Source organism: Akebia trifoliata, chromosome 3 (genome assembly GCF_017979445.1).
Source record: "Akebia trifoliata isolate Shusen 1 chromosome 3, ASM1797944v1, whole genome shotgun sequence".
Taxonomy (NCBI): Eukaryota; Viridiplantae; Streptophyta; class Magnoliopsida; order Ranunculales; family Lardizabalaceae; genus Akebia; species Akebia trifoliata.
The window spans coordinates 6,038,420-6,110,508 of NC_141377.1; the positions used below are offsets into that span (position 1 = coordinate 6,038,420).

The window sequence follows — 72,089 nt, forward strand, 5'->3', positions numbered from 1 at the left end:
TGGGTTGATTACCCAATGTATCCAAAACCGATTAGTTGATTTTGGGTATACTATTGTGAATCCGATTATTGTTTTGGTTGTTTTACTTGCAATTTATTTATAAGGTCATTAAGTTGTCTAGTTAAATATTAATCTACGAGGGTATTTAGAGCTAAATGTACTTAAGCTAAAACTAGAATCTTAAGAGAATTTGGAGTCTTTATTTGGCATTTTCTCTTTACAGAAAGTTTATGTATTTTATTTCTTCTCAATTTCAATTACAATTTGAAGACTCTATGTCCTAATTTTCTATACTTTTTTATTTTTATTTTCAAAAGTTCGATTTGCTTGAAGAAATTGTTGTTGGTATCTACTATCAAGGGAGGAATTACTTGTTGGTTTTTTTTTAATTAAAAAATAATTGTATATTATTGGATCCATGCATGCCCCATGGGATAAAGGTTGGTCAGGTGATCTAAGAGGCTTGGATACCCAAGGCATCACTAATAATAATAATAATTTTAATGATGCACTTAGATTGGCTGGTGCCCATTAAAATTATATAGAAGAACGTATAAATAATTACACAATATTGCTTTAGAAATTAAGGGTTGTTTCAATGAGATTTGTTGTGTGTTAGACCGTACCATGCAGAACGTTGAAGTTATGCAAATGCAACATGCAAGAAGCAGGTAGGCCTGTGGGCACCTGTCCTAAGAATTCCTGTTCTAAGAGAAAGACAAAAAGCCTTACGGTGTAAGATAATTCACAAAAAGATGAAACAGAAGCAACGACTTCGGTATAGGTATCAGCGGATGTGATGCGGGAGCCAACGTGACACCTGGTATACAATTGGCATGAAGCTTCAGCATTTTGTTAACTGAAGTCACGTTAACCTTGATCTGGGCACCCCTTTGGAAATGAAAGGCAAACCCTACCTTCAGAAGTTCATGATCTAACTTATAACCAAGTGCATGGAAGAAACGAAACACATTCTTGCTTACTTTGCTTTCCACCATGCTCCAAACAGCAACTGTAAGTTGCTCAGCACCAGCACCTCTCATGGCACCCCCAACATGTCGAACATTCCAGATATCCAAATTTTCCAAGATAATTTCTTTGATGAGAACTAATGCAAATACAGTAGAAAGTCGAGGAATTACCAAGTAGTGTGGGCTGTTCGAGATCGCACAAGAGTCTAACCTCTGAGGATACTTACCCTGGAATTAGAAAAGCTTCTCGTTAACTATGCTATTTAATGATACAGAATCGGTATATAGAACAATGCACAATAAATCAAGTGAAAAAGACAAATTAAAAATTAATCATAAAAACCTATGTTCAACCCCGCTGGATGGTCCATCATACAACACACTGATGCATAGTACACTGTATATAGAGGTATGCATGCATGCATGCATAATTGGAAATAGATAAAGAGATAAATGAACCTAAACCTCAATAATGGCCAGGTACAGATCTTCCCTCAGCCATCTCTATAACAATGAAGTGGCACAAACATAGGTCCATCTTCCCATCGTGTCACATCTAATAGAGAATCACATTGACTGATGTGTGACCACTCTGATGGATCTATCAATGCAATCTAGGGACATGTGAACCAGGTGGGGCCATAGATTGGATGGTCAAGATGTAGCAACATGTATCACAATTCATTATGAGGGTATCATAAGGAAGTCCTATGCAGGGGGAAAAAAAAGCATGAGATAATCCTTACCAAGGTTCGTATACTTTTTAGGCATAACTCATGGATCCTAAGACGCTGTTTGGGAACACCAGAAAGGCCCTTGAAGGCCTCAACATGCTGCAAGACAGCCCTCATAAGTTAAACCCAGAAATAATTTAGAAGTACCTCATCCACCCAGAACAGAAGCATAATAAATTATTCAGAAAAAATCTGCTCACACGAGCAATGAAATGACTTCACCCACAATGTCTGGCTACTAGTTTTACATAATTCATGTGATCAAATCACTACCTACTACAATATCCCTGGTTGGATAAGTTTAAAATTTTGCTAAAGCGGAGATAAAGGTTGCATGAAACATTGAAAATAATAAATAAATAAAACTATTATACATCTTTTTCTTTAAAAAAATTAAAAATTAAAAATTTTCAAAGGAAATTTTTTCTAAGCTTCCATACAAGGCCTTAGATCAGGTTGGATGGATTAAAAGCGAAGACCAGAGAGTCTTCTGAGAAACAAAAAGAATACAGAAAAGGCTGCACTTCCAAGCATTAGGAAAAAAGAGTAGTTCTGATTTCATCCCTACTAGGTAGTTACCCGTTACCCTTTGATGCTGACAAGCTTTCTGCATCTACCTCAGGATTCAAATGTCCTAGATCTCTGTAGCACTTCCAAGCCATGGGCTTATTCAAACTCAATAATGATGGAACCCTCAATGGAAACTCACCAAAAAAAAAAAAAAGTGTACCAATAGTCTTTGGCCACTCTTTGAAATCGATTTTAATCAGTTGAGTGAGATTCTTCCTCACTAGTATTGGTCCACTCATTTTGTATTGAGGGGGCTTCATCTTCTTGTTTCATCTTTTTTTTCTCCGATAAAAAATGAACTGAGAGAGAATTGTTATATCTCCTATAAGCAAAAGGAGATTATGTCTCCTTTTCATAGACATAGCAACAGGCCTTGATGGTCAAAAAATAGCTAATAGAGTAAATATAGAATGAAAAGAAATCAAAGAATAAATCAAATAAAATAGTTAAAATCCACTCTAACCTTAAAGCCAAACAAAGACAGAAGTGAGGGTAAACACACAAAAAAAGTTGTCCAAAAATATATAAATGCATAACACCTCCTAATAAACTCAAAGAGGTTTTGTTTCCCATACATGAGAGAAAATAAAATTTGCAAGAAAGCAAGAAAAGCCAATATGTAGTTTCCCTACATGGTTTGTACTTGTTAATAGATTTTCTAAAAAGATAATAAACCACAGCTTGCCATCTGTATAAATTCAAGGAGGTTTTGATTTTCATAAATGTGGGACTAAAAATTTCAAAAGAAAAACCTATGGAAAGTTTTTCTAAACAACAATAGATAGTTGGATAAATGTGCACCTAAATTTTATCAATCAACACTTATAGTCACATATAATGATTCTACGTCAATTAAACAGGTCTGACACTACCTTCCATTGACTACGTCAATTAAACATGTCTGACACTACCTTCCATTGACTACTTCATAAAACGCATGTTTCAGTTTTTATGTCTCCAGGTCCTTCTTGAATACCACCTGTTAAATCATTCTCTAATATTTTCTCTTATCCAAATTTCTAATACACATAAGCATGTATCAATATTACAAAAGCTCTCTGAGTGACTCACTTGGTAAGATAATATATGTTAGATCATGCCCAAAATAAATAAGCAAACAAGAGAGATAGAAAGGAGGGGGAGGAGAAAAGCTTACCTATGTTTCTATAATTCCTTCAACAACGCACTCCATGTAGATTACAGTTCGTCACAACTCCTCCACACCTACCTACCAACCTAGATCAATTTATTATTCTTTTTTAAGTACAAACACTAATAATCAGGGAAATGTATTTTCCAGATGTATCCAATTTTTTCTAGGTTGAACAAGTAGAGACTTTCTTAGGTGTTTCTGAAAATTAATTTGATTCTCTACAGTACAGTACAGATAAAGGCTCATCTAATATATATATATATACTTGGGTTTACCTACGGCAATTGCAATCCTGTACTTCGACAAATTTTTATCGTAAATGACGAATGGAAATGACATACTTCTAATTTTGAACATTTAGATGTATTTTTTATTTTGATGATTTATATTAAAATGTGAGATGAGGTTGAGGGACCATTAAGAAAAGAAAAGTTTCCTAAATGGACTATCAAGCTACTGCCCATAACTTAGGACTATTTAGAATGGCCCTTAAGTAATTTTCCCTAAAAATATTCATGGTTTCTACCACCAAATAGATTTACATTTTTTAAACTTTAGGAATATGAGAAAGAGTCGTGATAAACTGACACAAAAAAAGATATGACATGTGCACGGAGCCATAGATTTTGTTCCATGGGATGCACAAGGTAAAATATCTATGGTTCTGTGCAGTTGAGAGAATTTCGAGTGACCTTTTTCGAGTCAGTTTATCACGAATTTATTAGAAAACTTTTGATCTCAAACCAATGATTGATCCATATTCAAGAGCTGTCATGTATGCATGGAGATATTTACTTTCAAAACCATGGCCAACGTATTATATGCCACGCTCTTTTCCATTTTCTTGGGTCTGAATTCCAAAGCCAACCATGGGCTTAAGCAGTCGCTTCCTAAATTATGTCCTCAAATGAACTGCTAAATAATAGTGTACCCAAATTGAACTTTCCACAACTTGAAACTTTGGGACCAAACCAACCCCTAGACAGCCTGTATCTCTCTTCCCTACATGTCCATCAGTCCATCCCATTTGACACCATCCCTTAGGCTATAAAACATGGATCATCTGATCAGATCACATTTTGGACTAGCAATCTCGAAATGTTTTCACACTAACATGCAAAGTATCCCTAGAGCCATTTACAGACTAAGTTTACTATCACAGGTAAGGTAGATACAATATCAATAAAATAAAAGATTCCCTCAAACCATCTAAATAAATTAGTTCCCATGAGTATGACATGGGCAATCCTAGCTTATGAAGAAGCCATCTTTCATTGACTGCAAAATGCATATAGTAAATGAATCAAAGCCATAGAGATAAGGTGTGTAGTGAAGAAGATAAGATACTATATGAATAAAGAAAAGACAGAGTATGGCAAGTTGGTTAACATTTAATGGCCTCAATAGCGGCTTACTATTTATATCACTGAATTCCCTTTCGCTTTCTTCACCAATTCCATTGGCTTCCACCTACAGAAATCTCTTCCTGAAAGCATGCACTTCAGAAGTAGGCAGTCCAAATCCTGACTTCCCCTTCATTGTTTCTCCTTTTTTTAAACCCCATTTCAGATAGTTGTAGCTATAACTGTCCAGCTGCAGAAAATTGAAGTTAGTTGTCACAATTTACGTCATTGAAGTCTGATTTCTGCATACCAACTTTTGTTTGGGTGATCATGGAACAAGCAGACAATTGACAATTCTCATTGCCCATGCCTGTTCTTTCAAGATTGGATTGCCTGGACCATCTGGTAACACATCTTTGGTTGATGATGATAGCCTATTCAAGGATTAAATTATTTGAAGCTCCCAAGTTGTATCACACAAGAATGTAGGACAGTTACAAAACAAAATTTCCAAAAGGCAATAAAAAAGCATAAGTACAAGTTTCTTTTGGAATGCAAATGGTGATTAATAACATAACACTAATCGAATTTATTTGGGAAGGCAAATAGTTATTAATGAAATAACATTAATCAATTTTTATTTGGGTAGGATGCTTTAAATATGGTTTTATTGTTCATTTGGTAAGTGAAAAATTCTACCGATGCAGTTGCACTATCTGGAAGAGAAGCAGAGTTCATCCACAAGGCATTCCTTCAGTCTTGTTCCAACAGAAGGGGAACCAGATAAGCAATGCAAACCCCTATCCTCTATGCTGGAGGAAGTTCATTTCAAAGGCACACTCATGGAATGATTAATGTTGCTCAAGAATAGGGTACTGCAGGTAAAAGCCAAAACAAATAAAAACCAACTCACTTAGTTCCTTACCAGCAAAAAAAAAAAAAAAAAAGGTCGATCCAGAACCCTTGAATCCTGTCTCTCATCTTTCTGAGAATATCCATAGATGATCAAAGGGGAAGTCGATTCATCTACACCGTACTTCAAAAACCACATGCATATAAAGAGCAACCATCCCTAGAGACCTAGACACTAACTAGTGCGGTTATCAATTTTGTAAAAGTAGTCAACTAGTTTGCAAAGAACAAGAACTTGGAGAACCAACACACAGCAACACCAGTGATAAGCACGTCTTTGAGATTTTTGCCAGCTTCACAGGATTTTTCCTGTATTTGACCTTTCAGTTAAGCATTGAGCTGGAGGAAGAAAGCATGTCAGGGTCAAGTTCTTCCACAATACCAGTGCCTCAAAATATTAGGCATGATTTGCCTGCAAAGCAAGATGGTAAAATCCTTAGAAGTCCTGAGAAACAAGGCCAGGTCATGATCCAAGTAAGTTACAGCTTCAGAGGGAATGAATACATGTCAAACTTATTTTGCTAACCTCAAATTGACCTTAAAAAAATCCATATGATCCTGCAGGAGGAAGCCTATCAAGAAGCATGGAAAAGTCCGACCCAAACCGATAAGATCAGAAGACAAAAGGGAACTCTCTCGATCATACGTTACAAGAAATGGCTGGGGTGGTTTCAAATGGAATGCTGATATTGATGCAATAGCCCTTTTCATTTTTTTTCTTCCTGAATCTATGTAACAGAGCTCAAAAAGTTTTCACGTTTGGGTTCATAAATGGAATCTGAGAGAAACTTAATGTTGTAACATCATGAACAAATCGGAACAAATGGCACAAACTTTGCCTTCCCCATGTATCAAATTTGTTCTATAAAGTCATTCTTGGTTCCGTAGAGTACCCTAAGGATTAAAGTCAGTACTGGAGCATAATAGCCCAAACCTTATGGCTGGATCATATGCCAAGACCTTCTCTTGGTTGGTCCTTTTTATATAATGAAACTCTAATTTGAAAATTTTAAGTGAATAGAAAAATAAATTTCTATCACATAGTTGCATAAGAAAAATAAATTTCTTTGCAAATGAAAAAAAGCTTTCAGCATAAATATGATGTTACTTCTCTTATTTATCGCAAGCAGATGAAGTTACAATGCCCCTTAAATCTAGAAACCAAGGTGTCAAAAATGATAAAGCTTACCTTCAATAGCTCTGCATTTTGTTCAATTAGCAGTACATGAGTGTTTCAACTCAACAACCCCAACATCTTGGATCCTCATAATCAGCAACCTCAGCAATGAGCTTCATAGTTGTGTATCAATCGCATAAAGGCTCCTTGATTAGAAGCTTCATCTTCTCAACAAGAAATCCAAGTACATCTTCTCTCTTTTCTTTTATAAGCAACTGTCGCAACCTCCCAAATGTCGAACCTGGTGGCCGGATCCCCTTCTCTATCATTTCTTCCAAGAAGACACAAGCCTTGGTAACTTCGCCCTTCTCACACAATCCATTGATAAGAACAGAAAAAGTGTGCATGCTCGGAACAAACTTCTTTAAGTTCATATACTTCCATACTTTCAGAGCCATCTCCAAGTTATCAATTTCACAGAACATTTTTACCATCATTGTATACGTGTCTGCATCAGGGTCACAAACCTTGATCATCCGACGGAAGACCTTAAAAGCCTCATCAGTCTCACCAAGGCTTATCAAGCTGTTTAAAATGATATTGCAGGTTCTTGAATTTGGTGGGATCCCTTTACGATCCATCTCATCCAAAACCCGAAAAACATTCTTGAACTTGTTTCCTTTACAAAAAGCACCGATCAGAGCATTATACACCACAACATCGGCCTCAATTCCATTCCTCTCCATCTCTAAAAAAGTCTCGACGGCATCTCCTATTCGGTTCTGTATTCCGTAAGTATGAACCAATACACTATAAATGAAAGAAGTCGGCCTACAACCACCAGAATCCATATCCCCAACAACCTCAACAGCTTCCTCGACCCTCCCTGTCTTGCAAAGAACATCAACCATGATTCCATAAGTTACAATGTCAGGTTCACAACCCTTGTCAATCATCTCTCTGAAGATCTCCTTCGCCTTAGGTAGGTTTGGATCCTTACCCCACCCCTCCAACAATATACTATAAGTTTTCGAGTCTGGAACAAACCGATCCTTCATGCTATCAAAGATCTCCTGAGCCTTTCTCACATTCTTGGACTTGCAAAAAGCACTTAGCAGGCCATTGAATGCCGCCAAATTTGGGGGGACTCCATATTTATCCATGGTGTTGAAGGTGTAAATCGCCTCCTCCACCTTTTGTGCCCTTGCATACTTCCTCATAATTACGCAAAACGTCTCGACATTAAGAATCCCTTTACTACGCATGCTGTTAACAAGATCCCACATAATCTGATACTGCCTTATCTTAGCTAGAGATCCAATCATGGTATGGTAAGCTTTCACAGTGTGCAAGTAGTTCCGTTGCTTCCCTGCCCATTCAAAGAATCGATAAGCGTGCATACCAGCATTCTCAAACTTCTTGAGCACATCCTCTACTAAATCTGGTGAAACCCTAATCCCACTTTCACTCAGGGCAGCTTCAAGGCCTACTTTAGGATAAGACATCATAATTTTATTTATTCGGTTCGTTGGATTCGAAATCTCTCTAACTGTTTCATTAGAATACAATCTTACCAAAATCATCCATCTGAAAGAAAATCTACTACGATAAACACTAAACTTGGTCATAACGCCAAATCAAATAAGGGAATTTGAGTTTCCGAATGAAAGAAAGAACATGAAATTTCTCTGTATTCTGAAGAGATATTTCTAGTTCAAGGATGCACTGGTTGCTTTGGAGTACTAACAGCATGAAACCTAATCAATCACCCAAACATTTGTGTCAACTCTCAACTTAAAAAAAAAGGCCACTTTTAACAAAATCCACACAGATTTCTCCAATTGCAGGAAACAGTCTGATGGTTTTCAAGTTGTTCTAAGTTACAGTAGGATATTATATCATTAAAACAAGAAAATTAGACAGATTGCTTGAAGAGGTTTTTGCGTCTGATAAATTTTGGTAGGGTTTCGTCGTTTGATGCATTGAAGAAGAAGGAAAATTTGTTTGCTATCCTTTCCTGACTGCAAACGAAGGCTTTCAATTCTCAAAACCCTAAACCCTACATTTCTGTTTCAGAAAGAGAGGAAAGATGCGGTCGATCATGTCTTCTCTACTTCGCAGAACCCTTCGTTTCCCTGGCGTCTCTCCTCCTCTCGTATCTAGAAAGAACCAATCTCACTTCTACTCTTCTCTGGTTTCTTCTTCTACGAGAGGAACATTTTCTCAAAGCCCCTCAAAATCTTCTCTATTTCTTCCATTTCGCTTCTCCTCCTCTTATGCTGCAAAAAGGGTTGGAGCTGACGAAAACCTCAAACGAGTCCTCGAATCGGACTCTCCAAATGAAGTAAATCTACCCAAATGTTCAAAATCCGAACTCTCTTTCTGGATGGGTTAATTCTTCGTCTTCCGTGTTGACTCAGCATCAACAAAAGAGGTGAAAGAAGCAATTTGGCTTATAAATGTATTTAGGAATGACTCGGCAACTTGGCTTTTAAACCTGTTTTTTCCATCTCCTGTTCGACGAGTTAAATATTTTCTAAGCCGGTTTATATGGGTTGAATAATATATTTATCCTTTAATAGTAATAATTATTATTTTTCCTGTTATATTAATAGATGCTCGGCCACAATATCTCCATTTGTGTAGATTACAAACTTTTCTACCTTTTACATGGTAGAACGTGTTTTGGGTTTGTGTCTGTTTGTTTTAAAGAAATTCCAAGGAGAATTAGTTGAAACTCTTGCTATTACGGCAACTAAAATCGAGGATACTGGGATGATAACCACTTATAGGGTGATGAAATTTGGGGAAGACTACAAGGTTCGCATTGTGAGGTTACATGTTTTTATGATGAAAGCAAATTGTAGCTGCCCGAGTGTTTGAGTTTGGGCATTATATGTAGGCAAGTATTAGCAGTCTTACACTACAAATGTTCTTACACTACATTCTCGTTATGTTTTGAAACAGTGGACAAGAAATGCCAAGAGTGGAGTTGTGGTGGATGAACGAGCGCTTGAATTGCCCAAGTAATTCTCGAGAGTCTTTAGATGACCGTTTTAACAATCTACGCGAGAAAGCCATCAACTGTGTAGATGAAGGGGTAAAATCTGTACATTTTTATAATGTGGCAATGGATGCTCTAAAAGAGGCTGCGAAGAAAAAAGTCACAGTTGCAAAGAAGCAGGGTTCTGGAGTAGCACAGGTTGGAGCTCTGGCCAATGGAAACAATTAACAAGTGCATGTCAGTGAAAGAAATCAATGGGCCCACTTCAGTTTGGTTCTGCGGTTCGTTTCTCTTTTAACAAATTTACTTTGCATTTTCATAACAAGTACTTTGTTCAATTTTATTTACTGAATCAATATGGATGGCCACTATGCCACAAAATCTATTTTCTTCTCTTACTCAGATTTTCCAGATTTTGTTCTTCAGTTTTCTCTTCTTTTTTCTTCGATTTAATGTGAAGTTGGGTCTATTTCAATTTCAAAATATATGGGTAGATCTAAAGTCAAAATGTCCAAACCATGCATCTTTTTATCACTTGTGCAGTGCAAAGAGTACATTCTTTACCTGGATGGTGGTACTAAGAAGAATTGTGATGACAGACATGTTGATGCATAGGGTTTTTTGTGGGGTTAACGTTTAAGAGAGAGTCAGCAAACCATTTGTTGTTACATGGCAGAGTTGCATCTCAAATCTGGGGGCGTTTCTTTAGCCTGTTTGGTATGTTGAGGTGCTTCTCTAGTTCGGTTCATGAGTTATTCGAGGCATGGCTACTGTCTAGCTTATGTTTTCTCAGAGGCTCTTGTGGAGTTACACCGTTTGCGGTTTATTGGGGAATTTGGAAAGAAAGGAATAGGCAAGTTTTTTTAAGACAAATCCTTATGCATCCAAGCAACCATCATCTTTGTTTTACGTTTTGTTTTCTTCTGGTCAAAAGTGTTTATTGAGTTTAGAGGAGTTGTGTTTGATGATTGTGTAGCAAATTGGGAGAGGGTTTGTTGTTTACAGGATGGAGAGTTTCTGTGTATTTTGACTCACTTGGTTGGTAATCTCGCCCAACCTCTTTTCCAATTGATAAATAAGGAAAATTCATATACTGATATTGTTAGAATGTCATTCAATTCGGAGGTTAGTTCTCGAAAACAAAAGCAAAAGCCTAAGTGGTACAAAATAGACAATAAGCAATTTTATAAACCAAAGCCTATGAAATAAGATCTCACAAGGGAGCAACCAATACATAGGAGAAGAGTCGGCAAACACTGCAAGAGAATACTGGTTGCCTTACCTAAGATGGCATTTAGTTAGTACTCTTGGTTGTATGTGTTCAAGAATTTCGTAGAAGGCTGTAACAAAATCATTGTTCTATAACCGATGAACCATTTAAACCTTCAAAAGGCGATTCTACTGAGGAGGAACTATCACCTATCATAAGTTAGTCATGCTCTATTTATCATATTTGGCTATAAACAGTTTTATAATCCATGCCTCGATATATTGTGATGTTCTTCCAAAGAACATGATATCCATATCTCATCTAAATAGGTGTCTTAAAAGAGGAACAAACACAGCTACGTATATTGCGGCTGTTGCTGGAAATCAGGTGTTAAGAAACAGGGGCAATCAAACCAAGGAACGAATCGGAAAAACAAACGCAAATCACATAGAGAACGCAGAGTTTGCACGGTTCCCTCAAGATTGAGGTACGTCCACAGATCACATTGATTACATTAGGAAGAGAAAACTCGCAAATACAGATACACCCTTTTCACTAAAAAAAAGAGAATATATATACCATATGAAAACATAACTAGGGTTTTACATAATACCATGAAATTACGAAAATACCCATGGGAAAATTTCTTCTGAGTACTCTCCCCTCGAACCGCCACCTTCCGGGTAGGGGTGCCATTGGCCCCCCTTCAACCCCTAAGCTAGCTGACAGGTGGGATGCGTGGCTCAGTTAACAATACCTCCTTATTGACCAGTACCATCAGGCTCCACAAACCACAACACCAGGTTGTGATGAATTAGACATATGCCCAGATGTTAAAAGAAAGAATGCAGTGTTTGGTTAGAAGAAAAACTGAAACTGACCGAAACGTTGAATACTTCAGAGTCCATGTTTCATTCTGGCGTTGGTCAAAATCGGAATATTCCAAAATATAATGAAACTTTGAACCATCCTTGCATGGGATAGGTTACATAACATTTTAGCCAAGCATGCCCATATTAAATCTGAATTACAGTTTCTGTTTTTTCATGAAGAAAAAAAACCATGGTCTTGATTGCTAAACTTACCATTTCAGAAAGAAAATTCATATAACCAGGAATAAGATCAGCAATACATTGTCATGTGAAAAGGATGAACAAATACAGAACTGATACAATAAATGAAACTAATCTTATATATTCAAAAAGTAAGGATGATGCACATTTTTGTATAAATAAAGTTCTTGCAGATCAAGACTTTGGTAGTTGTCAAAACCAAGCCCACAAAACTTCATATTAAATACCAAAACCAAGGGCCAAGAAACCAATTTACAGGGAAACACTGGATAAGATATAATGCATTCTCATGCTTAGTGTACGTGTGGGGATTGCCGGCGGACCATTAAGGGGGACCCACCAGGTGTCCGATTAAGAGGTGAAGGATGACTTCTCATTGGTGATTTACGGACGGGATTGGTGAGTTTTTCTTGTTCTGAGTGTGAGCGTTTTGTCGAGTTCTTTAAGGTTTGAATCTGTTCTAGAGTTGCCAAGACCTCAGACATGCGTGGTCTGACTTTAGCTTCATTGTTGAGGCATTGTAGGGCAATGGTGGCAGCTGTGTAGGCTCCTTTCTGGGGGTACTGACCCTCCAATTTGGTGTCCATAATTCGGAATAACTTGCGCTTGTCACCCAAATATGGTTTGGCCCATTCCACGAGATTCTGCTCTGTGCCGACTTTTGTCTTGTCAACAGCACGACGACCAGATAACAGTTCCAGTAATACGACCCCAAAACTGTAAACATCACTCTTTGAAGATAGCCGACCTGTTCACCATTTTGAAGCATTAGTTTGAATGCCCTAATAACCATCAAATGGCGGGTAACAACCCCCATGCATGTATCGAGAGAAGGTTCTTATCTTGATTGAAAAATAATAGGGGGTTGTGTAATTTTCCGGGGGGCATGGAATTCACTTCAAAAAAAGTTCTACTCATGTTGCAAATATCAAAAGATTTCTCAAAATGATAAGCAAGTACATTTAGTTACAGAAACATAAATAGAAAAAATAAAGCGGATTAAATAATAAGAGTTGCTAATTATGGGGGCAATCAATGAACCTGTGTCAGCATATTCAGGGTGCACTTATTAAAGGCCTCTGATTCAATCTGGCAAGGAATGTTCATGAGACTTTGGTTTTGGGAGAGGCTTTAATGATTGGGAGATTCAGGAGGTTGTTGATCTAGTTAGATACATCACTTGGATCAACATCGATGTATAGATCAGGGATATACAGATTTGGGGATGTATAGTTGGGATAAGGTACTTTTGGTACGGTCATTCTATAAATCTATGGTGATAACATTCCATAATCACTCTTTTCAATGGTGCTATTTTGGGGCCAAGAGCAGAGGCGGAGCCAGGATTTTATCTACATGGGGGTAACTAAGAACTTACTAATAATATTAAATTTTATTTTATAAAATCTACAAAAATCAACTTCAACTATATGTATCTCCAATAATTTACATTGAACAAAAGTATTAACCCATAGCATTTATACAAAATGTTAACATTGTTTCCACCAAAAAAACCAATCACTAATTTATATGCATAAGTTTTCGCAATTGTTTCTGACTGGTTCTCATATTTCGATCACAAGTTTGTGGTAACCAAACCTTGGAGTGGGGATCCATGTTATAAAATTCAAAATGATGTGATTAGTTTATTACTTAACATACCATGGAGTGGATCCTAACCGCATTAATTTGTGGCATCCAAAAACATGATCTGATGCCACAGTTATAAAGGACAAAATTCTAATAACTTTGAAAAAAATGCTAACTTTCACCGTTGAATTTTAGTTTTAAATTTGGGAGTTCAGTTGTCATTTATTTTTAACACATTTGATTAAGCTCAAAAAAGATTTTTTTTTTTTTTTTTTTGAATCTGAGTTTCAATGATATCTAGAAGGCTGTGGTGTTGGATTGCAAATTTGATAATCCATATAGGTCCAACGACCCTTAGTAAGATTATAAATCTTACTAAATTAGTCATGCTAGCCTAATTCATAAAAAATGGTCTGTTCACTAACAAACTTGATAAAGGGAGTTTTTGTAATAAAATTGCAAAAGATAGGTCTGCCCAGTAAAGCTCTCTTCAATTTTATTTTTTTTAATTATTCAAAAGTCCTAAATTTTAGAAATTTTTGTGGGGGCAAACTCTTAAGAAATCAATTTTTCTTTTTAAATTACTAATTACTCCATAAGGTTTTAAAAGGCCTTGTGGGGTAACTGCCCCCACTGTAAATCCACCCCTAGCCAAGAGTAGCATCGAAGGTATCCTTCTTCATTAGGGTAGCTGGTCTTCAAAAAAATCCTCACTACGGATCACATAATAGCAAGGGTATAACATCTGTCAACTTTTGTTTCCTTTGTAAGGCCAACAGGGAGTTTGTTAATCATCTACTAATTCGTTGCGCTTTTACTAGAGAGGTACGGCTGCATTTCCTATCTCTATTCCATATCCCTTGGTGTTTTACTTCGTCATTTATAGCTTTGTTCCAAAGCTGGTTTATAAAGGCCTTCTTTCATAGGAAAAGAATTTTATGGTCCTTACCCCGTTTGCAGTATGTTAGGGAATATGGACGGAGAGAAACAATAGTCTTTGAAGGGAATGAGCATTCTCTCCACAAAGTCCTCATATCTATAGTGGGGGGGACTCCTCTTTTTTCGGAGCAAAACATTAAAGGAGTTCAAACGTGAGTTTTTTTTAAGGATTTTTTGTTTAATTGGGGATTTATTTGCCAAGCAACAAATGCTGTTGTTTTTTAGAATGCACTTGCCTCTTTTATCACCATTATTATTATTAGTATTTTTGTTTTTTCTTGTAGGCAGGCTGTATTGGCTTCCTTTCCTCAAATTTTTCATTAATACAATTTTATACCTATGAAAAGAAAAAACGTATTCAGGTGCTGCATAGCCATGAGTAACCATGACTTGAGTGGAAATCTGTTAGTTTACATGAACTAATGAAGTCCATTTCAAGAAAAGTTTACTCATTTTGAAAATATTAAAAGATTTCTCAAAATAGTAAGCAAGTAAATATAGTTGCAGAAACATAAATAGAGAAAATAAAGCCGTTAAAGTAATAAGATATTAAGTATGAGGAATCAATGAACCTGTGGCAACATATTCAGGGGCTGCATAGCCATGAGTACCCATGACTTGAGTGGAAACATGAGTCCTGTCACCAGTGGGGCCCGCTTTTGCTAACCCAAAATCCGAGAGCTTTGCATTGAAGTCCTGTGTGGGTAAACAGTGATAAATTCCGGGAAATATAAAAATAATAACTCATCTTAAATATCGAAGCTAGTAAGGCGTATGCTCTTCTCATTATAAGCCTACCACATCTAGAAGAATATTAGAAGCTTTAAAGTCTCTGTATATAATTTGTGATTCGGCATCGTGCAAGAACGTGAGCCCTCTAGCGGCACCGATGGCAACTTTAATCCTATTGCCCAAGAAAGTGGTTGTGCCCCTCCTTCAAAACAAAGCACCATTTTAAATAATATAGCTCTTCTATGGGGCCATAACCAGAAAGAGATCTCATGACCTTATATAGAAAATTCATTTAAGAGCTTTTAAAAAGTTTCGATATGCTTTAAAAGACTAGAAAATGGGTTATCTAGTGTACACATCTTATATAATGTCAAAATGGTCTGTCCACAGCATACCAAGTGCCATTTATGCAGGAAATGGAGCGTAAAGTTCTACATGTAGACGATAAAACAATAGAGCTGCTATTGGCACCCCAAATTTTACTTTTTTACATCCATTTTCTTTAATTATTTCACACCCTAATTAAAGATTAAAACACACCAATCAAACATTACAAAAGTTTGGTTCAAGTTATTATTTCAACATTACAAAGCATTATAACACATTAAAACAACTTCAATATTTGTTTACAATTAGAATTGGCCTATATATATATATATATATAGAGAGAGAGAGAGAGAGAGAGAGAGAGTTTCTATTGGCACCCCAACTTTTACTTATTCTCAACCACTGACTTATATATTTTTTATTTTAATTGGGTTGTAGTAAGTAAAAGTAGGAGTTCCAATAGCAGCTCTCTAAACAAACAATTGGTTGATTTTCTCTGACTTGGACCTTTTCTGGGTCATTTGCTCTTCTTTTTAACATCAATTGTGCACAACATATCACTTCCTGAATTGATTCCACATGTAACATTGTACTGTTAACAGATTGGATTTACAATGCTTAGGAAATATAGAGAGGTTATATCTTTTTGGACACAATACAAAGCATGCAATTTAGGTCTGACCAACTCTGCATGGCTTTAGAACATATGTATCTGCAAAATGAGCTTAGAGCAACTCCAACCGGTCTTCAAATCTTTATATTTAGAGATAGAGGTTTCCGAACCAAACACCATCCGGTCTTCAAAATGAAGATTTCATCTCTATATTTCACGTCTTCAAATATAGAGCGGAGAGAGAATTTTTTAGGCCAAATCCCTATCACTGTTTACCTTTTTTAAATACCTATTATATCCCCCTTTTTTTTCATAAATGCCAGTTTTGACCTTTTTCATGGAACATGTTTTAAATATCATTTTTGTCCCCTACCTATTATATTCCCCTTTTATTCTTGTGAGTGAGTGAATAGTGTTTTAGAGAACAAATGGTGATTTGAAGATGGGCCTGGTTGGAGTTCAAAGTGGTTTGGAGTCTTCAAATTTGAAGAAAAACTTTAAAGATTTGGGTTGGAGATGCTCTTGTAGGGAGTTTTAAGTAGGAATGACAAACAGAAAAGAAGGTCGAAAGAAAATAATGAGAAATATCAAAACACGAGGAATGCAAGAAATACATCCAAGTAATATAAACATATAAGATGTGGACTTGTAGAATATTTATGGTCACTGAAGAATTTACCAAACAGGTTTACTTACTTCTAAATAGATGATTCTCCAAGCTTCCTTTCGGCATTAACTCGTAGACCAAAAGCCGATTCTCACCATCCAAGCAGTACCCAATAAGTTTAACCAAATTTGGATGATGTAGTTGTCCAAGATAGTTAACTTCAGTCTGCAACCAATTCAATAACATTAAAGAGACACAACCAAGGACAATAAAAAGATAGATAGATACGGTAAGTTCATCAATAAAAATAAATCATTAAACCTACCAACCACTCCTTGTGGCCTTGGAAACCTTCGGGTTTAAGCTTCTTGACAGCGACAACCATTCCAGATCCAGGCTTAGTGGCAGAAAGGGTTTGCTCATCGAGCCATCCTTTGAAAACATAACCGAATCCTCCTTCTCCAAGAAGGCTGTCAGGACGGAAGTTTCGGGTAGCGTTCCTTAGATCACTAAAGGTGAAGGGCTTCAAATTTGGGGATGATAATATCTCACCCTCGGATCTTGGAGTAGGAAGACTTTCAGCACTCTTTGTACTGTAAGATGTAACTGTTAGACTTGAAGGAACTGAAGATAGGCCAGTTCTACTGGTAACTCTTGAGGCCCCTGAAGTTAAAACAGATAATCAAGGTTAGTCTTGCTATTTAACTAGCTATAATTAACAGTTTCTTAGAAAAACCAAATTAAATAAAGCTGACTAAAACTCGAACTTGAATCTTAACCGTTTCCTTTGTTCAAAAAAATATTTCATGTAATGGTTTGGGAGCAATAAATCTACCAGTGGTCAGCTAGCCTTGAGAGAATCCTAACTCTGGAAAATTTGATGAAGCGTGATTTTGTAACTCCGCATTTTTGTTTCCTTTGCAAGGTAAGTGGTGAATCAAGGAGCAATATTTTTATGCATTGCCCCTTCTCATTTTATATTTGGTCGTACTTTCTTTCCTTGTTTCAGTTGGATTGTGTATTCCCTAAGTAAAAGATTCTTACAGGCTATCCTTCCATTTGCGATGAGTTGGGAGGTTTGGAAAGAGAGGAACGGAAGGGTGTCCCAAGAAGAGGAAAAGACTCCTCAGGAGGTGACTATGGACATTTTGGACTGATTATTTATTTGAAGCAGACTGTGGAAAGACTTTGAGAGGGTGTTTCTTGAAGATTTTGTTTTCAACTCGTGCTTAATTTTGTTTCCCTTTTCTTCTTCTTTTTTTTTTTTTTTTTCTTTGTTGTTTTCTTGCTTTGCTTGTATAGGGGCCCTCTCGGCCTCTTGCCTTTTCCTCATTTTAAATAAAATATTACATTTATCAAATATATATATATATATATATATGGGAAATGTTCGGCAGCCTACTATTTACCCTACGCTTTGCCCAACGTGTTTTGTCCTACATGGTTTAAAAGTTTTGGAAGGGGCTGATTTTTGGAGAGGATGATCTCTACAGTTAGAAGATCATCCTCACCAAAAATCAGCCCATTCCGAATTTTCTAACCCCGTGTTTACAAGTTGAAAAATCGTGGACCGTCCATTTTTTGTAAACCATTTTTGATTGGGTTAGAAGTTTTGGAATGGGGTGATTTTTGGTGAGGATGATCTCCTCACCATAGAGATCATCCTCACCAAAAATCAGCCTATTCCAAAACTTCTAACCCATGTAGGACAAAACACGTTGGGCAAAGTGTAGGGTAAATAGTAGGGTGCCGAACGGGACCCTATTTATATATATATAGGGTCCCGTTCAGCAACAAACATTTTGACAAACATTTTGGCAAAACATTTTTCAAAACATGGGTTAGAGGTCTTGTAATGGGCTGATTTTTGGTGAGGATGATCTCTATGGTGAGGAGATCATCCTCACCAAAAATCTGCCCATTACAAAACTTGTAGCCCCAGTTTACAAGTTGAAAAATTGTGGACCGTCCATTTTTTGTAAACCATTTTCGATGGGGTTGGAAGCTTTGGAATGGGCTGATTTTTGGTGATGATGATCTCCTCACCGTAGAGATCATCATCACCAAAAATCAGTCCATTCCAAGACCTCTAACCCATGTTTTGAAAAATGTTTTGCCAAAATGTTTGTCAAAATGTTTGTTGCTGAACATTTCCCATATATATATACCAGTGTAGTGTTTCTTATTCACTACATTGCTGGTCCCAAGTCAGGGTTGTGACAGGTTGGCAGAGAGAGGTAGGAAAGGATGGGCTAGGGAATCATCTAGAAATGACACACCACAACACTTGTGGTAAAAAGTATGCAAGGGCTTCCACATCTGATCACACGAAGTGTGGGTAAAGATGCACATATTGGGTACGATATTTTTATCATTTCTAGTAATCAAGTATCAGCAATAAACATCTTATCTAGGGCTGCCGTCCACACAAAAATGCCACATTTGAGGGGTTTGAAGTAGTCCACATCAAGCTAGGTGGAAAGACTATCACGAAGAAGAAAACAAACCAACCTCTAACCCCCAAAGGAACATACCTTCTTATGCAAACAAATCCAGCTGAATATAATTTTTCTCTTACAAAGCAACATACATAAGCTCTAAATCTAAACTGATACCACACACACCGAAAACAAAAAACTAAAAATCATAAAATCGCATTAAGGATTATCATTTTTTATGCAAATAAATATATGAAGGGCGTTTGCCAATCATCAAAGCCTTACACCAAAAATTTAAAACACCTGAATGATCGAAACGTTTTTACGCAAAGTTCAGAGATCCTAATCCTTAAACCCTTAAACCATTATGCTACAAATTCAAAATTCTAATGTGAGATAGAGAAATTAAAAAAAAAAAAAAAAAAACAGAACAAAACAAAACAAAAAAACAGTTATTTACTATTAAAAAATCTAAACCTAAACCTTAAATTTCAATCAAATAATGTCTTAAAAAGGCCAGAATTCCATCAAAACCCTAGAAGATTTCACATTTCTAAAATGCTTAAAAAGAATTAAGAAATCCAATTACCAGTTATATGCTTCTCCACCTGAACCCCAAACTAAAATTCACCACTCAAACAGCTAGCAAAGAGTCCATACTAAGATGAGCAAAAATCATCTTAAACCCTAGACATTCAAACCCAGATAGGATCCAGAACAGAACCCAAAAAAAATCCCATAAACTCCAACAAAATCCCGTTTTTCTGAAGAAAATAACACCAATAAAATAAAAACTTTTTGACCATCTTTAAACATCTAGGGAACTGCTTGGATAGCCATTTTTGCAACAAGAATCTTATTTTTTTTAAAGCATTTTATGCCAAAAAAGGAAAAAACTTTTCAATTTATTTTCGCACAAATGGTGATCCAAACAGACCATAAATCTCAACCCCAAATCGAAGGCCAAAACAGAATCCTTGAAGAATAAATACTTTAAACTCGAATTAAGCTTAAAAAATCGATCTTTAACAAATTTCAAACATATAAATATCAAATTCCCAATATCCATACAGGACACAAACAAAAAAAAAAACCAAAACCCACGAAAAATTCTCACTTTTATAAACCAAATTAAAAAATAAATCTCCACTCTCTAACCAGATTCAAGAAATTATAAGAAGTAAATAATAGGCTAAGAAATTTTACCAGAAGTATTATGAGATGTCTGAGCGTGATCTACCCTCGAAGAAGAATCCAAGCAGTTTCCCATTGAAGCTCACAGAGAGATAGAATTCAACAAACCATAATCCAAATCCGAATCGAAGGAGATGAAGAACAAAGGAAGATAAATCAGAAAACGAAGAAAAAGAGGAGGAAACAGAGTCGAAACCACTTCGAAGGAAGAAATGCTTTCGCCTCCGTAGAAACGACAAGGTGTTTTCTCAAGACAGAAGAATCTTTCAAGGAATAGATTAAATTACCGAAATACCCCTTTAACTTAGTTGAGGAAAAACGGTAAAAACTGTGAAAATGGTGAGATTACAATAATAGCCTTAGGAATGTAATTAATACCTCAAGAATGTTCGCCCCGACAATGAAAGATGATTAATGGTGAACCAAAAGTTGCATTTCATTGACTCTTGAGGTGACGGATTTAAAATTGAATGAGATTAAATTCCTAAAATGCACTTATTTAATTTCAAAATAACAAAAATCTCAACCTAAAGTTATATATATATATATATGTAGTGAAGCGTTCGAAGGCCTTAAAGAGAGTTAAATATTGTACTAAATATTTTTAAAATAGGGGTTAGAAGTTTTAGAATTGACTGATTTTTTGTAAGAATGATCTCTATGATGAAAAGATCATCCTCACCAAAAATCAGATCATTTCGAAACTTGTAACCCTAATTTACAAGTTGAATAATCGTGAACCGTCTAATTTTTATAAATGACTTTTGATGAAGTTAGAAGTTTCAGAATGAGCTGATTTTTGGTGAGGGTGATCTCCTCATCATAGAGATCACCCTCACAAAATATCAGCCCAATCTAAAATCTCTAACTCATAAATTGAAAAATGATTGACATAAAGTTTGACTGTCTTTAGGGCCTCCGAATGCTACCCTATATATATCCTTTTCCAATTTGTCTTACATTCAATCTCCCTCTCTTTAGTGACTTCTCTATCTTTTTTGCAAACTTACGAATCCAAACGATTAATGAAAAAAATAAAAATAAAAAAGTTAATCATTTTTTTTATTTTCATAATTATTTTAAAATTTTATTTTCATTTTTTTTTATAGTGATAATTTAATATGAAGTTGAAATGTACGTAACATTGATAGCTTTATCTTGGTGAATTTGTTGTAGAAGGGGAACTTTTAAATTCTAATTTTACAAGTGAAGGGTGAATGATTTAAATTTTCTTATTTTTCTTTCAATAGACAGTATGCATACATAGATAGATAGAGAGAGAGAGAGAGGTCAATGACAATGATGATAGTCGGCATAATTGATGGTAAACGGTTGAAATTGATGGTGGTGGTGGAGAGGAAGAAGAGGATATTAATATTTATTTTGTTGGCGGCGAGTTTCATTTTCCATCTATTCCAATGAGAAAATGAAATATACACTTTGCTCAATTTTTTTAATTTTTCTTATAAAAAAACTAAATAAAACAATGAAAAATGAAAGTATAGTCTATTTTCATGAGTAATTAAACTCACCCTTCGGAGTTATTCTTATAAAGCAGCGAAAAATTCATTTTCAAGAAAATTTTAATTCCTTGTAAAAATGGTAATGGAACATGAATTACATCCTTTGATTGCATTTAGAAAAAATGTCAAAAAAAGATATTTGTTTGTTAGTTTTAGGGGTGGAGGTGATCATTAGAGAATAACATTAGAAGGTTTGAAAAATCATTTTCTCAGGGGTGAGGTGGTAAAATATTTTCCTCCCAAGGTGAAAATTTACATTGTGAGGGTAAATGAATTCTAGGGAAAGCATGGAAATCCTAAAACTTACAAAATGCATCTTTCGGGATAAATAAGTTTTTCAATGCACAATCACCAAGACCCTCAATGCCCTTCTAGATAACGTGCGCGTAACAATACACGAGTTGCAATTAAGTGTAAAGACTCTGAGTATTAACAAATCCAAGTTATTATTAATTAGTGTAGCATTGTTGTATTTTCATTTAGAGGAAAAGATTTTAGTGTGTAACTATGCAAATCATCTCTCAAAATTGTCTAAATTTATTGACCTACCATACCACCTTGCTACAACTAAATGCATGGTAATTAGTGAGTGATGTTGGAAATTAAGTCCAAGTCATGAAATCAAAACTTTAATAATTGAATAAGAATGTTTACTTTTTTTTAATATGTCATAATTTTCAATTGTAAATCATTTTTCCATAAATACTAGTAAGAACCAATCACGATCATTATAATAATATTCATTATTTAATATTTTACTTATATATAAAATTGAATAAATAATTTTAAAATTTATATAACACCAACCAACGTACATTGGGGACAGTGACTAATGCATCCCTCCAAAAAAGGAGAGATCGTGAGTTCAAATCCTGTTATTGGCCAGTCACAGAGATAAATCCTTGCTTACTTATTCTAAGAGGCCACTTACCTCGCCCCTACTAGTTGGGCCTAAGAGGTTGTAGAATCTCGTCATCAAAAAAATAACAAAAAATTGTCAATATATATATATTATTTTTAATATTTTTATTCAAATATTAATTATTAAATAAATAAATAATAAAGTGTGAACGAATAATTTTCGAATGGTAAATTTTATAGGTTGGAATATGGTAAGGGTATTATTGGTATTTAAGAAAGTAATTTCGTTAAGCTCTTTTCCATTATTATTAAATGGAGCACTAGGACCAGCACCACTTTCTATGCCCGATGAAGTGAATTTCCTCGCACGCGTTGACTCTTATTACAGACCCAAAAATTAGGGCAAATATTTAAAAAAGAGCAAATCTGTTGTGTTCATCACAAACATCCGCACCATGTATTCATCATGTTAGCTTTGTGAATCTTTTGGCCCACCAATTGGTGGACTTCAAACCTAGATCATCCTAACTAGAGATTTCTTAGCACTCTAAATGGATCGGGTTTGGATCGGATTATTTCTAAATATAAATCTGATAAGCAATTTATTAGACCCAACCTTATCGAATCTCCAGTCCGATATAGTATTTGTTGTTTTTGGATCGGTGCTAATTCAATCCGAGTCTTTGATGCATACATACATACATACAATATAAATATACATCATTTATATATTTTCAAACATAGTATCGGATTTGGACATGATTGATCCAAAACCGATCTGATAAGTTATCAAATCGAATCTTTATTAGAATTCAAATCCTTCATCCAAACTTGAAGTTATAGGATTGAAATAGAATCGAGGGTTTGATCTAATCTGATCCATCGATAATCCTAGGATTTCTAACCATTGATCTGAGTATTTTCTAATCTTAACTTGCATCATGAATAATATAAACATTAGACATTCAAATTCTAGATTAAAAATACTCAAACCCAATGATTAGAAGTTTCATGTTGATTTTTTATGCTCGATTTCCTTATATAGTGAGTCAAATATTCACAAATATATAGGTTTATGACTACGTTGAGTTCCTTCGCTCCCATCCCTTTTGGTTCGATAAAAAATTAGGAAGGTGTTCTGATCTGATACTAAATTTTTTACTTAAAAGAAGGGAAAAAAAAAACACAGACTTTTTATTTTTTATTTTTTATTATACAATGAACAATTTTTTAAGAGACCCATTCGACAGTCAATGTTCGGGAGCCATCGCTTTTGTCCTGTATGGGTTGAAAGTTTTGAAATGGGCTAATTTTTTGTGAGGCTCTATGGTTAAGAGATCACCCTCACAAAAAATCGGTTCAATCTAAAACTTCTAACCCCATTAAAAGTGATCTAGAGTTGTGGTCCGTCAAATTTTTACCATTAATTTGTAAACCACTTTTGATGGGGTTAGACGTTTCAGATTGGGCTGATTTTGTTTGATGATGATCTTCTCACCATAAAGATCATACTTACAAAAAAATCACCTAAATTCGAAACTTTTAACTTGTATAGGAAATTTTTTGACTCACAAATGTAGGTTGTTGATCGCTACCAATTTTTAAATCACGGGATGAATTTTTTTAATTTTTTTTTTTTTTTTATGTCTTGTTGATGAAAACTACCTATAAAAGTAATTAAATAGAAAAGTCTCCACCTTGTCAACTGATAATGAGAGAACGAAATCCAAATAAATGCCAATACTTAGTACATTTAGTAAGAGACAAAATTCAAAAAAGAACGATAACTTCTTATTCAAATAAGGAAATTTTGATTTTTATCAGTACTCTTTCATAAAATAAGAATTTGAAGTTATACAAATTTCGCTCGATTACGAAGACTTATAATATTTTCGCATAATGATATGTTGCAATGTGATGTAAGTTTATTGAATTAGTAAATTTCTTGTCCCTTTGTAAGACTTTCACACAAAAAATTAGTCTTCCAACTAATGAATTTAAGTAACACTAATAAAGGATTGGCATTCATTGACTCAAGGAAAATGACTTGTGGTGAAAAAAAAAAAGTGATAATAATCCAACAATTAAAAATTATCTTAGCGATACACCATACATCCTCGAGAAATGAATCGACACAACCATTGGATTTCATGTTTTAATAAAGATTTTCGTGTTTTTTTTTTTCATAAAGCATTTTTCATGAACCACCTGTACCCATTCATAAAACATTTGAATCCTAATGTTTTCCACCTTTCATGTTGAAAACGACTCGAATCCATTAATCAATAAGTCAATATTTTTAGGTCAAAGTCAAATAAGAAATGGACCAAATGTGCATCGAATGCATTAGTATAGGTCAACCAGATCTATTGACGGGTGAAAAAAAAATATTATCTTGACCGTTAAAACATGAAATCTAATGGTTGGGATATATAGTCAGAACAAGTACGAACAAGATTAAATCATCAAAGAAAAAATATCAATTGAAATATGTTTAAATCCTAACCATTGGATTTCATGTTTCAGTAACATGGATCATGTTTTTTTTCTGACACTCCTCCTCTGACATACGCCCCTAACATGGCATGTGCAATTGTGTATCCCAAGGAAAAAGATCTATGGTTCTAGCCCATGCCACATCAGGGGAGCAAATGGGGGCGTCAGAAAATCACGATTCTTTTTTTTGTTTTACAAGTCATTTTTTCACGAGTCATCCAATACTGAAATCGATACCATATGGGGGGGATATGTATAACGTATTTATGATCAACACCTTGGATTTCCTCTCTTATAAATTTTTTATATTAATCTCCTTAGTAGGAATAAATTGAAAGAGCCTATCATCTTTTTTTATTGGTACAATGTTCGACAAGCCAATATAATTATTTGAATTATTTAATCATCAACATTCATACGTTATCTTAGATATAGAATATTTGAATACTTTATTCTCTATTTAACTTAAGTTGGGATTAGATTTTCTTTCAAAACGTGTCCTTATATCTTTACCTAGTCATATTGTTTTTTTATTATTTTACAATAATCATTCGGGCGGCCAACTTTATTTTATACAAAAAGTATAAGAAAACTCGGAATTTATTGCATTTTAAGGATCCATAAAGTCTTTTGATACACCAAACACGCAAATTGAAGCTTATTTTTGCCTAAATGTATTTTTTATATTTTAAATCCTTGGATTTTGGTGAATATTAATTTGAGACCCCCAACATTTTCAAACTGATGACAGACCCTCATTGACTGTGGTCTTTGTTAATAGATTAATGTAAAATGATCTAAATGCTCTCATCTTTAACCTCTAACTTAAGCCTTGATTTAGAGTGTAGAATATGGAGTATTGTAATAAGGTGTATTATACTACATCAAAACATATTTTTGGATTAGATGAAATAATTTTAGATTAAGATTAGATTTAACTATATTCATTTAGATATGATTGTGATTATCTGATTAGTTAGGATTTCTTCTATTTTTTATATAAATCTTCGTAGGATTTCTGATCATAAAAAATAAATCAAATATCTAATATTTCACATGATATCATATCTAAATGAATCTAATCAGACATAATCCTAATCCATAATTATTTCATTTAATCCTAAAACATAATTATTTATAGCAAGTTACACCGTATTACAATGCTCCATATCTAATACTTTAAGATATCTGACTGCCTTGAGTAGATTGTCAAGTTTTCAACTTAACTCGACTCTATGGAGATTTGAATCGAGACAAGTTTTCAAGTTTTAAAACTATGGATTATAGTAGACTTGTAAAAAGGGAATAATCCTTTTAAATTGAGATTCTTCCCTAATAAGATAAAGTCATCTTCAAATGATGTCACATATTCGTATTGGGATACATGTTGATTGTGTGACCAAACAATATATAGGGGAAATGATTGTATCCCTCCACAAGACTCTCAACTTTTGGGATTTGAATATGGATGCAAACTAAAAAAACCATATTGGTTGGTGACTTTATCTTAGGGGTGCAACTTGGTTCGGTTTGAGGTCAAATCGGAATTGAACCGACATGGATCGGTTTCACTAAATAAGAACCAAAACCGAACCAAATTCCACTGGAACCAAACCAGCCCAAATCGAAATAAAGTTGGTTTGGTTCGGTTCGGCTCCACAGATTGCAAATATTTTATAAATTGTAAGTAATATTTTTTAATGAAAAAATAAACATAAAATCTCACATAATAAATCATAAATCTATCTATAAAAAGTCATTATTTTATCCATAAAAGATCACTAATCTATGTACTAACTCTTAAAATAATTCATAATAATTATTATATATATGGGTTAGGTTCAAGGGTCATATGAGAAAACATATGTAAAAACTTTCGTTTTTAATAAAATTTTAAAATATGGGTTAGAAATTTTGGATTGAGCTGATTTTTTGTGAGGATGATCTCTATGATGAGAAGATCATCCAAAAAAAAAATCAGCCCAATCTAAAACTTCTAACCCCATTAAAAGTGATTTAGAATGTGGACCGTCGATTTTTTACCAATTTTTATCACTAATTTGTAAATCACTTTTGATGGATTTAGAAGTTTCGGATTGAGCTGATTTTTTGTGAGGATGATCTTTTCATCATAGTGACCATCCTTGCAAAAAATCAGCTCTATCCAAAACCTCTAACTCTTATTTTGAAAAATGAAAGTTTTTTCATATGTTTTCTCATATGGCCCTTGAACCGCCCCCTATATATATATATATGCATAGGGGTTCAGTTCTATAGAAACTTGATCTAAGAACCGAATCAAATTGATCAGTTCTTCATCTCCGGAATCGAACCGCAACTTATTCCAGACTCAGTTCTTGGTTTGAACCAGACCAAGTTGCACCCCTACTTTATCTAATAGATATTTGAAGATTTTCCATTTTCGGTTTCTACTTATTGAGTATGATTAATTTTTTAGCTACTCAAATCTAATAACTGTAACTCACAAAAGTAGTCTTTTGTGCATTGGTTAACCAGTAAAGATCAAATCCAATTTGATAATCTATTGGATTAGTTCGAGATCAACCAAGTCCCAATCTGATAAGGCCCGATCCGATGAAATGTGAGAAAGTGTGCATATGATATAATATATTTTATTTAAATATATTAGTAGGTAGTATGTGCTAAGGTATCATATTGAATTATAAGGGCTTTTTTGCAATCTATAAAATATTAACTTAGTAGATTTTAAAGATAACATAAAGAAAAAGAGACATTGTGGTATTGTAATTTTATTGATTTTTGACAAAAATAATTATGATAGTATTAAGTTTATATGTAAAAGTGGGGCATTCGTGGGATTCCACGTTTTGACGTCAAACTGCACTTCTCTGTCTCATTATAATATATCAAATCAGATTTATTACAATATAGACTCGATCCAATTACCATATCAGATTGGATTTGGATCTCAATATCGAGACCAGATAAAAACCCAATCCGATTCTTATTAGATTGTTTTCGAGTTCGATTTGATCATTATCAAATTGACCACCGTCCAATCCATTGACGTCAACCCTATCGACGTCGAATATTAATGAATCAATGAGCCTGAAAAAATGTGATACTTGAAAGAAGTCCTCACATCAAACTCTAACTCTAACTCAGTCATAATTGTGCATGTGGTTTGGTAAGACGAGAAAGAATTTTCGAATGTTAATGAATCAATGGGGCCTGAAAAAATGTGATACAAGTCATTTGAAATTAAGAAGCCGTAGCATCAAACTCAAATTCAGTAATAAATGCACATGTGAGTAAGTAAGGGTAGAAAGAATTTGATGTGAGTAAATCCCCTAATAATGCCTTGTGGCCCACTAATTTGGCCCATCAACCCCTTCAGCATACCCAAAATTAGATATTAAATAATTTCATTGATGACGACGTTGATATATGGTAATTTTAACTCCTCGAGGGGGGGGACCCTGGTGAGTGTTATGTTCAGGTATTGCACTTGCCTGGGACTAGTCTTTGGACAAAACCATGGTCTATGGACTGGGCAAAAGCTTAGATATGAGCCCGATCTGTTATCTACAGGGATACCTAATTATCAAAAAATAATAAGGAAATCCTAGAGGATTTTGTTTTTCACTGTGATTCTCATTGCGTTGATGTGTTTTCTCTAAATACAAGTAAAAAACATCTACGATTATGTACACACCTCCATGTCAAAAATGCGAGGATTGTAGTAAATCCCAATGTCACCCTAACATCACTCAAAATAAAACCCCTCTTGCAGCTCAACACACTGAAGTTGTGGCTTGAATAATCTTTTAATACATAATGAGAGAAGACAGAGTAGAAGTAATTCCACACCAAAACTTGGATTCCGAAAATGTCTACACATTAACATTTACACTTAATATTATCAGGGTCATTTTGGTAAAAAAAAAATTAAGGAAAATTGAAATCACACATAACTAAAATCATGTTGGTTAGTTTTCAAAATAATAATAATAATACATTACTATGTCATCTCCAAAATCACCCTTTAATTGATATTTTAAATTACAAATAAGCCCTTCAAATACATGTGCATTTGCATTTGCATATGCCACCTTCTAGGTTTCTTGAGAAGGTCTTTGTGAGTTTACCTTCTACGGAGATTTGAACGTTGGAAGCTCGATATAATTTTTTATTTTTATTTTTATATTTTCTGTAAGCTGAAATTTTCTAAGAAAATTGTTAAGCTTCTAAAGCACATTGTAAACTTGTCCCAGTTGCAACCTTGAAGTTTGAGTGTTGATAGTGAAAAGACTTAATTTTTCTTCTTGATAACATTGAATTGGTTATTATTTTAGGGAAGATGGAATCTGGAGGTTAGAAAGAGAGCTTCTATTGCCTCACCAACTTTTGCTAACGCCACCTAAGATGTGTACTAATTCTTTGGTGATTTACCTAAGATGTGTACTAATTCTTTGGTGATTTACATATGAGCTGGGGAGTGTGAGAAATAATGGTGTGGCAATAGAATCTTTATAAAAAAAAGAGAGAAAATTTTACACCAAAGGTGAAGATAAAGGATCAATCAATAATCAAGTGTTCCTGCAAATTTTATATCAAGACCATTATTAATACGATTTCCTATAGAGTTTTCATTATACGAAGATCATGAAGCTTTGAATGTTGAATCTAGAATTCATGAAGCTTTGGTGTTGGGATTCCTCTTTGATTTTCAAGAAGAACAAGAAAAAAGAAGTGCAATCATACTAGTGGAGTGCAAGTGGAATTTTTTAAGTGATGGACTGCAATTGGGATTAGTTGATTTGCAACTAGTTAGTCCTTTTTCAAATATTAGATGAGTAAATGTGATGAATGATTCATGATTGTCAGATTGGGATGATTTGAAAAAAAACTTTAAAGCAGAAAGTTGCTTCAAAATTTTGAAGAAACCTTCTTCCTTGGATTACACAGTGTTTTCTAGGAGGTATCCCAAATATTGATGAAAAAGTAAGGAAGTGAATTAAATACAAAAATCCACATATCATATTACGAAGAGGGTTCCTTCAAAAATTTGAAGTGGGCTAGTCATTTCAAATTTGAACTTTGGATAACTCCTCTGTGTCATTTAAATTGGAGGTGTGCAATTCCGAAAGAGAAATTATACTAACACGCCATGAAATTCTAAGGCCCTTTCAAAATCGATTTTTTTTTGTGGGCACTCTATGTGAAAGGGCACTCCTTTCACCCTCCAATGATTCTGATGACTCAAGCAAGGAGGAGAATCAGAGGAGAGGGAAGACGAAGACGATCAGAGGAAAGGGAGGAGGAGGAGAACAACAACATAAGGAAAGAGATCGGGGGAGGAAGAGGATGATCAAAGGAAAGGGAAGAGGAGGAGGAGGAGGAGGAGAAGAAGAAAAAAACATAGATAGGGAGAGAAAGTAGATGAGGAGGAGAATCATTAAGAGAAGGAGGAGGGGACGAAGAAGAAGAACAATAGAGGGAGAGAGATCGGAGGAGAAGAAGAAGAGGAAGTTAAAGAAGAAGATAATAAAGAGAGAGAGAGAGAGAGTTCAATGAGGAGTGCCTTTGAAAAAAGTTTTTTTTTTTTTTAAACCCTTATACTGTGTTTGGATTGAGAGAAATGGAGAAAAAAGAAGAGAAAATAAATGAACTTCTTTGCATTTCTCCTGCTTGGATTGTTAAGTTGGAAAAGAATAGAAAAAAATTGAAAAGAAAAAAAATGTGAGTTTTCTTTCTCTCCAAAAGTGGAGAGAAATCCTTTTAAAATATTTATAATACATGTTGGAAAAAATTTGTTTTTTCCAGATTTTTGTGACCGAGTGAGTTTATTCGAGTTACCATTTAAGTGGGTTCTACAATTTATTTGAGGCGGGACCACTTGAAAACTTATTCTTCTCATTGAAGAGAATAATTTCATGTATTTAGTTGTCAAAAATTACTTTTGGGTGAATGATAAATTGATTCCAAAGAACCTTTACTAGCCACGATTTGTTGTATGTGGATTGTAGAACTATTAAATTTATTACTGAAACTCTTTAGTCTCACATTGGATAGGAATAAGAAAATTATCTAGTTCTTATATAGAACTTCTCATATCACTTAAGTGAATGTGAGAGAGAGACTTGGATAAGCCCACACACGCGCACAAGGGGTTCATGGACTCAAGAAGGGCCCTTTTGCCAATTTTCATATTGGGCTTGGGCTTAAATCCAAATTTTCTTTTGAAGGAACACACTCCTTAATTCTTATCACTGTCAAGTTAGGACACCTCTTGATTTTTATGGGTGCCAGTTAGGACACTTCCTTTGGTTTTTGGTGTCTCTTAAGACACACCTTTCCTTTTCCAATAGACATTATGTCTCTTAGAACCTTTTTTTTTTTTCCAAGAGACACCTTGTCACTTAGTGCTCGGTTTGCTAGACGTGTAGATTGTAGTGCTGTCTCTACATGTGTGATCGTTGTATCTTGAGAGATAATTGTTCATTGATCCGTGGGTACCAAGTTGCGGGAACAAAATTGTCTTAAGGATATTGTGTTCAATACAAGCCTCGGTCAAACTTTATTTTGTTCAATTTTCAGGTATCTACCGAAAAATAATGCCAACTCTGCCCTTAAATCTATTTTAAGATATTTTAAAATTCTAAAGTTGTCCTAAGTTCTCTCTTGTCAATCCTAACATGGTGGAGGGAAATTAAGTTTCTCTTATCCTCTCGTCTCTTTCCTTCTCTTAATGAGTTTCTCTTCTCTCCACTTCTTTCAATCCAAACAAAGCTTTAGAGTTTATGGTGTGTCGATATAATTTCCCACTCCAAAATTATATAAGGATTTTTTAACCTCAACTCATGGTTGAATGCTTTCCATCAAACATACGGTTGAAATAAGAGGAAAAAACAAATTTCGTAAACATTAGTACTGTTCTTCTTAGGGTTGCCAACAAACCCTTATCGGTTCAGATACAACAATATCCAAATCGAAATCTAAAGATTTTATTTGATATTCGAATTTAAATTCGAACCCGACGAATGTTCTAAGACCTATCTGAATTCGAATCTGATTATCCTAGCGAATATCAGATAATATCCTATTAGAATTCGAATAATTTGTATATTAAAAAAAAAACATAATTTTTCCTTATCCAATTGATTTTTTATTATTTAAAAAATCTATTATATATTATACTATGTATATAATAAATAAATCAAATCAAATAATATATATTATACATTATTTCGAATCGGATATTATCAGATTCGAAATGTTAATATTCGAATCCATATCAAGTAAGGATTCGAATGTATATAAAACTATTCAAATTCGAATCTGATATCCAAAAATTTCGTATAACATCCAATTTTTTGAATTCGAATTCAAGTCGGATTTGAATTTTCGACCTTCCATTTACACCCCTTGTTCTTTTAGGGATGAGTGAAATTTTTTCTAGAGATGCAAATTTTCATAGGAATACTTAACATCTCAACGGTCTGTTTGATGAAGAACATTCAACGTGCCAAGACGTTAGTACTAGTCGAGTGTATGCGTCATAACAACCAATAGGAACGCAGACTTATATCATACACCAATCAAATAAAGCCACGTGGAAACTCAAAGGATCTTCGCGCCATAACTATAAGTAGTAAAACCATCCCTATGGGGAATATTTGCGTCATTACATTCTGTAGAATTTTCCTCTTCTCACTTCTGCAATTTTTTGCCTGAAAACTCGCTGAGGATTCCACTTGAGATTTGCTCATCTCTCCAGATCCTTAAAACCAGGGCGAGATATCCACCAGAATGGCGAGTCACAGAATCGGACTCGGCCGAGTTCTAGTGTTGGCCTTCTGCGTCGCTGGGATATGGTCAGCTTATATAACACAAGGAGTTCTTCAGGAAACTGTGTGAGTTTCAGAGCTCTAATAATCTTTGCTTTCTTGTTGAATTTCTTCGCTTTTTTGTCTTTGGGATTTCTTGTGACCCCAACTCTCTTACAGATCGTATTTTGTTGTGGAGATTTAGATTTCGATTTCGATTTAGTAATCGATGTATTTTGTTTCGAGAAAGTTAGGGCTTGAAATTGAGATGATTTTGGGGATCCATAGATGTGAATTGTGGAAATTTTGAAAAAGTCTCCCAACATTTATTGAGTTGACTCGCTCGAGTCAACTCGGATAAAATAAACTTTTTAAAAATTCGGTTTAAGTTTATATATCAATATATTTGTGTATCTTTTTATGAATAAAATATCATGGATTTGAAGATGCTCATTCAAAGTTCATATTTCTATTTAGAAAATAAATGTTTAGATCATTAAAAAAATAGTTATGATTTATTGACTGTGATATTAGCACATTATTATATTATGAACAAACACCACAACTGATTTTATTATAAGATCACACCATAAGTTAAGGGGCGTTCTACTTGCACACACCATTTGTGCTCTACTCGCCTAAGGCATCAAACGGGCACGAATACATTCTAGTTGCCATCGATTATTTTACCAAATGGGTCGAAGCTGCCTCTTATGTTGTCCTCACTGCGTCTCGAGTTGCAAAGTTTATTCAAACGAACATCATCAGTCGATACGGGGTACCTTCAGAGTTGATCTCCGATAACGGGTCGCACTTCAAAGCTGAGGTTATCAAATTGTGTTCAAAGTTCAAACCAAAAGGCATGACCTTGTAGCAGAAGGTCCCCCACTGTGTGATGAATGAAGTTTTTTGCATATCTCGAGGGTCCATTTTTATCTGATTGTACCCTGAAAATCCATCCATGAAGGACAACAACGCGTGTCCTGCTGTACTGTCTACTAGAACATCTATGTGTGGTAAAGGGAAACTATCCTTTGGGCTTGCTTTGTTTAGGTCTCTGAAATCCACACACATTCTAACTTTCCCATCCTTTTTCGGTACTGGGACGACATTAGCAATCCATTCAGGGTATTCTACCACTTAAATGGAAAATAGAGGTGAAATGATCAAATTGACCCTAACAAAAAAACTTTCTACACCCACTTTAAAAAGTCAATTTTTTGTTTGGTAGGAAGCTACAAAAAAATTTCATTGTGACTTGTGTAGGATCCTACCGAATCTGACACACTAAGTTACCTACAGAATCTTTCTGAATTGGTTCGGTAGGAATCCATCAAATCTCTGTTGCAGTATTGACTTATCGAATGAATCTTTATTTTGCTTTTTTTTTTTTAGTTGTCGAGATTTCCTAATAACCATTAGATCAAGAGTTGAGGTTTTCATGATTTATTTATAACCGACTTTGCAAGTTCCAAGGGTATTGCTTATTGTATCACAAAATCCTTGTTGAAACCTTCGTAGATGCAAATAAGAAGAAAGAGAGAGAGAGAGGGAGAGAGAGGCGGAGAAGAATAGTGGGGGGAGATAGAGATAGAGAGAAGACAAATAGGAAGAACGAATGAGTTTGATATGAGTGTGGGTGCAAAGAGTAAAAATGAGGTTATTAGGGTGGCGGGTGTGTTGAGATTGGAGGGATTTTAGGGAGGTGCAAAGAGTAAGTCGGTGCATAGTGTACAAATGGAGAGTTCAAGTAGAACGCTGCATAAGTTTTTTTTTTTTTGATCGGTAGAACGCTGCATAAGTTAATAAGTGCTTGTCATAAAACCTCATTTAATTTGAATCTATTTAATGTGTCGGAATGTATCAAATGTTTTAGTATTGTCTTGACAATGTTTTGGTTTTTGAGAAAGCCAAAATGTCAAAATGAAACGAGATTTTAAACCATGGTAGAACTACATTTTTTTGGACTTTACCTCTTTTTCATTTTATGGTATATTAGCATGCTGCCCCGGATCATAAAAAAATAAATTTGCTTCCTTGAGTTTTTGACTTTCACAAAATTTTATATGAATTGTGAAATTAACCCTTTAAATGACACAATATTGGGAGTTTGGTTTTAAATAAAACCTATAATGGAGGGTTAATCTAGTCATTTATGGTCACAACTTGTTGAGTTCAAAAGGTCAAGGGAGGCAACTCTAACTCTTTTGGACCAATTGGTTGATGCCCATAGCTCAATTGGCTTTTTATGCCCACACCTACATTGTATTTTAAGAATTTCAAATTGTTGGTTGCATTTCATGGTAGATCATGTAGAAGAGTGGGTTCAAACCCATAGCTCAATTGGTTGATGTCTGTAATCTATACAACACTCGTGAGGACACATGTTTGATCCCAACTTACCATAGAAACAATAAAATTACCATAGAAACAATAAAGTTCTAGAGTTGTAACTTGTAATAACTGGTGCACTGCTTCCTTTTCTCCAATTTCTGAATTTTGACCCAATTGACTAAGAAGTAATTTCTATAAGATGTTTGGCAGCATTTTGATTATGACCTTGTCCTCATTTCAGATCCACCAAGCGATTTGGCCCAGATGGTAAACGGTTCGAACATCTTTCATTTTTGAACCTTGCCCAAAATGTTGTTTGTTTGATATGGTCATTTATAAGTAAGTTTTCTTTCCTTGTAAATTTCATTTGTTTGTACTTATCCTACCATTCGAGTCTACATTTCATGTCTCTTTTCCCCCCTATTGAACAGTGCTGAAGCTCTGGTCAAGAAGTAGCAGTCATGGTGCTCCATGGTGGAGTTATTGGAGTGCTGGCATCACAAACACAATTGGCCCAGCAATGGGAATTGAGGCTTTAAAGTACATCAGTTACCCAGCCCAGGCATGCTTTCTGCACCAATCAATTCAAATATGCTCTTTTTTTCTTGATGAAATTGACGAGTTTTTTGGAGTTCTATGAAATATTTAAATGCAATACAATTGAACTTTTTATCATGAACTTTAGTGGTGGAGATGGAGATGTTTCCACAAATAGAGGATTTAGGGTTTTAGAAGATTCATTGGAAGGTCTAGGTCTAGTTTGCAAAAATATGGGTTATGGTGTGGTGAATGGGGGACATATTTTCTGGATGATAGTTGGTGTGGGAGGTTTGACTTTGTATAAAATTTCCAAGTTAAAGGTCAGCATCTAATCAGGGAGTAAAACCAAGTGTAATGAGATAAATTGTTTGTGGCTTGTAGAATTAATTGTCACGAACAGTGGTATAAGCTTTTCATAACAAGTAATAATTAGTGCCTTATAAACTTCCATATACGAAGAAACGAGAATCATTTTTCTACCAAGTCCACGAGGTGTAATTGAGATTAGATTGTCTCTTACAGCTGGGAATTCCTTGCCGAGGCATAATTGCTACTGTGGTTGTCTAACCCTATACAATTGGTTCATCATTTTTTGTAGGCCCATCCATTTGCTAACCTCTTTAGTTCAACGCTTGTTTAAGTACCCTATGTCCCTGGAGCTTGCCTTTTAGTTATGTTGCAATGGTCCCACTTTGATCTTTATCATGACATTTTTGTTGTTGTGTTTTTTAATAACTTTGTTGGCATGGAAAATAATTATTTTGTTTGGGTATGTATGATCGTGGGTCATCTGAGTATACAATGGTGAACTTGATCCCATTATAGTACAAGGGAAATGTTGGGTCTTTATATGTGCTTGCAGAATAAAGGCTTAAGCCTTGCCAATGCCTCATTTCTCAAGCCTCTGGCCTTACCAGTTGAGGAGTCAAGCCTTGAGGGCAAGACCTCCGCTTGCCTTGAGATGTAAGCCTCCTGTACATCGATGCATATTTTTCAATACACTAGTTGTGTATAACAACTTAAAGTAGTGCATAGAGAATGGTCCAAACCAGCTTTTGTTCAGAATTTATTTCTTTCTTTCATGGAAGTCGGTGAAATAAAGTTTGGCACTCTTGGACATGTAATGATGAGTGTCAGGACGTGTCACCACATTTATTTGTGTTAATACTTAATACATGTTGCTATGCCAAAAGAAACTGAACAAATGCCACGTTATTACCAATGATTATTGAAGAAGAGGAATAATAGAACTTGATGATCTCCTTAGATGAATGATGGTTGCAGATTGGAAAATATTACTTACTCTGGCCCTTCATATGATTAGCTTTCTTATTCTTCCTGAATCTTTCTGGTCGTATCGTGATATCTTAGCAGGGGCACTTGCCCCCACAAGAATTTTTGAAGTCTATGGATTTATGAGCACTTGCCACGGATAAAAAAAATCCGCCGTTATTGCTCCCATTTTTTTTCCACTCTTAGTTTCCCCCACATGGGCAAAATCCTGGCTCCGCCCCTGAATTCCTTAGGGTCATTAAATATCACATAATATATTGTTATAAATATTTTTAATTCTGAATTACACAATAAATAAGAAAAAAAGAATTGTTTTTCTCATGCTCATATTGTTCTTGTTACATGCAGGTCCTGGCAAAATCCTCAAAAATGATTCCAGGTGAGATTTTTATGTGCACAAACATAGGAGCTCTCTAGTATATAGTTTTGGTTTGAATTGATCAAATTATTAATTACATTTTATTCTGACTGAATTTGTTTTTCTGGTGATGTTTTGTGACATTTGGACTAATGATTGATTATATATGGCCTTCGTTAGCAATAGTTTGAAGTCCCCCCTTCCCACCCACCCACACCATTCAATTTAAAAAAAAAAGAATCATGTTAAACATGAAAGAGAAGTTCTATTATTTCGAGAGATATTTTTTTTGATTGGTAGATCAATTGTATTTAAAGAAGGACTGGTTGAGGTAACCAGCCAAGGTACATCAAAAGCAAACAATTGGAAATATTAGTAACCAACAAAAAACAAAGCACTAATTATCACACATAGCATCCCATCTGAATACGAAATCATCAAAGAACACCCCTTTAAAATTCACCTCCATTTTGCTCCAAAAAACATGAGGCCAAGTACCTTCATGATAATATCTTGAAACCCCGTCACCTTCCCCTTGAAGCCTCTTCTGTTTTGTTCTTGCCATACCACCCAACACACAACAAAGGGGGTAATAGACCATAAGTATCTTTTCTTACCCACGAAAGGATTTTGGTTCCAGATTTGAAAAAGAGATAAAACTGAGTTACGAAACACCCATGGGCAATTGAGTAGATATAAGAAATTAGCCCAAATATTACTCACCAAAGGACAATGAATCAACAAATGAGAAATCGATTCCCCATTATTTAAATACATGGAAAAAACGTTTAGACCCACAAATCCCCTTCTCATAAGATTATCAAAAGAAAGAATTTTACCCGAAGCCGCCAACAAAATAAAGGAAGATACCTTTGATGGAACTTTGTGACTCCAAATGGGACCCCCTGGGAAGAGGAACTTCTTGGTTTGAACTTGACTCGCGAAATGAACTTACTGAAAACTTTCTATCCTTCGTACGTGTCATGCTCTGATCTCTCCAATAAAAGATTGGTCAAGCTTGAAGATCAACTCTGTTAACTCTTGAATTTCCTAATCATTAAAATCCCTTCTAAAACACAAATCCCAAGCACGCTCGTTAGTGGAATTGCTCAGAAATTTGGCAATCGTTTTTTCCTTTTTTAAAGATGATGCATAAAGCCTTGAGAATTGTATCAAGAGGGATGAGTAACCACACCAACTATCCTCCCAAAAATGAATTCTCTCCCACTTCCCTATCTAAAAGCCACCAATTCTTTGAATTTTGGGTACATACTCATTATACCCCTCCATAAACTACACCCATAAGGTGATTTCACTTCCTTACTATCCCACCCATGCAATTTCGCCCTATATTTTCATCTAATTACCTTCCTCCACAAGCTTAGCTTTTCCTCTCCAAATCTCCAAAGACATTTACCTAGTAATGCCTCATTTGTCATTTTAAATATTTTTATCCCTAAACCGCCGTTCTTTTTTGGCGAGCATATCGTTTTCCATTTCACCAAGTAAAACTTTCTATTTTTCCATCCGAGTCATTCCACAAAAAAATCCCTAATCAACCTCTCCAATTGAACCTCGACACTCTTAGATAGCAGGAACAACGATGATTGGTATGCCGGTATAGTGGATAAGGTACTTTTGATTAAAGTTAATTCACCCCCTTTTGAAAGATACTTAGCTTTACACGAACTCAATCTCTTTCCCACCTTCTCCATTATAGGCTCCCACACTTCTTTACTTCTAAAGCCTGCCCCCAATGGCAACCCTAAATACACCGATGAAAATAATGCTTGAGAGCACTCAAATATTGTAGCCCACCTCTTTATTTCCGGCACACCACCTACGCCAAACAACTTAGTGTTTCCTAGATTCATCTTTAATCCCGAAATTGCCTGGAAACAATAAAGAATACCTCTCAAAAACCTCACTTGATCTACCAATGCATCTAGAAAAATCAAGGTATTATCCGCAAATTGTAAAATTGACACCTGCTCACCCCCACTTTCCACTTGAAAAATTGACAACTCACTAATACTCCTAGCCCTTTTAACCATCCTCCCTAATGCTTCCGCCCTCAATACAAACAAAAAATGAGACAATGGGTCTCCTTGTCTCAACCCCTGCGAGCTCTTGAAGTGACCCGCTAGACTTCCATTAATAAGAATCAAAGAGGAAGGTGATGTCACACATAACATTATCCACTCAATCCACCTACCCCCAAAATCCATCCGCTCTAAGATGTACTTCAGAAACTTCCAATTAACATGATCGTATGCTTTTTGAAGATCTAATTTACTTACCAAACTCGGTTTACCCTCTTTTGTTTTGAATCTATGCACTTGTTTGCAATGAGGACCCCAACCAATATCTGTCTACCTTTAATGAACGCCCCTTGTTCAGACCCAATAATATTCGATAAGACCTCCCTCAATCGGGTAGCCAATATCTTGGAAATGATTTTGTAGGTTGACCCCACCAAGCTTATCAGCCTAAAGTCCGTTACATCCATTGCTCCATCATACTTTGGTATTAATGTCACAAAAGAATTATTAAGCCCAAGATCCAGAAAACTCCTTTCTTGAAACTCCTCGACTACTTTCAAGAGGTCCTCGCAGATAGTTTCCCAACATTTTTTAAAGAATGCCATTGTGAACCTATTTGGGCTTAGCACTTTATTCCTATCCATCTCCAAAATCGTTTTCCAAACTTTTTCTCGCCCAATTTTCCTTTCAAGCCACACCTTCTGAGCTAAAGAAATAGCATCAAACTCCAAAAGATCTGGTCTCGGTCTCAGTCGACACTCATTTTTCTCTTTGTATAAATCCTCGTAAAACTATATCACTGTCTCCTTTACCAACTCTTCCCCCTCAATGCTCTTTTCGACGATTACTCTTCTAATGAAATTGGCCCTATTTATCATACTAGCCACCTTATGGAAGAATTTTGTGTTATTTTCCCTCTCTTTAAGTGATTTAATTCTAGATTTTTTGTTTCCATCAAAGCGATGTTTTGAAATTCCGCCCTCTTATTTGTTCTTCTTACCTTCTCCTCTACATCAAGAATAAGGCTTTCCTCTTTCTTATCAATGACATCAATCTCCCCCAAGATCACCTTCTTCTTCTCTTCCACTCTCCCAAAGACCTCACCATTCCATACTTTCAATTTCTCTTTATGTGCTTTGAGTTTTCTCCTAAAGATTGCCCCTGGGTTTCCCATTAACACAAATTCTCTCCACCAATTATCCACCTTTAGACATAAATCTTCATGAAGCAACTACATGTTTTCGAATCGAAAAAGTCTAGGTCTATTTCTAGTCACTCCTGCTTCCAAGATTATAGGAGTATGATCGGAAATCGGATTAGGAACACCAAACTGTGAAAGATTAATGAAATGATCTGCCCACTTGTTATATACCAAAATTCTGTCAAGCCTCGACATTCTAAGATCCCTTTGATTATTAGACCAAGTAAAAGACTTTCGTTCAAGAGTTAGATCTTCCAAAGAAAATATGTTCACAAATTTCCCAAAGTCCTGCATACCTCTTGAGATTCTTGTCTCACCTAATTTTTCATGACTAAATCTCACCACATTGAAATCCCCTCCTAAGCACCAGGGTTTTTCCCAATATCTTGACACATCATGCAACTCATCTCAAAATTGTTGTCTATCACTATCCTTTGTTGGACCATACACTCCTGTGAAAACCTAACTAAAATCACTAGTCACTTGTTTGCATGACATTGACAACGAGAACACTTCTAGTAACTTGTCCTCCACCTCTACCTTATTCTTCTGACACATAATAATTATACCTCCCAACACCCCTAATGATGGTAGACAACACTACCCAACGTTACTTTTCCACAGATCCTTAATTATAGTCTCACTACACTCCTGTAATTTTGTCTTTTGCAACACTACCATATCCGGCTTGTTTAACCATAAACAAGCCTTTATTGTTGATCTCTTTTTCTAATCACCCAAACCTCTAACATTCCACGAAAGAATTTTTAACATTAATCAACTTAAAAAGATCCCTAGAATTACCTCTATCAACTGCTACTCAATCCGACTACTCTGCTTCCTCCTCTAAAATCTTATCTTTAAATCCAACCACCTCTTGCAATTGTTCCCCCTCATCTTCACTCTGCCCTTCCAAGGCCTCTTAGGGCTCTACCAAGTATGCTTGGTTATTATTCGGTCTAATAAGGAATTCCAATTCCTCTTCCCCAAAACTCACCTTCAAAATCGAAGATGTGAGATCCTGGCCGTTAGGGCACAAATCCCACACTTCTCTGCTACAGTAGTCACTTCTAACACCAGCCAAATTAGCACCCCCCTCGCCAATTCCAACCTCCACATTTCGTCTGCCAGATCAGATGCTACATTGGATATCGTTTGAGCATTTGCGGCTTGGATTTCTACATAAACTCCACTCATTTATCTCCTACCTAACTTCTTGAACCTCCCTCAAGTGGTTGCTAGACCTAGGTCAAACAGGATTAAATGATTAGAATCCTCAAAGATTGCATCGCAAGACTCCTCCCTATAACTCAGTTCCTCCTAGAGATCCTCAAAATTTGATAGGAGGTATTGGACTTCCATATTTATAGAATTTTTCCTGCATTCATCCATACCACAAGAAGACAAAACCCAACCCAATCTAAGAAAAGGTAAAAACACAACTTTAAAAGAGAAGGAAACTGACCAACTTGGGACTATAACCAAGAGAACGGACAAGAGATAAGTCTTAGCGAAAGGTGACTATTCCTTCCACCGGGAATCGAAAGAAACCAAGATCATTTACCCCCAACGATGTCGTGCCAGGTTTAAGGCTCAAGTAGCTCAACGAAGTCTCAACAAAGCAAAAGATAACCTTGACATCACCATCGTAAATGGAACTGGGAGCATATCCCTCCTTGTCATCTTAAATCCCCTTTGATTGTTGTCTCTAGCATGCTTGCATTGATTGATCTGTGATATTGACCTCCCAATACAGCCATACATCATCTTATCTTCCCCGATTGAACCTCCATGCACGAATCTGCCCTTTTCCCCATTGCTTCTCTCCCATAAACCTTCACCCTTGAGAACTTCTCATATGTTGTTCTTTAATTTTACCAGTTTTTCTTGACCCACCCTTACTATCGACTTCTCTTCTTTCCGCCCACTACTCCCAAGCCCAACCCCCCCAGTACCTTTCTTTTTAATAACCCGGGCTTTTTTATTTTTGCCCTAGCCCAATCAGTTGAGAGATATTTAATTAACATTAACTATACAATGGCATGGTAATTTAGTAAATTTCTATAACATTCAATCGTGACTAGACCTAACGTTTTCGCAAATTGGTAAATGGCAATTGCAATGTATTGTATTATGGACATGTGCCCTAGAAGGATAAATTAATGCCTTCATTGACTCTCCCCACATAATAGTGGCTTGACATAATTAACAGATAGAGAATCACCACAATTTAAGTCATCTTCTCTTAGTTGAGCATCAAGGCCATCTTTCAATTTTCTTGATTTTAATCTCAAAATCTGTGATTTAATCATGAAGTTTGCAATTTAGTCGCAGAATTTGTAAAAGTCGCAACTTATGGAAAAATTCGCAATTAAATCGGGAAAAAAGTTACGATTTAATAATGATTTTTTCAATAGGTCAAAGAATATGGTGACTATATAGGTCCCACACCTTGTGGACTAGGTTTTTTGCCTTACGATTCACATTATTGAGGCCATCAAGGAATGGAAACTTGGTGTTACATTCAATGTACTTTTGTAGCTTTCTAGAGAATTGGTTAGATAGTTATTATTAGTTTTATTATTTGTTAGGCTTTGAGCAAGTATGAGTAGTTAGGGTTATTAAAAATAATTGTATTTAGTATGGGTAGTAAGAGTTTAAAGAGAAATCCCATAGTTAGAGATCAAGAATCAATCCACAAGAGAAAAACGAGAGAAGAAACAAGGAGGGAAGGAGAAGAGAGAGAGGGCCAAATGTAAGTTAGTTCAGCCCCTCTTCCTCTTCTCTATTTATATTATAAAAGTATGAGGTGCCCATTTACATTTAAAGTAAAAAATAACTCTTAACACTCCCCCACAAGCTGGAGCATACCTATCATAGATGCCCAACTTGGAACAAAAAGAAGAAAAAAGTACATGAGATAAAGGCTTAGTAAGAAAATCAGCCAATTGATCACTAGACTTTACATATGGTGTGACAATCAGTTTACGCATGAGTAAATCCTAAATAAAGTGACAATCAACTTCGATGTGCTTTGTGCACTCATGAAATACAAGATTGCTAGCGATAAGGATGGCCGCCTGGTTGTCACAATACATTTGCATAGGTAATGGAGCATCAACACCTATGTCGCGAAGAAAATGAATCCACATCTCAGAATCGGTGGGGTGCATGTGCATGGATGTCCAAGTGAGGATGCATGTGCTTGGACGTCCAATATTTTGTGGGCTCGGGAGTGTTCACACCTAATGCCCATTAATTCCTTATCCTAGGTCCACGTGTCGCTTAGTTGGAAGCCAAGTGGTGTCCATGTGGCTGCCACATGGCGCTCATGTAGTAGTACATAGTACTTAAGCTAATTTTTTTTATTCTATTGTCTCAACTTAATAACTTTCTATGTGTTACTAAAATAATTAGGTTAGGCTAAATTATTTCGTAAATATATAATGCTGCCTAATTATAATATTTATCATTATAATATGTTTATTATTTAGTGGGTGTTACATATCAGTGATTATGATTGTTTTCTATCAATGAACCATTTTCATTTCTTGAGTTGTTGAATCTTCTTAGTGATTGTATGTTGTTGGGTTAGTTTTTAAACCTTGTTGTTGAATCAAATGCAATGTTTGATTATTCATCCCCTAATGACATAAACACCCTATATACCAAAGAAGATCGAGCAACATTACTTTCCCACCCACAATTCTTCTTACTAAACTTATCTTGAATTACCTCTTCCACAGATTATCATGCTCCAAACCAAACCTCCATGGCAATTTTTCCAATAGAGCTAAGTTCATGGATACCAACTTTCAAAAACCTAAGCCCTTTGGTTTCTTAGGCAAGCTTTTCAACTTTTAAAAGAAAAAAAAAAGTTACTTTTTTAAGTGTATTCAAACTGGCTTTTGATAAATCAAGAGAAACTGTGCTTGGTGTGTGTTTTATCTTTTTCTGGGTTGTGTAAAATAGTAATTGGTTTATAGAGGCTACAATTCTTCTGCATTTTAAATAAATTTTTTGTAAGAGTTTTGCTTCCATGATTAACCAATGCATACTCAACCTCCATGCAGTGATGCTGATGGGTGCAATAGTTTATGGTATTAAATACACTATTCCTGAGTATGTATGCACTCTTCTTGTTGCTGGAGGGGTATCAACATTTGCCCTTTTAAAGGTGAGGCTTTGTTTCTATCGAATCATAGTAGTAGAAACCATAGTACTACTCTAGGTTTGTGTTCAGGTTGCAATGAATAAGCTCAATGCTTGATTTTCACGTAACTCAGATAACCAAATGGGCAATTCTTATTTCTACCTGAGGATCGTGGAAACTTTTTATCATTTATGTTTGGGTTGATTGCAGACTAGCTCCAAGACAATAAACAAGCTGGCTCACCCAAATGCCCCTCTTGGGTATGGGTTATGTTTCCTGAACTTAGCGTTTGATGGATTTACAAATGCCACTCAGGATTCAATAACAGCGAGGTATGACAGTCCTAGAGTTCAGTATTTCTGAAACCCTTGGAACCCCGAACATTTTGAATTTGCTATAACTGTGTTGATCTTCTCAGTTAGCGTAGTTTGAAAACCCATAACAGAAAACAAAAAAAAAAGCCTATCGTGGTTTGATTGGTTTTGAGTGAAAAATATGTACATTTATTATCGCACCCCGAGTAAATTCTTTATCCCACATGTTGGAATTTCAGTAAAATGTGTTATTTTTCCTAGCTTTTTTTTTGCCAAAATGGTGATCTTCGTCATGTTGGATGCATGTGGCACACATGTTTCATCACCAAACTTTTGTGGGTGATGGCCAGTCACAGAACAAACTGACCTCACATCCCAATTCTGTGTGGTAATAAATTTGGTGGAATTATATTCCCACATCTCTCTTATTTTGAATTATGCTTCAAATCAGACTCAAAATCATGATTAAATGTGTGTGTGGGGAGGAGGGGGAAGCATTCAAGGGCCAAACATTTCGTGCTATATGGGTTAGAAGTTTTGGAATCGACTGGTTTTGTGTGAGGATGATCTCCTCACCATATATATTTGTCTTTCTATGATGCAAATCGATTCCATTTTCTTTTTAAAATGACATTTTCACTGGCAGACTAATGCCATCTTGCGTGTGCATCCATTGATCCATCATAGATGCATATGTATCCCACTATCGTCAACCAAATTACATCCTTTTGTACAGGTATCCAAAGACAAGTGCTTGGGACATTATGTTGGGAATGAATCTATGGGGCACCATATACAACATGATCTACATGTTCAGCTCACCACACGGGAGCGGATTCGAGGCTGTCCAGTTCTGTAGGCAGCATCCGGAGGCAGCTTGGGACATCTTCCTCTACTGCCTATGTGGGGCAGTTGGCCAAAACTTCATTTTCCTAACCATCAGCCGCTTCGGTTCTCTCACTAACACCACCATTACCACGACACGCAAATTTGTGAGTATTGTTGTGTCTTCACTGTTGAGTGGCAATCCCCTGTCAGCAAAGCAATGGGGGAGCGTCGCAATGGTGTTCTCCGGGTTGTCATACCAGATCTGCCTCAAATGGAGGAAACAACAAAAGCTGCAAAAGAAGAGAAAACCTATGTAAGAAATCATATTTATCTGTTTTACAATACATATTCATCTTATTTTCCCTTGTTTGAAGATTTGGGTCTTAGCCTAAGGTTTAGTGGACCCTTGATTTTAGATAATTTTCTGAGTATTGGTAATTTTACCTGAATAAGTTGCATTTGTGATATTTAAACATTTTTTTTTAATTGTAATTGCCAATGGTACGGAAAGATGGTTACTTTTACTGAATGGAAGCGGTATCATGCTTCTAGGGCTGTCAATTGATACTTACCAGTTCGAATACAGCAATATCCGGGTCCAAAATTTTTATCGGATATCCGAATCCGACGGATGTTCTAAAACTCAATCCTAATTCAAATCTGATTATCCTATCGGATATCAGATAATATCTGATTAGAATTTGAAAATTTTATATATTAAAAAAAAAAAACACATTTTTCCTTATCCAACTGATTTTTCGTTATTAAAAAAAATCTATAATTTATTATACTATGTATATAATAAATAAAGAAAAAAAATAATATATATTATATTATTTATATAAAATATAAATAAAATAAAATAATATATATTATTTCAAATTAGATATTATCGGATTCAAAATGTTAGTATCCGAATCTGTATTTGATAAGGATTCGAATATCTAAAACTATTTGAATTCGAGGATATCATTATCCGATTTTTCGAATTCAATCGGATTCAAATTTGACACCCCTACATCATTCAGTCCACTGTCACAAAATTCAGTCAAATTTTTTTAAAATTGGGAAAAATTAGTGTCTAAAGGGTTGCCTGATTAATTCACACAATTAATTGGTGATATCCAAATTAATTGACGAACCATTGAATTGATAGCTCCGCATTTCTCCAATCTCTCGAAATCCCAAAATGCACCTATTTTATTGCTTAAAACCATAATATATATATATATATATTGAGTTTTTACAGCCAAACAACTTGCTAATCATTTTTTTGAAGTAGTCCAAGACCGTCTTCTTAAAATAGACTATCAAATGTGTAGATCATCTAGTCTGTTATCTTGGGCTTCAACAGATTAAACTGACATGAAATTGGGAAGGCATCTCTAATCCTTGGACAGGTTAACATATTAAATGATGGTTGTAAAGGTAGAATTTGATAATACCTTGATCGACTCTTCTCTTCCAAACTGAAGTAGTTCCCCTGTCCTTCCTGTAAGCACCAGTGTGGTACTTGCCTATAATCCTCTAACACCTAAGTAGAATTGCAGAGAAAATAGTAGTCAGGAGCAAAAACTTCCAACCTTTTTTTTTATTATTAATTCATCCATTTATAGATGCTTCCTTCGAATCAAGGTTTTTCCCTTGATCGGGATGTGATCACGATGAATCCCCTGATTGTAAGAATCCTAAACGAAATTAGGATCTTTGAGATTGAGTCCAGGATTTCTGGGAGATTTCTTCCGAGATCTCAGGATTCAATACGGTGTAATCCAAAATTATACAGATCTTTGGATCAAACCTACCCTGCTGAGCAGACTAGGTTCCATCTACACTGTTCTGCCCTACCAGTTAGGCTAGACACCACTACCTTGGTCTACCTTGCTGATGGGTAGGATGGGATTTATTGGCTCATTCAAGGTACCACTTAATCGGTATTGACACGTGTACGATCTAGATAACGTATCATTATTATCCTCTATAATGATCATTCAATCTACTACATTAATAATAAAAAATAGAACTACTTGCACACCACCTAGAACCGATTGTCCTAGCATTTGAAAAATCTCCTTTGCACTCCCTCTTGTATGATTGCACCCACAAAGAAATAAAAGATTAAAAAAGAAGAAGTTGGAACTAATATTTTCCCGGCTAATCATCATATCACTCCCTACAAGCGAAACCCACATTTGATCCTCTATACCCAAGTCGAATACATGATGAAACAAAATATAAAATCGCACGAAGAATTCCTTGAGAAGCAAATTAATCCATGGCTTTATGCTAAAGAGCTTCACAATTTAGGTGGGTGTGACCGGAAACAGGATTTAAGGCTGTTGAGAAGTGTGAGGGAAGCAAAGAGGTCGTGAAGAGAGGATTCAAGAATGTCGATGCGACGTTGGAGAGAGGTAATGAGGGATAGGGTTTCTTGTTACTTGTTGGTTGTCTTGTTGTTGTTGTTGTTGTTGTTGTGGTTTGTGATATTGAAGGTAGAAATAGGTTTGTAAGGATTGAAGGAGGTGAGTGTCAATAGCTTGAAACTCACCTCCTTGCACCCCAACTATGGAGGGTGAAATCTACAAGTCCCAAGGTGGAGACATGTGTTCATAGGTATATGTGTTATTTGACCTAGCATAAGTACTCCGAACTGTAAGATCTTTGAAGAGTTTGCCATCACAGATTGTCCCGAATCCCATTTTTTAGGGATCTGGACTTTGTGGGTTCCTATGATTAGAAGGATTCCAAAAGGGGTTAAAAATCCTAATTAAGAGAGGATTGCTTAATTAGGATAAGATGAAATACGAAACGTCTTAAAAGGTGGGATTCTCAATCCCACTTTCTATAAAAAAGGGCAGGGCACATTTAATCAAATCAAGGGTACACAAACTCTTTATCCAAAAAACTGTCAAAATTGTTCTGAAGTCTATAACTTGGGTGTTAGAGGTTCTGTAGTACATGTACACTCATGAGATCTTCAAAGAGCAGGAAAGCACCATCAGAGTTGGTAGATCTCGAGGAAGAGTGAGGATTCTTTTTCCCTACACCAGCAAAAGTAAGAATTTTTAAAAGAAAGTTTCTATTGCCACACCAACTTTTACTAAGAGCATCAAATGCATGTTAATTCTTTGGTGATTTCATATGAACTAGAGTTCTCTTACCAAAATTTGGTGTAGCAATAGAAGCTCTCTTGTGACCTGCAATTAATTGCTGCCTAAAAAAATACTTTCATAATGAGGACTATTTTGATGGAAGGACACATTATAAAATTTAGGCCTTGCTTGGCTATACTACAAATCATTTGCAAATGTAAATAATTTTCTAAAATCAATTTTATATGTGCTTGGTTACCCATTGCAAAAATTTTGTATGGATCACCTAAATTCTCAAGAAATTTCAGCAAATGATTTGCGGCATAAAAAGTACCGCAAATTATTTGACTCCAACCTATATATATATAAATTTACTAAAATACCCCTCACCAAGAAAATTAATCAAATTATAAATTGCTTGATCAAAAAATATACACATAAATTTATAAAAATACCCCTCCTCAAAGATAAATTAAATTGTATAATAAAATTTCAAAAATACCCTTCATTGAAGAAACTTTTAAATGATAAGAATAGCCCTTAATAATTATTGCAATGACATGCATATGAATTAGAAAAATATATCTCATCATAACATTTACTTGCATATTGAAATTATAGAAATACCCCTTATCAATTTTATTATAAAAACATCTCTCATCATAGAGGTATTTTTGTAAATTCATATGCATGTTATTGTAATAAGTACTAAAAGTATTTTCTAAATTCATTTGTGTTAATGTAGCAAGTATTGAGGGTATAATTGTAATTTGAATAATTATTTTCACAAGGTAAATCACAACGAAATTTTTTATTGCAAATATGATCCAATCACAAAAAAATAAAAAAATAAAAAAAAATTAAATTAATAAAAAAATTCACTATCAAGCAATAGTAACTCTGTGAAGAAGGTAATTTGCTATTCTCATCAACAGAAAAAAGTTGAATATAATTCTTCTAAAAATGCATTGTGGCACAATCAATTAGGCCTAATAATCCCATGGTATTCAAACATTCTCTTATCCTATAAACAAAAGAAAAATTAGTTTGACTAATGATTATGAATCAATTAGATTTGTTTTTTTTTTTTACCAAATCTAATGAGTTTAGATAGATTATATTACCACACCAACTTTTGCTAATGCCACCCCAATTCATATGTAAATCACCAAAGAATTAGCACACATCGTTCACAAAAGTTGGTGTGGCAAAGTAGAAGCTCTTAAATTTCAATGTTGCCATTAAATTTGAAAATTTTGCGTTTATATCCACCAAAGGCCCTATTTGGGTTATTTGATAAATTTGGGTGTCCTACCCGGCTTTGTCGGTTACACGAAGAGAACTACAAATTCAAGCTCTAAGTGAAAAAACAAAGGAGTAAATTTGACATCAAGGGCTGTCGAATTTGCTTGGATTTAGTCAAATTTGATCTATCGTGACATTCAATTTAGTCGTTGTAGCATCCTATGAGGTGTCGGCCTTGGATTCCCAGAAGTTCATATCACTTTGAATAAGATTGATTCGAGGAGGATCAAACTTGTACTCCTTTCCATCAAGAACTCGTTTGGATTCGATGGATCTAAGTAAAAGTGCCCGGATTTTCTTTGTGCCACCAATCCTAATCTATTGGTGTGCAATAAGTAAATTTGGAATGACAATATAAATTCCCATCTGAAAAACTTAGAGCAGCCACGAGTTATTTACAGGAGAGGGCCTTCAATTATTTTTAGAGAGATCTACGGGGTAGGCCTATTTGTTGCAAATTTATTACAAAAACTCCCTTATTTTATCAAGTTTGTTAACCGAACAAACCTTACTTTATGAATCAGAATAGTACGACTAACTTAGTAAGATTTCAAATATTACTAAAGGTTATTGGACTTACATGGATTATCAAATTAGCAATCAAACACCACAGACTTCTAGACTTCATGGAGAAACTCAGATTGAAAAGAAAAAAAAAATTTCAAAAAACAAAACTTTTTTGAATTTGATTGTAGGTTTTGAAAATGGATAGTTACTGAACTTCTAAATTTAAAATTAAAATTCAATGATGAAAATTAATTAATTTTTTCCTAATAATTTTTCAAAATTTTTAAAATTTTATCCTCTGTAATTATGTGGCATTAGATCATGTTTTTGGATGCCACAATATGATGCGGTTAGAAACCACTCCTAGGTACATTACGTAACAAATTAATCACGTAAATTTGAATTTTACAACATTGATCCGAACTCCAAGGTTTGCTAGATAATAAATTATTGCATTTTTATTACAAAAACTCCCTTGGAATCTTGACAATTCTAAGGGAAGCATACTTTATGAAATTTGCTACCCACCAAACCTTACTTTATTAAGCCGGTTACCTAGCAAATCTTGTAGAAGTGATTCATGTTGTAAAATTCAAATTGATGGGATTAATCTAATAATTTAAGTTACCTTGGAGTGGATCCTAACCACATCAATTTGTGATATTCAAAAATATGATCTGATGCCACATGTTATAAAGGATAAAATTCTACGAAATATGAAAAAAATTAAAATAAAAAGTTAATTTTTATCGATTATACTTAACAATAAGTCATTTTGAATTTTATTCTTTTGGATGTGAGTTTTTCCATAAAATTTAGAAGACTGGATTACTAATTTGATAATCTATGTAGGCCCAACGACCCTTAGTAAGATTTAAAATCTTACTAAGTTAGTCATGATAGCCGGATTCATAAAAAATAGGTTTGTTAAGCTAACATACTCGATAAAGTAAGGGAGTTTTTATAATAAAATTGCAATAGACAGATCTGCCACATAAATTATTCTATTTTTAAGTCTCTTCCCATCGTTGGATACCGTTGGACGCTAGGTGGTGGATGTACGAATGTCAGTCGAATCTATGAATGACAGACACGTGTAATAATGGGAATTGCGTCTCGTTAAGTACGACTAGTGCTTTTATATCAACTTGAGATAGATGCTTTCCGTGCTAAGTAAGCATCGATGACTTTGTCAGCAAGATTACGATGCAAACGTCACTATCAAAATTTTGAGGAAGACATCACAAAATGCCACGTTTGATGGATCGAGGGTAAAAAACTGATTTTTAGCCGTTAAATTTTTTTGAGAAAGACGTTAATATCTATTAATTTTTATCGAAATACAAATAAAAAAAGCATCTATGATTCCCACACTCCCACGCTGGAAAAGTGAGATATGAGATACAATCTTGAAGTCACTTCAGGACAACTCTTTCATTTCAACTTGAGCCGTGCTGGAGTGACCTCATGAAGGTATAAACTTTTTTTTCCCCGTCATAAAAAAAATTAATTTCAAAATGCAAGATTAAGTTTACCCCTTTTATAATAAGTCAACGTTGTTTAGTCTTCATGATTTAACATTGAAATTTTGATATTTTTAAAATTTTTATTTAATAATTGAAGTATTTAAAGAGAATTTAAAAAATAAAAATAAAAATTCATGAGTAAATCACCAAGAAAAGTAACCTTAACATCCTGTAAGGGGGTAAGCTTAATCTTGGATTTTGTATCGGAGTAAATCTAATATCATCAATTTTACAGAGGGTGTTTCTAAAATATCATTTCTTATATGATTTTTTAAAATTAATTTTAAGCATAATGTTTACCTCTCTTTCTATCTCTTATATTTGCGTTTGTAATGGAGGGTTCTTGAATTTTTTTTTTAACTTACGCTCCCTGTCCATACCTCCTCTGCTACTTTCCCATCTAGTGCTGCCCTAGGTGATTTGTATGTTTTTTTAAGTGTTGTTATTAGCACTCCAACTTCACTAATTACATTCCAATTAAAATTAAAGGAAACTAAGCTCCTAAGGGTTGGTTTAATGACAATTTCAGATCGATAAGTGATTCATGCCCATATGTCGTGAGTTCGATACTCAATATGAGCATTAATTCCTCAAGAATCACTTGAGAGGGCACACCATCACCTACATGGTGCGTGTGACGTACGTGCATTGTACGTGCTCTGAGACTAGTTATTGGACAAGACCATAGCCTTTGTATGATTTGAGCACATATACGGGCTTGTTCCACTGTCTACAAGGATACTTGATTATCAAAAATATAAAAAAAATAAGTGCATGACTAAAAATAAGAAAAAAATTAGGATGTCAATATATACTCTCTTATTTTTTGTTTAGATTTCTATTTCTTTGAGTTTTGGATTTTATATGAATCTAATTGTAATTGTAAATAACTATTAAATTTTATTTAAGTTTGAACATAATTTTATAATGTTAATATTATAATTTGAGTCAAGTCTTTGTATCCTTTGAAGGGTGTTTTAATCTTTAATTGAGATGTAATAAATAGTTTAAGAAATTGGGTTGTAATAAGTAAAAGTTAAGGTGGTGATATAAACTCTCATTTTTTTTTCATTGATTATGTTATAAGTTGAAGTTGGCGTGCCAACAAATGACACTGCCACATGGTACATGAAAACGATAGAAAACAAAATACATTCTGACGTGGCATTTTATGAGAGGTTTAATTTTGAAATAGCGACAAATATGAGACGTCAAATCAGTGCTAATATCATCATTTCCAACCCTCCTTGTTTTCATCTTCTTCTTTGTTTTCTTTTGTATTGGAATGTGTGCAACCATTCTCTCTCAATTCTTTATGGAGAGATTTACTAGACAGACCCATCTGTTAAGATTTTATTGCAAGTTTGTTACTGAAAAGATCTGATTTTGTCAATCAGACGAACATGACTAACTTAATAAGTTTTCAAATCTTAATAAGGGTTGTCGAGTTCACGTGTATTATCAAAATGGAAATCCAAAATTACAGCCTTCTGAATTTTACGAAAAAAACTTAAATTTGAAAGAAATTTTTTTTCTTTTTTTTTTATGAACTTGATCAAATTGTTGAAAATTGTGGCTACTGAACTCCCAATTTTAAAATTAAAATTTACAGATGAAAATTAAATTTTTTTTCAAAATTCTTAGAAATTTGTCATTCATAACCATATGGCATCACACCATGTTTTGGATGCCACAAATTGATGGGATTCGGATCCATTCGAATATTTGTTGAATAACAAATTAATCACTTCAATTTGAATTTTATGATTTAGATCTCCACTCCAAGGTTTGTTGGTGACAAACTTGATAAAGTAAGGTTTGTTTAGAAAAAACTTTATAAAGTAAGATTTGTGTGTGTGTGAGAGAGAGATTAGAAAGAGAAGCACGTAACATAGATTATAACTTATCACTCTATGATTTTTTTTTCTTTTCTTTTGAATCTAGTTCTCGGGGTCTCAGTAATACATATTCTATCATTCAATCAAAAAAAAAAAAAAAATACATATTCTATCCATCACAAGTGATTCATCTTTCAATGAGCTTCTATTCCATCCCTTTTAATATATTCCAAACATTTTTTCCTTGCCAGAATTTGATTCAAGGGATTTGAGAAATTATTTCTAGATTTTACGTAGTTCTGTATGGTACAGTTATATAATATATTTCTCTTACAATATTGTATTTGAGATGAATTTGTCGTGACTTATCATTATAATAATGATTTTGAATTCTATCTATTGCAACCATCCATCAGATTGAATAAGGATAATAGAAAATATATCCAACCTAGGTATATCTAACAATATGCCTCCTCAGTCTATCAACTCCACCTATATAGAAGATTGTCCAATAATAGTTTGTTTATAGGATTTTCAAGAGATTTACTCAATTAATATTGGTTGTCTAAGGATCATTATAAAAAGTATTCCAATTGAAATCACTATACCTATCAAGGAAAATGGAGAACTTCTAATAATAAATTCTTATGTCTAATTTCTTTTTAGTTATATATCTCATAATTCAAACTTATAGTGTTCAACTATGCTATAATAGAAGGGTGGCGTTCGAAGGCTCTAAAGAGAGCCAAATATTTTTTCAATGTATGGGTTAGAGGTTTTGGAATTGGATGATTTTTTGTGAGGATTATCTTTATGATGAGAAGATCATCCTCACAAAAAATCAATTCATTCCGAAACTTCTAACCCCATCAACAAGTGATTTACAAAAAATGGGTGATCCAAGATTCTTTAACTTGTAAAGTAGGGTTAGAAGTTTTGGAATGAGCTATTTTGGTGAGGATGATCTCTTCACCATAGAAATTATACTAACAAAAAATCAGTCCAATCCAAAACTTCTAACCCCTATTTAAAAAAATGTTTGGTACAATGTTTGGCTCTCTGTAAGGCCTTTGAATGTTTGGCACAATGATTGATAAGACGTTCATATATACATATATATGGGCATGTTCGGCACCCTATTGTTTACCTTACGTTTTACCCTACGTGTTTTGTCCTACATGAGTTAGAAGTTTTGGAATGGGCTGATTTTTAGTTAGGATGATCTTTATTGTGAGGAAACCTCATAAAAAATCAGCCCATTCTGAAACTTGTAACCCCATCAAAAATGGTTTATAAAAAATGGACGGTCCACAATTCTTCAACTTGTAAACATGGGGCTAGAAGTCTCAGAATAGGCTGATTTTTGGTGAGGATGATATCCTCACCGTAGAGATCGTCCTCACAAAAAATCAGCCCATTCCAAAAACTTTTAACCCATATAAGACAAAACATGTAGGGCAAAACATAGGGCAAATAAAAGGGTGCCAAACATTTTCCACACACACACACACACACATATATATATATATATGTCCCCTGTGGAAGGATTGAATCGTGCCATGTCCTTGTTGATCATCGAAGATCCGAGAAATAGAACTCTATGCCTTAAAGAACCCTTATGAGAGAGAGAGAGAGAGAGAGAGAGAGAGAGAATCTTAGGAGTGATGTCTCATATGATTCTCAATATCTTTTATAAAGATTGAATGGGTTATTGCATACTTAATTTTGGTGCAACACTAACTCCTAATCTCTCATGACTTAAATCTCCAATACAAATTCTCCTATATTTTTATTACTTGGTTGTACCCAATCAGTGTGGAACCCACATGACATAGATCTATTCTTACGCAGTACACACCCATCAAAGAATAACATATGAATTCATGCTAATTGAAAAACTTAATTTCTCTCTTAATTAAGCTCAACATTCCAAACTCTGAAATGGGGTTTGATTCAATGGAATTGCTGGTGTTCTGACCACGGCCAAAAGCCGGGATGATCATCGACAGGCTGACCAACGATGCTGCAGAACATATTGCACAAGCTTTCATCCTGAATTGTGTGATTGATCTTATGGCATTGTACATCTGTTTTTGAGGAGTTTTGTTGGAGTTGGGCATTTATAACACTTGTAGACCTGATTGATGTTGGGAAGGGAGGTCTACTTGGGTGTAAGCATAGAGGGCTATCAATTGCTGGTGTTCTTGAGATATCTAAGTTGATATCAGAGCTGTTCTCACTTCTGTTGCTGCATGAAGCCTCAGTTTCTTTATTGAGGTTGATGGATTCAGCTGGTTCTCTACTTTTCAAAGCCAAGATCTGCAATCAAGATGAAGATGAATCAAGAGAAAAAAATAAAGATAAAAAACTGAAGAGAACTTGATGATTTTTTCTACAAAATTAAGGGACTACATGCGCTTTCCAATAATAAAAAATGCCAACTATATATATCTTAAATCAAATGCTAACCAAGATATGTAATAAAGTTTTAATCTTAATTGAGAGCCAAAATCACCCTTTATTATCACCACAACCATGATCAACCACTCAATCAGAGAAGAGAAAGAAATATTTTTTCTCTGTTAATTAAAAATCATGATTGGTTCTACAAAAACATGATCCAACTATAGACTTAACCACCTAAATTAATTAAAATCTATCTCAAAATACCCAAAATTCAACAAGCCAAGATCCTTTTACAAATTTAAATTTTTATAAATAAATTTTCCTGAATAAGTGCACAAGATCAACCTCAGAAGGAAACCCAATATCAAGTTTTAAAGAATGAACACTGCCCAAATCTCCCCTACTCAAAGTCCAAAAATCTAATATGTAGTTAAAAAGCATATAAATTAGGGAAATGTTCAGCACCCTAAGTTTTACCACACACTTTAACAAATGTTTTTTGTCCTACATGGGTTAGAATTTTTGGAATGGGCTGATTTTTTGTGAGGATGATCTCTATGATTAGAAGATCATCCTCCCCAAAAATCAACCCATTCCGAAATGTTTAGCCCCATGTTTACACGTTGAAAAATCGTGGACCGTCCATTTTTTGAAAACCATTTTTGATAGGGTTAGAAGTTTTGGAATGAGCTGATTTTTGGTGAGGATGATCTCCTCACCATAGAGATCATCCTCATCAAAAATCAGCCCATTCCAAAAATTCTAACCCATGTAAGACAAAACACGTTTGTTAAAGTGTGTGGTAAAGCTTAGGGTGCTGAACGGGACCCTATAAATTAAGTTTCATTCATGCAAAAATAAAACTTACCTCAGCATGAAGTTTCTTGTTTTGAGCTTGGAGTGCATCATTATCTGCCTTAATTGCTTCAAATTGTTTCTTTAAAAGGTCATAATCTATTTCCAATTGTTTGGACTTCCATCTAGCTCTTCTGTTCTGAAACCATATGGCTATTTGTCTTGGCTGCAGACCTAGAGCCCTAGCTAACTGCAGTTTCCTCTCAGGTTCAAGCTTGTTACCCAACTCAAAGTTCTTCTCAAGTGTTTTCACTTGTTCCATATTAAGCCTCTTTTTCTTCTCTCCTGCTTGTGAGCCATCATCAGACATGTCATCATCTCCATTTCTTTCTTCACATCTCTTCCCTAGAATAGATTCAACACCTACACAACCATAAACAATTAGTAGCCAATATTGAGAGAGAGAGAGAGAGAGAGAGAGAGAGAGAGAGAGAGAGAGAGAGAGAGAGAGAGAGAGAGAGAGAGAGAGAGAGGTTTTGAGGTGTACATGAGGGAAAGATTGGATTGAGAGAGTTGGGAGGGTGGTGATGATCCTCTTCATGAGAAGTTTGCAACATGAAATGAGGAGGGAAGAAAGACATCTCATTGCAACTCATAGTTAAGCTTGTGTCACCCATCTAAAAAGCTTTGATGGATGTAAAGACAGATGGGTTGAGATATTAGAGGGAGTGGGGGAATAGGAGAGATGTAATATATAATAGCCAACTTAAATAGAAATGATAAAGTAGAAATTTTCAATTGGGAAGGGGTGTGATGAGTGTGACTGATAGCTTATTAGTAAATATATTTACAACGTCTTTTTTCTAGAGAATGACTGAGGTGGAGCTGTTTCTTTATATTTTTTTGTTTGTTATGATGTGAAGTGGGTTTTCTTTATTAAATTTTTTTTTTACATCTTTTATTATATGAGAAATAACATAATATGTTTCCATGAGTAATTTAAATATCATAAGGTACTTTAAGATGTTAAAATTGGGCACAAATAAATCACACCATGATTATCTAAGGTCCATGGAACATCTCACACACAATTGGTCATGTAGTATGTAGATGAAGTTAATAGGGTCAATAAATATGTTTTTTTAAAACTATGCAGAAAACTTGTTGCCCTTTTGACAGCTATGGTGAATGTGTCTAATAAATAGGATTATAATCCCCATCCTACATGATACAATTTGCATACATATTCCCATCAAGGCATTTGCAGAAGAGATCCTAGAAAGGAATATTAAATTATAAATATAAGCATCCAAGATGAGAGCCTAGATCATAACAATATATCATTATGTATAAATTATTCTTTTTCTATTAATCGTCCATAAAAATTTTAGATGATCCAATGAAGAAATCTAAATTATAGAGCCGCGACTGTTTGTTTAGCTTGTAGTGCTAAAGAAAGAGAAATAGATTTAAGTCTCATGTTTCTTTAGTGCTGAGAAATGAAGGACTTTTAGGGAAAAAAAGAAAGAAAATGATGGGTAGTAATATTTGAGCATGACAGATACATGGGAGTTATTTTTAGTGGGAACTGAGAAATAGATGGATTTCTTAAGGGACTTGCTTTCTATACATTTTGATGTTTGAATGAGAAGGGCTTACTTGAGAAATAAGAGAAATGGGTTAGCTATGTCTTAGGGGCATTGACATGTGTGTGTCTGTAGAGAGAGAGAGAGAGAGAGAGAGAGAGATGTGAGGAAGGAATCTAGGGATGGGTCCAGTGTGGGGTGCAGGGGTTGCTACCTAACCCACAAACAGGTATCGTGCATCAGAAGGGCACGTTCTCATCCATTATCCTCTTCAACATTTAGCAATGAGGAAAGGGGAATGAAAAGTCCTAACCCTAAGGGGAATGAAAAGTCCTAACCCTAACCTTAACCCCACTGAGCTGGTATATTTTGTCTTGGTTCACCCTTGTGGATATCTCCAACTCTCTATCTCACTGCTCCTCTTTCTATCCCACACTTCACTCCAGCCTTAGCAAGACATTGGGTTAGACACTAAGCTGACCTATGGAGTTGTGCACGGAACCATAGATGCTTTTCTGCGAGATACGGGTGAAAAATATCTAAGGTCTAGTGCATACTTCCATGTCAGTGCATGTCCTGTAAAGTCACTCTAACACATTTATGTAATAAAGAATAATGATTTTTTGATGCTCCTGTCTAACATACATTCCTTGATGTGGCATGTGTTAGAATCATAGATTTTTTTCTTGAGATACACAACCATACATATTTATAGGGATGTACAGTTGTGTATTCCGAGGAAAAAAAAGTATGGTTCTAGCCCATGCTATGTCAGGGAATGTATGGGAGCGCATGTCAAAGGGGGTGTAAGAAAATTATAATTCTAATAAAACACAATTGAGTTGGTACAGTTGTGAGACATAAACCTGTGTGTGGAACTCGCTTTAACTACTTTAAACTTTTGTGTGAGACTCACAATTGCTTTTTTTTTTTTTTACTCCGTCAACTTTATTTTCACCCCTTTAACTTTATTATATTTTCCCTTTTATTATTTTAACCTCATATTCTTTAATAATACATTTTCAATTTTATTTTTTAACTTTTATTCCATTAACCGTTTCATAAAGCTATAATTTTGTGGACCTACTTGATTTCTTTTACACTTCACTCCTTATAACTTTACTATATTTCCTCTTTTACCTCTTTAATTCACTTTATTGTTTTTCATCTTTCATCATTTTAACCTTAATTTTTTTCAATAATATTCCAAACCCAATTAGACTTGACCTAAACCCACTAATTTCGTGCCGTTTTCATGGATTGTATTAAAATTGCCACCACCTTCTAAAGGTGCACATTGGATCATGCCAAATTTATAATCGAACCGAGCAAAGGCATTTTAGATTGGTTTGGTTCGATTTTTTAGCTCATCGATTCCATTCTGATTTACAATTTTGAAAAATCGACTAATTTAGTTCTATTTTTTATTTATGGTTAAAACTATAAAATAGGAAAGACAATAAAATTGTTTATTATTGGAAAAGGGGAATATGAGCAAAGAGAATAAACACTAGGATTGCAACTCGGTCGGGTTGGGGATCAACCCACGCCGAACCTTAAATTTATAAACACCAACCCGCGCCCATGACCTACCCGACCTCGAGCATGAAATTCTTAACTCAAACCCAACCTAAGTCCGATTAGTACTGTTGTTCGAGTATTGAAAAATGTTTATATAAAGATAAGTGGCATGTAAAATAACTTAAAATTTACAATTATTTGCCTAAAAATGATACATAAAATTATAAGCAAATTAAAGAAGAGAGAAGAAGAATAAGAAAATTAACTAAAATAATCATTTTTATTGATAATAGCAATTTTCAACAAAAGAAAAATATTTAAAGTTAATATAATGATTGTGTAATAGTATGGAATTACACTTAAACAAATGCATTAATAACGAAGTAATTATTTATTTAATAAAAATAATTACACATTATCTTTGACATCTAGCTAGATAAATAAAAGCATACATATTGAAACACTTTTAAATTATAACTATATTAAGTTCGGATTTGGGAAAATCAAGTTGACCGATACTTATGCTTGAACCCAAGCTCGTCCAAGTTACAACACTAATAAACAATGGGAGAAAACAATAGTTGTGCTTTATTATATAGATATACTATAGTTTGCCCGTGCCATCTTTTTAAGATTAAAGGGGGTAAAAGAAGAAATATAATGAAGTTGGAAAGCTAGAATTAAGAAAAAGGAGAGAAGATGAAAGACAATAAAGTTGAAGAGGGTAATATTGAAAAATGGTAGAAGAAGAAAGATAAAATAGAAAAAAGAAGAAGAAAATATGTAAAACCTATTATCGAGATATGTCCTTTTTTGAGGGTATAAATCTTTAGAAAAATAGAGTGGGACCCATCATTGTGTTTTATTATATAGATACATCGGATATAATTTGTAGAGGCGTAGACCCATGAAAGTGAACTCATTTGTTCACACACATGACTAATGCCAAATCATATACTTGTCGGGAAAGTAAAGAAGCAGTGCAATAAGGTCCTTCTCCAACAAGGCATCGTGTGTTATGTTTAGTCCAAGCTTGGTCCAACAAGGTTGAGCCACGCATATAAGGTGGTGGGTCCCACATAATTGGTTTCATCGTGCCATCGATAGTTTATTTGAAAATCCTATTCTAGATGTGTTCAATTCAATTCATAGATTCCAAATTGGATCTATGTGATAAATAACATTTAATCATAACGTTTATTACCACAAATCCCATTTTATAATTTACAATATTTTCGTTAAAAAATATTTGTCTAACAAACAAGTGAGATGAGAAGATTTCCTTAGTAATTGAACCTTAATAAATTTTTATTTCTTCCCATCATAAGCTAAGCAAGGTTTAAAATCGCATCTCGGTTTGGAGAGAAATTAAAATGATCTGGATCAAAACATTTCAAGATAATTCAAAACATTTTCAATTTTTCAAGATTAATATTTTAATTGGGTCTCAACCAAAATTGAAGTGTACCCATGACACTCCCACTAGAACCAATCCTTTTAAATTGAGATCTGTTATTGGCACCCCAACTTTTACTTATCATATCCCAATTTCTTAAATTATTTATCACGCTCCAATTAAAGATTAAAATACAATATCCAAACATTAAAACACTAGTTTAAACAATTTCCGTAGTTGTTTACAAATATGATTCATATAAAATTCTAAAATCAAAAAAGAAAATCTAGAAAAAGAAAAACAAGAGAACTTCTATTGGCATCCCAACTTTTATTCATTCCCAACCTTCACTTATTTTCTTTAGTTTTAATTGGTGACTCTCTTTAAATTTTACATGAGAAAGGTCTTTGGACTTCATAATATGTCATATCTTTTGATGTGGAAATCATTAGTAACTTTGACCCAAACTCTCATAGTCTCCATAGTGATAGTGAGAAGAGTTTGAGCCCAAAGAATACTACTTTAATGTGGGCCCTTGGAATGCTACTTCAATGTCGGACTAATAGACAAAAGCTCTATGCCTTTATTAGTTGGAAATATAAGGGTACCCCATTGGAATGCGTTGGAGTTCTTAGGAAGGTTGCTTGTTTCAAATAAAGCAAAAGCAAAGTCTTCTCCTCCACATGCGTGCTTCTAGCATGTTCACTTGATTTCAAATCGGCCAAGTCAATTTCTCTCAAATCAGTTCAAACTAATACAATATATATTGAAAAATGTTTAAATTGTAAAGATAATTGATCACAAGACATGTCAATTTCACCGGGCCTCTCTAAAAAATAGTGTCTAGATTGTGATGTCTTACGTGCAGATCTAACTTATACGACAAGAAATTTCATTATCTTAAGACTGTTATAGTGACATTTGTGCACCATAAGTACCTGCATTCCCGAAAACACCCTCTTTCAAGGGATTTTCACGACATGTTAAGACAGACCGAGAAATGTTGTTTGTTTTGTATTGAATTAAATCAGATGCTCTGTAACTTGTATGGCCCCCTACAATTCCTCTTTTCTTTTTTCACAAATTGGCCTAATACAAAATCTAATTTTAGATCAATAAAAAAAAATCTAATATGTTTTAGAGGGTATTTATCATGCAATGAAAGAGTGGAACAATGCTAATGAAACACACACATGCACACATACACATGGATAGGATCACCATCCAATGTGTTTTGTAAATTGGGGTAAGAAATTTCTGAATGGACTGATTTTTTGTCAGAATGAAGAATTGTAGATCGTGCATTTTTTGTAAATCACTTTTGATGGGGTTAGAAGTTTTCGAATGGATTGATTTTTTGTAAAATTCTTGAACTTCTAAACGCACTTTACCAAACATGTTGCATATATATATATATATGGGAAATGTTCAGCACCAAACATTTTGGCAAAACACTTTTCAAAACATGGGTTAGAAGTTTTGGAATGGGCTGATTTTTGATGAGGATGATCTCTACGGTGAGGAGATCATCATCACCAAAAATCAGCCCATTCCAAAACTTCTAACCCCATCAAAAATGGTTTACACAAAATGGACGGTCCACGATTTTTCAACTTGTAAACATGGGGCTAGAAGTTTTGGAATGGGCTGATTTTTGATCTCCTCACCGTAGAGATCATCATCACAAAAAATCAGCCCATTCCAAAACTTCTAATCCATGTAGGATAAAAATGATTGGCTAAAATGTTGGCCACAATGTTTGGTGCTCAACGGGACCCATATATATAATATAAAGTTGGAGAGGAGAACTCGCCACCTCTCAACTTTTTAGGTTTGATATAAACCCTATGTTTTGATTAATATTTGAGATGCCACCCGTGTTTTGGAGCCAATGGATGATCACTTTGACCTTGTTTGCCACCCTTCAATTTTTTTTTTATCTAAGACCCCCTGTGAATTCAAACAAACGATATGCCCCCTTTCATTCTGTTGCCCCTTAAAAAATTTATTGGATTTTTTAGACACCCTTATATTTTCAAACTAATGACATGATCCTTTGTTCTTGCTACCCTCTCAAATTTTTAGTGGATATTTGAGATAGCCCTCTTTTTTCAAACTAATGACATGTCCGCTTTGATCTTAGTGTTCCATCTTCAACCAATATTTTGGCTGATTTGGATAACCCTGCACATTTTAGTGAATATTTGAGATACCCCTCTTTTATTTCTTTATTTATTTTGTTTTTACATCCCTTCGTTTTTCATTCTAAAATCGGTCATTTTCAAACTCTTCTACTTCTATTAAAAAAAAAAATTTGAAATGTATTTAACCTCATTTTGAACCTTGCCTTAATCCTTGTAGAACACTTTCAAATTTTCTTTCAAACAATTGTATCTTGTTCTTTAGGTTTGAAGGTTAAACTAGATTAATCTTAATGTTAAAATTCTACCCAAGAGATTGAAGATGGCTGGTTTTCGAAAGAGAAATCAAAGGGTTTGTTTTATTACTTATTATTTTAGGTTGAAGGTGTGGTATTAAGGTCATTTTGTTTAATGTCCATTAAGATAAGACAGGTCATAGTGGCAAGTAGGTGTTTTGGTCAATATTTGAGATACCCTATGTTTTTAACTTACTATATTGCCTCCTTTGACTTGGGTTTTCTCTCATGGACTAATGAGAAATTACTTAAATGCCTTTTTTTCTGTCTTTAACAAAAAGTATCATAGAATTCTCTCCACAAACCACTCATATTCAAGGTCTTCAATCTTACTAGGCAATTATAACTTGCCCTCCACAAGAAAATCCTGACTCCACCCCAGAAAAGGGTGAAATGAAATGCAATAAAGCAAATAGGGTGGAGCCTACAAAATTGTGTTGGATGAGACTTGTATCACTTACAAAAATGTAACATAGTGACTCCTACAATTGTGTTTTATCACACACACACACACACTAGAGTTTACTTGTGTCGTAGGGTTAATGGGATAAAGGGGAACGACAGTAAAGTTGAAAGGGTATTGTTGAAAAAAGTGGAAAAAAAGAAAACCCAATAAAATTGGAAAGATAGTATTGAAAAAAGGAGAAGGTGAAGGTAATATATGAAGTTGTTGGGAGTATTTTTGGAAAGGGGGCAGTAGAGGAAATGCAATAAAGGTTGAAGAGTATTCTTGGAAAGAATGAAGAGAGGAATGACAATAAAGTCAAAAAAAGTTCTCAAGATTTGTTGGGAGATTAAATCTCAGCTCCTACTTCGGTGGGGGGGGGGGGGGGGGGGGATTAAAGAAGTGGGGTCCATTGAACTAGGGTGTCAATGGGCTGGGCCATCATCTTACGGTAGTAATTGGGTCTCAAAATATAAGTCCAAGCCTTGTCCGTCTAATTGTCAGGCTGGACAAAATGAAAAATGCATCTATTAGGCCCTCCCAAGTATATGGGCCTGTTCAAAATGATTGTGGGGGGGGGGGGGGGGGGGGGGTTGTTTGTTTGGCCTTATTTAAATGAATTTTGAGATGTTAGGAATAAGAAAAGAATACATAATAATAAATTCAGAGATTTGAGAAACTTCTTGTGTTTGAAAGTCACAATCACGAAGTCCCCTCTTCTAAGTTTAATGGGTCTAGTAACACTACCCAAACCCAGTTCAGGCCAAAACCTGGACCATTGACAGCCTTATCAAAAGGTGAATAAGATGAGAATAGGATAGTGTGGCCCAGGCCCGTACTGTTGAAGCCCAATCCACTTTTATAGGTCTTATATTCCTATCTTGGATGAGCACAAGACCACCTGCACCATGGTCCATGCACTACACTCCTTCTAGTAGGATTTTCCCAACCCATGAAAGAATTTCCTAAGGGTTGTCTCAAAGAATATTTTCTCGAGAAAAATATTTACTTGTGGAAAATGAATTTTCCATGATAAACACAATCATATACCTATAAATCGCATTTTCTTTAGAAAACCATTTTCCATCTAATTTCGCACTTTGAGATTAACAGCCTAGAAAAATAATATGTTCTACAAGATTTTAGAACAACCGATCAATCTGATTAATACAATCGAAAAGATCTCCTAGAGATAAGAGACATAGGGCTAAAGAGAGAGAGTCAGAAAAGGATCTTTTGTGTATAATCCTACATAATCTCGAATGTTATTAGTTCAGATACGTAGACCATTATACAAGATTTTAGAACAATTGATCAATCTGATTAATCAGATCGAAAAGTGGCATAAACTTGAATCAGATTGGGAGGAGAATATTAACTCTCTGATCAAGAACTAAAACTTGGACTCAAGTATTCTAGCCAATATTTATAACATAGAGTTGCCCATGTTGAGTTAATGGTGGCCATGATGCGGATTACGCAGAAGTTAGTGACACCCATTTCATTCAAATTAAATTTTATATTCTTTTTATTTATAAATAAATTAATAATAATAATAATAATAAAACCTTGGAAACAAGTCTCTTGTTTGCGAGGGGTGATTTAGAATTTAGATATAATCATCCAAAGTAATGGTAAATATTTGCGATACCCTCCTAAGCTCATATTAACAAAGATCGAATTGGGCAATTATTTGGCATAGTTTTAATTCGCTCAATTTGTGTAAATTCAAAACTCAAGAAATTTTGAAAAACATTCTAATGGTTATTTTCAATTTCTTTTCAAAAGTCATCATTTTCAACCACACTAAAAAAAAATCTATCTTACTCATGAGATTTGTATGTTGAAGAAAACAAAGTTTTGAAGGTTTGAATACAATTATTATCATAATTCATGATTAATTGATTCATTGTCAATTAATTCGTCTATGCGTTGAATTAATATGTTAATCCCTTATTCAAAGAATTTTACAAGTTTTTGAAAAAATTAGGAAAATTTTGTAACCATGACCTTCCTCCCTTGACCTTGGTCTTCTCTTATAGATAAAAGAAAATGACCTAAATGCCCTCATCTCTACAGTACGGTACTATCTGTAAACTATTTAACTTTATCATCATTCATCATTTTCAATCTAATCTTGACTCCTCGAGGAAAACCCTTGATATTTTTTTTAACCCAAAATTATTTGGCTTTTTGTTTCTCCAAAAATCTTATTTTATTCTTGAGCCTAGAAGGTTGAAGTAGATAAATTTTTTTGCCCAAGAGGTTGAAGATGACTGATATTAAGGGTTTTCAACTAAAGATTGAGGATGAGGGTATCTAGGCCAATTTTCATTAGTCCATTAGAAAAGAGCACGGTCAAGAGGTGTGTCAACAATTTGGAACATAGGGGTATTTCAAATATAGGACCGACTACTTCCACATCACAAGTTGTTGGTTGCACTCCAACTTTTAAAATATTACCTATTTTTTTATTGAGATATTTTACAAAAAAATGATCAACTTTTGACGAATTTACGATTCCGACTGACTGTTCATTTTAATTACCAAACCGTGAACAATAACAAATTCAGAGGTTTTTAAAGTGAGTATTTCGCAGGTTTAACTTGACAATTTCACTTTAAACCTTTGAAATAGTCACTTAGTTTTGAATTTTTTTTTAATGAAAACGTGATTGTTCATGTTTTGATAATTAAAATGATCAATGAGCCGGAATCATAAATAACTCATTTTTAACTCACGAAATAGTAATTCACCATTTTTTACTTTCAACTAGTTGGATCTCTCTCTCTCAAGTAGGGGTGCACACTGGATTGGGTAAATTCGAGAACCGAACCAATCCGAAGCCTTTTGGATTGGATTGGTTCGGATTTAGCATAGATTGGTTCGAATGCAGATTGTAAAAAAAAAATTCGATTGATTTGAGTTTGATCTCAGATTAGGGGTATAATAGAACCGAACTAATCTGAAGTATCTATTATATATATATTGTACTAATTTTTATATGCTTTAACAATAGATTTCAAAAAAGTACGATTTTCTCCTAACGATTTTTAACTTCTTTTCTATTTCATTTTATAAGTGTTTTGTGTCACACTCATATTTGAATATGATTCTAATATTTATTTTCTTTCCTTTTTCATTAATTACGGATCTTTAAATTATAAGAATTTCTATATCAATCACTTTCCCACTTTAAATATCCATGAAAATTTCATTTTTTTAAATAAATTCCAGTAATTTTTGGTGTATAGGTAGACTGATGAAAGATTAGACGAAGGGTTTGTTATTTTTGTATTATGTGTGATACTTTGTTTATGTTAAAATAATAAGTATGTTGATGTTTTGTTTATGTGTGGTATGTGTTATGCGTGATGCTTTGCTTAATATTAATTTTATTATTGATAATAATAAGTATGAGAACTGAGATCTGATCCGAACCAATCTGAATCAAAGTTGATTTGGATTGATTCGGTTCTGTAGGGTAATTGGATTGGTTCGTTTTTAAATTTGTAGAACTGATCATATTTGGTTCATTTCTAATTTTATTAAAATCCGAACTAATCCGAATCATGTGCACCCCTACTCTCAAGTAAGAACTATTTGGTCAAGAACAAGATTTCTTTCTCTTATAATGAGCCAAGATAATTCTTTGATTCAATTTAATTAAACCAAGAAAATAGAGCAATGTTAGATTTGTGTGGACTTCTAAAGGAATGTTTTTAAAAAGAGAAAAATAAAAAGAAGAGAGAGAGAGAGAGAGAGAATTTGGAATATAATCTAATCAATTGAGTTGTAAAGAAAGAAAAACATAAATTAAGTGATGATATGCAACTAATCCTAGGTGATCTGCAACTAGTCAAATATTTACCAAAACATGGATGGGAAACCATGTACTTTCACCTGACAGGGGGACACATAATTCCTGAACCGGCCAAGCGATGGCCCACTGATTTGGAATTTGATCCATCAGGTAGTGACCCACTTGTAAAGTGTATATTTTATGGTCCACCATCAGACCATCCTATGTTTCCTTCTAAATAATAATTTAGATTTTTTTTTTCTTGAAAGGTGTTCATCACACGTGCGGAGTAATAAATAAATGGGGTAAAGTTGAATTGAGCTTAATTTGTGTGGGAAACTGTAAAAAGACCACGTGCCATCACATGCATAGTCATCATTTACATTACACGCAGTTCTACAAGTTAGGACTCTAAAATGTAATGGATCGGATCAAAATCCAATTCATTCCAATCCAATAATATCGAATCTCGATCCAATAAAAGATGTATGTAAATTATATTATATAATTTGTCTAAATATATGAATTTTACTTTTTTTTTAAAAATCAAAATTTATTTGTTTTAGACCAACTCTTTGTATTATGGGACTATATTTAGATCCTAATATCTAAGATTAGAATAGAAAACCTAACCCGACAAGAGTAGGTTATCTTATTGGATCGGTTCTGGATCCAATCTGATTCTTAACGGATTGGTCCCAAATTGTCCGATCAATCCGGATCCAATACATTGACAGCCATTAATTTAAGGACAATATTTTAGATTGCATTATCATTTACACCTTGTTTGGATTCAGGAATTTCTTAGACCAACCTGCCCTGCCCAAACACGGAATTAAATTGCTATCAATGCTTCCAAACACATGGTTAGGGTTTAATGAAGAAATGAAGACCGTTCCTCGATATTTAGAACAAGTGGAAACTAATTTATTTATTTATTTTGAAATGGTTTTAGAGAAGGAAAATACTTTAGTCACCCAATAAATTTAATCAAATGACTAAAATACCCTTAAATTTTATTAGTGGGTTAGGTTTAGAATGTCAACTAAAATATTTTGTGTTTGACTTTTAACTAAAATATCCTCAAAATCCATGGTTGGTTAGATTTAATTAGTCAACTAATCATCATTTGTTAGAACTTCGGACTAAAATATCCTCAAAAACCAATGGACTGAAATGTCTTTAAATTTCAAAAGTAATGATAAACTGACTCGAAAAAAATCACTTAAAATTCACTCACTGACATGGCATGTGCACTGAACCATAGATCCCAAGGGAAAAAATCTATGGTTCCGTACACATATCCATATAAATGAGTAACTTTTTTCGAGTAAGTTTATTATGATTCAAAATTTAATTGTGAATTAGGTTTAATAAGTCCGCTAAACATTATTATTTTTTGTGTGGGTGCACTACTTTGGATTAAAATATTCTCAAAATCAATAGAATAAACTACCCTTAAATTTCAAACGGTTGGTTTGGTTTAGTTAGTCAACTAATTTTTTTTTGTTAGCACTTTGGATTAAAATATCCTCAAAATCGATGGACTAAAATGCCGAACGGTTGGTTAGGTCAATTAGTCAACTATTCATTTTTTTTGTTAGAGGTTTGTACCAAAATATCCTCAAAATCAATGCAAGCTCCATCAATCTTAAAATTAAAAGGTTAGTTACTATGAGCCTATCAATACTAACAAAACTTTGAAAACATATTTTAAAAATCAGACCAGATCGACTAATAGTTTGTCCGATTTCAACTAGACTTTTATAGAAGAGGGGTTATCGTTGCCCGTTGATTGGTAATCCTAAATTTTCCGACGATAGAGGCTCTGTGGCAAGTAAACATTAAGATGTTAACATGGTTTTAAAAAGAAAACGAAAACCTAATCGAATGTTAGGATTAGTTCTTTGGAGCAATTCTAACTTTGACAAGAAGTTAGAACTGATTTGAAGGTGTCCAAATATACTTTTATAAGAAAAATGTTGAAGTAACATTAAAATTGACATTAATTCTCACATTGCTGATGTGGATGTATTTACATAATCATAGATACTTTGTGATAGGCTGTTTTATAAAACCATCTATGGTTATGTATGCACTTCCACATCAGCAATGTGAGAATCGATGTCAATTTTAGTGTTACTCTAGTACGATTCATTTTTTAACTCTTCGATGGAGTTTTAAGTTCATTTTTATAAAACAGCCAAACAAAAAGCTACTCGTGACCGATTTAGGAACTCAGAGCTGATCCAAAATAGGAGGTAAGAAACCTGTACTAATCCCTAAGAAATCTTCCAAGCAAAGAAGAAGACCAAGGGTATGTTTGTAAATCTATTGCGGGTATAAAATTGTCCTATATCTAAAATTAGAGGGGTACTTTCGTAACTTCAAATGCCATGGACAACTGAACTACTCCAAAATTCACAACGGTTATTAAGAAATGGGAAGAAGACACGTGTCAACGACTACGTTTATAACTTATACCCGTTACATCAGGTCCGTTAGATCTGGCGGGACTATATATATATATAAAAACACTCATAAATTCTTCTGAGTTTTTGGGGGCAAAAAACCCTGAGTTTCTGATATTTTACTCTGTATTTAGCGATCCTACAATTTCGGATTTCTACGAGAAATTTTCGGTGATTTTACTCACCAATCGTTACTTTGTGTGGTGGTTGATTGTTTCTTTGTTTGTAAGATCGATTGATCGATCTCTTTTGCCAAAAAAAAAAAAAAAAAAATTTCTTTTGTTTCTGAAATTTTCAATGAAAAGGAAATTTCCTAATAAATCTTTTAGTGGGGATTAAAGGTGATTGAATTGCTGAAGATCTCTATAGAATCAGAGGTTTTCCAGAGTTCTTCGGCTTTTTGAGAAGAGAATTTGAGGTGGGTTGGTTGAATTATCTGTTTTCTTCAGTTTCATTTGATTTGTGTTTGAAGGTGTTCTTCAGTGATTCTGAAACTCCAATTTTGGAAATCTTGGAATTAGGGAAATTGCTAATTTTCCTATTTTTTGGGATCTCTAAAGAAAAATTTGATCTTTCTAATATTTGGTTGTAGAGCGGAGAAGATTCAGGTCAGATAATTTGATCATCAATTGAAGTGTGAATTTTCTCTTATTTCTTCTCCATAACAGCAAATTATTACAT

The 72,089-nt window shown here is 34.5% G+C and overlaps 4 protein-coding genes and 1 pseudogene across 11 annotated transcripts; 2 read left to right on the plus strand and 3 right to left on the minus strand.

Moving 5' to 3' along the window:
• Positions 1-575: 575 nt before the first annotated feature.
• APPR6 (Tetratricopeptide repeat (TPR)-like superfamily protein) lies at positions 576-9,058 on the minus strand. 8 transcript variants are annotated; one of them, XM_086433593.1, is made up of 6 exons: positions 6,873-9,058; positions 4,844-6,095; positions 3,432-3,503; positions 1,718-1,804; positions 984-1,199; positions 576-891 (listed from the first exon to the last, which is right to left on the minus strand). In XM_086433593.1, the coding sequence occupies exon 1, from the start codon at positions 8,426-8,428 to the stop codon at positions 6,989-6,991; it is 1,440 nt and encodes a 479-aa protein (XP_086289719.1). In that variant the 5' UTR covers positions 8,429-9,058; the 3' UTR covers positions 576-891; positions 984-1,199; positions 1,718-1,804; positions 3,432-3,503; positions 4,844-6,095; positions 6,873-6,988. The 8 variants fall into 8 exon arrangements, with proteins under 8 accessions (XP_086289719.1, XP_086289722.1, XP_086289721.1 ...); XM_086433596.1 differs by having other exon boundaries at positions 576-1,199; positions 4,844-5,021; XM_086433595.1 differs by having other exon boundaries at positions 576-1,199; positions 4,844-5,205.
• Positions 9,059-12,101: 3,043 nt separating this feature from the next.
• On the minus strand, positions 12,102-20,767 carry LOC147405753 (putative serine/threonine-protein kinase PBL3). The gene is given in 7 exon segments (XM_086433597.1): positions 12,102-12,835; positions 15,189-15,312; positions 15,415-15,524; positions 15,527-15,550; positions 16,985-17,120; positions 17,221-17,558; positions 20,540-20,767. Coding segments are annotated over 7 exon segments (1,251 nt in total). The 5' UTR covers positions 20,604-20,767; the 3' UTR covers positions 12,102-12,380.
• Positions 20,768-33,055: 12,288 nt separating this feature from the next.
• LOC147405754 (UDP-galactose/UDP-glucose transporter 3-like) lies at positions 33,056-46,810 on the plus strand. The gene is made up of 7 exons (XM_086433599.1): positions 33,056-33,305; positions 35,794-35,891; positions 35,984-36,114; positions 37,734-37,764; positions 45,060-45,163; positions 45,350-45,471; positions 46,190-46,810. The coding sequence occupies exons 1-7, from the start codon at positions 33,202-33,204 to the stop codon at positions 46,596-46,598; spliced, it is 999 nt and encodes a 332-aa protein (XP_086289725.1). The 5' UTR covers positions 33,056-33,201; the 3' UTR covers positions 46,599-46,810.
• A 9,374-nt stretch (positions 46,811-56,184) lies between these two features.
• On the minus strand, positions 56,185-58,561 carry LOC147405755 (homeobox-leucine zipper protein ATHB-13-like). The gene is made up of 3 exons (XM_086433600.1): positions 58,298-58,561; positions 57,824-58,173; positions 56,185-56,868 (listed from the first exon to the last, which is right to left on the minus strand). Exons 1-3 carry the CDS (start codon positions 58,425-58,427, stop codon positions 56,503-56,505), a joined length of 846 nt encoding a protein of 281 aa, XP_086289726.1. The 5' UTR covers positions 58,428-58,561; the 3' UTR covers positions 56,185-56,502.
• A 12,948-nt stretch (positions 58,562-71,509) lies between these two features.
• LOC147405756 (uncharacterized protein At3g28850 pseudogene) overlaps positions 71,510-72,089 on the plus strand; it is a 2,169-nt pseudogene continuing 1,589 nt past the window's right edge.

What these genes read in the sequence shown, in the direction of transcription:
- LOC147405755 (XM_086433600.1), bottom strand. Translation starts at nt 58,427, where the DNA reads ATGGGTGACACAAGCTTAACTATGAGTTGCAATGAGATGTCTTTCTTC. An exon ending in CAATCCAATCTTTCCCTCAT is followed by an intron (nt 58,174 to 58,297) that starts GTACACCTCAAA and finishes ATGGTTGTGTAG; the next exon opens with GTGTTGAATCTATTCTAGGG. An exon ending in ACAAGAAACTTCATGCTGAG is followed by an intron (nt 56,869 to 57,823) that starts GTAAGTTTTATT and finishes TCTTGATTGCAG; the next exon opens with ATCTTGGCTTTGAAAAGTAG.
- LOC147405754 (XM_086433599.1), top strand. Translation starts at nt 33,202, where the DNA reads ATGGCGAGTCACAGAATCGGACTCGGCCGAGTTCTAGTGTTGGCCTTC. An exon ending in GGAGTTCTTCAGGAAACTGT is followed by an intron (nt 33,306 to 35,793) that starts GTGAGTTTCAGA and finishes TCCTCATTTCAG; the next exon opens with ATCCACCAAGCGATTTGGCC. An exon ending in ACATCAGTTACCCAGCCCAG is followed by an intron (nt 36,115 to 37,733) that starts GCATGCTTTCTG and finishes TGTTACATGCAG; the next exon opens with GTCCTGGCAAAATCCTCAAA.
- APPR6 (XM_086433596.1), bottom strand. Translation starts at nt 8,428, where the DNA reads ATGACCAAGTTTAGTGTTTATCGTAGTAGATTTTCTTTCAGATGGATG.